Source organism: Phaeoacremonium minimum (assembly GCF_000392275.1).
Source record: "Phaeoacremonium minimum UCRPA7 unplaced genomic scaffold PA7_03_scaffold_232, whole genome shotgun sequence".
NCBI lineage: Eukaryota > Fungi > Ascomycota > Sordariomycetes > Togniniales > Togniniaceae > Phaeoacremonium > Phaeoacremonium minimum.
Genome location: NW_006921137.1, coordinates 1 through 68,933, shown reverse-complemented (window position 1 = coordinate 68,933; position 68,933 = coordinate 1). Strand labels below are relative to the sequence as shown.

The following is a 68,933-nucleotide window of genomic DNA, read 5'->3' as shown; positions in this document are numbered from 1 at the left end:
TCCAGTATGAACATGAGGCATTCATCTCAAGTGCCTCCTTAGCGTATGAGTATTCGGATGAAAGAGTCCCCTTCTCAAAATAACCAAGATAACCCTTCGCCATAGGGTTGGCACATCGAGCAGTTGGGCCATCTTTGTGTGGTAGCTTGAAGTATACGCCTTCCCGATCATCCTTCAGCATTGCGACGGGCTCATCAGTCATATCGCACTGGATCATCTGCTTGCTCGTATACTGTTCCCTCTCTGCACGAGGCACACGGAAGGTCCAACCATATTTGTCGGACCAGAACATCGGATGCCCATCCCACGCGAGACGTAGGAGTAGCGGCGCTATCCGCGTCCGTACCGTGATATTGATAGGTGAGTCGTTCTTGGGAAACAGGTCCTTGTACCACTGCGGCATGCCAGGTTTCTTTTGCCGAGCAGCAGGCCTCGGCGGGTCATTCTTTTTCTTGCCCTTGACCATCTTGATCTCCTGGCCTGACCAATCTAGCTGCTTCAACCATGGATCATTGCTCCACTTCTCCTGATTGTCTTTGATTTCTAAAGCCTTTTCTGCGAGAGACACTAATCGTTCTTGTACGGCATCGGAGAGACGGTGATATGTGGCCTCTGCATTCGCAATGTACGCATCCCATGACTCATTCACGGGAAGGATGACAGAAGAAAGGTGTCTCAGCGCAGCAAAGCTGACAGGGTGGGGACACACTTCGAGGAAGTTGGGAAAGACAATCTGGTAGATACGGTGCGTGATGGCGACATCCGCAGCGCAGTAGTCTAGTAGCTCGTCCAGTTTGCCCAGGATGCCGGCTCGGTCCATCTCTCCGAAATCGTCTCGGACTGATTTATCGATAGCCACATTAAGGTGGAACTTGGCCACGTCGCGGAGTGAGTTGACGGAACTCCTGCCGACCCATAGATCCTCCTCTTCCCGAGACAATTCGTTGCTGCTCAGAAGCTGAGAAAGTTCGACGTTGTCTGTCTCTTTCGCAATCTTATCCCTTAGATCTCGACTCTTCTTGTGCTTCATCCATGTTGGGCGTTGTTGCGAGCACATGCCGTTGACGGCAACATGAAGAGACATGGTATCCAGAAACGAGTTTCTCGTCTGTTTGAGATCATATTCCTCAAGGATCCTCGCTCGATCGTACCCAATGTTGTGACCAACAATGATGCGCTCCTTCGTAGGGTCTCCAAGAGGGATTAGGTGTTTCTCGTTTTTCGATTCTCCCAGGAGCCAGGGAGACAGCCATGCGTACCACGCCGTGGGACCGGCTGCGCAGGCCATGACGGCAAAGGGGCTCTCCTTCCACATGACTTCCGTGTCGAACGATAGCATATTCTCATCGGGCGCATCGACTGCTTCCGTCTTCCCGTCCGGGTAGTACTTTGTCCACCCACTCCTGCGCACCCATTTCCTCGGCCTCGGCGGGGTATTCGCTCGAGCGAATTGCTTCGCATGTGTCAAGAAGGGTTCAGACGCATCGACGCCTAGCTTGTAAAAGTGTTCATCGAGCGTCTGGCCCTGGAGCGGGGGCAGGTCGAAAGCGACCGGGTCGGAGTTGTCGGTGTTCTTGCCCAAGAGATCATGGCGGCGCAAGTGGTCCTTGGAAAGCTCTACCAGCTCTTTCGGTGGAGGTTCGCTTCCTCGAGGGAAGACCTGTTTGTAAATATAGGAGCTGAGTTGCTGGACCCCTATCTCATTGTATCGAGCTTCGGATGGCACTATTGCCCGTGTTAGTCTTGCGCAATTGCTTGTTGCATTTGGGGCTGCCGTACAAGCCAGATTACTCGGCCGCCCGTGTTCATGGGCGGCGGATGCAGATGCAGACGCCTCATTGCTTGCAACGGCGCTCTGCCATCTGACGGATCCGAGGCATCTTCGATAAGCTCGATGCTTCGCAAGGCGCACGAAGCCCGTTGCGGCAGAACCGCTGCGGACGGTGCCACCGACGGGTCGTAGCATTCTATCAGCGGCGCTTGCGCAGGCTGCAGCCCATGGCTGGCGGTTATAGCATTATTCGAGGCTCGCTGCTGGGCGCTTCGAGCGCATTCGTGTACAGGGTTTTGCGTGTTTGGTGGGAGTTGCGATGCAGAAGGAGAAGGAGGGGACGGGATGGGATGGATGCATTACTCTACGTTCAACGAGATTGGGCGAAAAATTCAGGGAGCCAATCTATGAGAGCCCGCGGCGCGTGGTCTGGGAAAGGCTGAATGCAGCCACGGTGGGTGGACTGTGCTGATCCCTAACGACCTAGGCACTGCTAGGTACCTTGGGGGCCGTCGAACCCCCTTGCTCATCCCTACCAGCTCCAGCTGCAGGGGTTATTCAGTCTATCCACGACCTGTGGTACGCTATACCACTTACAACTTTACAAGCCCCCTCGTTATCGAAACCCTTGCTTTTTATCGTTCGTCTCCCTGAAAAGAAACCCTGTTACGGGAGGAGTTGATGTGCACTTTGTGGAAGCAATGTCCCTCGTGGAATATTCCTTGCCTCTGAGCTAACTAGGTAGGTAGGTAGGTATCCAGTTAAGGTAGTGGTTCAATGTAAGTGCCTGACTGTATGAATTCCAAGGAGAGGGGTCAAAGCTGTCCTCCCTCTTCAAGGTTGTTAGACAATCTGAGAACGCTTATCGCGGGGTTGTGCATGTTCACCTACAACCAACCATCTGCTCATGAGCAACAGCCAGTTCGTGTTCCTCTTGGGGGTTGCAAAAAGTGCCGAAAGGCGCCATCAATCAGAGCCACCAACCACGACTCTGGAGAGCCTGCCTGAGCTACCGAGAGAATTCTGCACAGGGCGTAGACACCTGCAGCTCTAGGCCGGGGGTCGTGGACCGAGGTGCAGCAGCTTCCAGACTTCAATGAGCCGAGCCGGTTGGTTGCAGCTCGCGTCACAGCTCCCGGTAAGCAGGCTCGCAGAATCCAAGGAGGTGCTGGTATGTAAAGGGTAGAGGCGTCCCGTAAACCTGGGATTGCTTCTTCTGACATAATGACGGCATCGATATTTGGGTGCTTTCCACGGGGTGTCTCGAATCGTTGGGGGAGTTGAGAGACTAGGACCCGTCCTGGAACTTGGGTGTCGTACCTGCGATGTGGGAGTTTCCGTAGGTAAGCCCGTAGTAGCAGAGTGGCGAAAACCGACTTCACACGCAGCGCCTGACTCGGAACAACATTGACAGCTGAGATGCTATCGCGGACTTATGAAAACTAACCGCGTACGGCCGGGTCGCGGACAGCGCTGGTGTGTTCCGTTCCTCATGTACGTAGTCATTCTGTAATATTGCTTTATATTGTACAGGATTGCCTGTACTTACAGCAGAGTAGGTACTCCGAAGGCGCCCCCGGGTTTCCAGATGGGGATAGCTGCAGCTCGCAGAAGTAACTGTTGGCTGCGCTCGCTCCCGTTGCGATCAATGGCTGGAAGACTCGATTCCATTGATGGAGGGATGGATGGATGGATGGGTGACCTGGGCGGGATTGTGGAAGCTCAATGATTAGCTATAATGTAATTATCATCCATTGAGCCTCCTCTGTCCCCTCTTCTTGTTTCTTCCCGTCTGTCGCCTTTCGATTTATTCAGCTTCAAAAGCCTAGTTCCGACGGCCCCGACACTCATATAACAACAGGCCAAGCCGTCATCTTTGAGCAAAGTCGAATGCCAAACACGCGACGGTATTCCAGCTGTTTGACCACCGGGAAAAGCTAGTTGACATCGACCGCCTTCTCAAGCGCAACAGCAGTTGTGTCTCGCGAGGCTTTTGACAATTACTTATACCAGGGAGAATGCGTCAAATTGGAGCTTCATTTACCGCCTCGGAGTTTAATGCGGTATTCAGGCTGCGTTATCTGTGCCTGAGCCTATGAGGAAAGCGAGAGAGGACACAATGGCCTTCTCTGAGGGTAGAGAAGAAACTGGCTTTTTGGGTGGCTATTATGGTGAGATTACATTGTTCTCCTTCACTTTCTGTGTGATCTACCACATGCCATGCTTCTTTTTAGTACCTAAGCCTTTGATTCCTTTTTCTTCGTGTCTGTCTGTCTTATTGTCTAAAGACATCCATGAAGGGCTTCTTATTTTTATCTAACTACTGTTTCTGAACTCGACAGGTTCAGGTGATTTGGAGGGATACGATCCGGTCTTTGTTGAAGAGAACGAGTTTCGCAGTACCGGTACTGGAGCGCCGAGTTGGGCGGTGTTGCCCCCGCTGCCGCCCCTAGCGCTAACAGCAGCACCTGCTGCTGCTTCTGAGAGTGAGCGCCTCCGAGTCGCCGATTACGAAACCGTAAACACCCAACTTCCGCCACTGTACATGTACATGTCGCATCAACCTCTACCAGCAGCACACTTCGCATTCCCTTCACAATTCCCGAACGACGACTTTCCCATTCCTTCTCTTGGCCCACGCCCACGCTCCCTTGCCGCTCCTCTGCCCGGCTGCACCACCTCGCCATCTTCTCACGATCCCTTCAGCAGCGACCATTTGCGCGCCGGCGCTGACGACAACGACGACGACGACGGACTTACGTTATCGTCGATTCCGACCCTCGCTGGCCCCTCCATCTCCATCTCTAGTTCTTCCGCCGCCCCACGCGCCAACCACGACTCTCTTCCTTTTGCACAACCTCAGCACCTGCCATCTCTGCCTCAGTTGCGATTACCCGCCGATTTCCCCGAACCGCCCGCTCAGCTGCCTGACACTCTACCTATTGGCAGTCCTCCTGGTTCTGGGCAGGATTTCCTCGACTACATGACGCATTTCTGTTCTGCTAGATACTCGAGTGCACTGCAAGAACTCGACAATTTTGCTTACGCCGCCACCAACGACTTACTGTCGCCCACGCTCTTGATCCACCCGGAGCTCTATCGGAACGACGATTCGAGTCCTTTCACAGCGGATCCAGCATTCGGCGCACAATCACAGCTCCCTGTCACGGACGCAGAGGGCGACGATCTCGAAATCGCGGGTCTCACAAAGACAGAACCAGATCGTCCCCCAAACGCCAACATGCCTTCCACCTCGCGTCTTTCAGAAGCCTCCAGGCCTGCTGGAATTCGAAAACGGCCACTTGCAGAGGCCGCCGAGTCCTCCTTGAAGCGGCGCCGAACCCCAGCAGCCACATCGTCGAGAACTCGATCGTGGATAGAACCGAACAGGACCAGGTTCGGCCCCTCGTCGACAGCCAGAACGGGAAGCGTTGGAGATACCAAGTCGGGCTTTGGCGATGACGACGAGGACGATGTGCAGATCATCGATCTGTCGAATACAGAGACAGTACCTGAGGAGCTGCTGAGGCCGGCGGTGGACAACAGCACCAAGCTGAGTGGGTACGAGTGCATTATTTGCATGGACAGATGTACCGATATCACAGTCACGCATTGTGGTAAGTGAAGCTATCTTGAGCGCAATCGCCCGCTCACGCCGGGGGATGTTCCCTGCACGGCACTGGGCAGCGGCGTTCTGCGACTTTGGTCTCGCAATTGCCATCCCTACTAACACGCACGCCTAGGCCATCTCTTCTGTGGCAACTGCCTACACCAGTCTATCAACATGAACCCAGACAAGAAGATTTGTCCTATCTGCAGGCAGAAGCTCGAGCTGCGGCCCAGCAATGGCCGCCTGCCGTCAAAAACCGCCAAGACGTATTTCCACCTGGAGCTGAAGCTAATGCCTAAAAATCGACAAGGCAAGATGCCAGCGACCAGATGACAACAAATAAGCTAAAGACTATGAAAGAAACGACCATCAAAGACGATGCCCCGTTTTGACTTTGCTTTAAAGACGCACAGCCGTCAACTAATAGATCCCCCGCATGATACTTCTTGTACATGGCCCATTAGGGTAGAGACGTACATAGGGTCTGATAGGACAGAATTTGCTTGTCTCCCGGTCTTCGCAGAGGGCCAAAGGGGGATGGACCGGAATGGACGGCAGTGCTCATCGAAGCACAGGGATTGGCATAGGAGGCTTCCGGTTGGCATTCATTGAGAAGGATTTGTGTCAGATACCCCCTTTTCCCAACGCACACAAACACACTTTTTTTTTGGCGTTCAGCATGGACACGACACGATGCATCATATGGTAAATAGACAGGGAGGTCTAGCACACGGCATGAATGAGAGGCGATTCTTCTGATAGGGAGAAGAACGCCTCCATCGCCATATATACAATAAATCACCAATATTGCTACATGTCAAGGATCATGTGAGGCGGGCGTACTTGATTGCACCTGTACAATTTCACTTTTGTGTGGGAATGCCGCTCTAAGCTATTGAGGCCATGATCTAGTATCTCCTGCCACGACGACGCGTGCGGGAATTTTTTTCATTTCTACTTTTTTACAGCCGTGTCCTCATTTGAAAACGCCCCGGGTGTGATGCCTGATTTCCCCCTTTCGTAGTTGCCTGTCCCCCTATCGTCTCGATTAGTGGAAGAGAAGAGGCGTCCTCGGTTTCTCTACCGGGGCTTGCTGTTCCTCGAACTGCAGAGTGACCGTTAGTGGTTGGCTGGTCAGGGAAAAAAAATCCGCATGCAAGGAACTCACCTCCAAGAAGTCAGTAGCGGTGATGAGCACCATGAATGCGTCGGCCAGCTCCTCGACCCTGTCCTCGAGGGTCCTGCTCATGTGGCCGGCGCCGATGCCCGCGCTGCGCTTGAGCACGTGCATCACGAGCATGCGGTGGTCCGTCAGGAAGCGGCGGCCCTGGACGACGTTGTGGGAGCCGCGAGACAGGATGGCCGCGCCGATGATGCGCGCCACCCGCACGAGGATGGTGTAGTGCTTCTCGAGAGCGACGGTGTTGGCGGGGTCTGGGATGTGTGTTAGGCTGGTGAAGCAAGGCGCAAAGGGGGGCTTAAGACAGGTGGACTCACCGATTTCAAGCTCCGGGTCGGCAGAGAATAGACCAGAGACCTCGAGAGAGCGGAATAGATTTGCGTGCAACACGTATTTTGCGCCGTCTCGGGTCTGGCAGAGCTGGAGCAGAAGTGAGAGCTTGGCATCCCAATAGAGCTGGTGGTCAAGATTGTCTGTATCATGTTAGTCGATGAACCAAACACAATCTCGGCAGCTGGTAACCTACTTGTCTGGACGATTTCCAGCCATTCTTGTAGGACTGACTTTAGGGAGTCTACGAGTACGCCGATGACATTCAACTTGTTAAGGGTGTTCACGACATAGGGGTCCTCCTCAGCTCGGCCCAGGTTGACGAACGCCCCTAGAACAATGAGAGCCGCAGTCTGGCACTGCGGATCGCTCCCGTAGGCATCATCAGAGATGACATTGAGCAACCTCTCGCCATACAGCTGGACAGACTTGATAGTCTTCTGCCGGCCGGGGAGAAACCCTGAGCCTTTGTCTACGATGCCAGTCAGATATCGATAGCAGATGGCGTAGTATATGGACCGCAACTCGGAGTTCCCTGCCCACTTGCCGATGGCTTGGAGGCAAATTTGGAAGACCTGGAAGAGTTTATCGCTGATGAGGTTGCCAACTGTGTGACTGCTCTCGTCGGACGCCGTGAGAGAGAAATCCATTTTGAAAAGGAGCATCTTGGCGAGCTTGGCGAGCTCAAGTGCCTCATCTGGGCTGTCGGAGCCATAACTCTCCAGGCTTGGAAGGGCCGCCTGAAGAGCTTGGAGAAGAAACGAAACCCTGGCACTACCCTGGAATTCGTTCGACTCGAACATGACAAGGAGTAGGTTTGTCCAGGACTTGAGAACCTTAAGACGGTAGGAATTCATATGTCTCTGTCGGTTCGAGAAGGCAAGGTATTGAAGCAGAAGGGTCTCCTCCTTGTCAATAGCTTCCGCATCCTCTTTCGAGATGACTTGTCCCGAGCTACGACCCTCATTCCGCTTCAACAGTAGAATCTCTCTAACCTTGTCGATATCATAAGTTGCGACCGAATCCTCATCTTCATCTAGGCATGTTCGCAGGTCAAGATCTCGGTAGTAATTAAAAGTAGGAGGCTCTATATCCCACTGCGCCTCCGGGCCAAGGAAATCGAATAGGTCAAAGACGGTAGGGATAGGTATTGACTCGTTATCATCTCCTTTGAGCTGGCCGTTCAAAGCATCGAAAATTCGTCGTTTGAGATTTGGCAGCCGTTTCTGAGAGACGCTGCAAAGCTCGATGCTCATATATTCGAAGGTCATGGCTCTCAAGGATAGGAAGAACAGGAATGTTGTAGAACCTTCTGAAATCAGGAATTCTGGTCCGCTTGTGTCTTGCCCGTCCCATGGTAGATTGGGCCCTATTGATACTTCTCGAAGAAGTAGGTGGAAGAGGAAATCGTTCTCCCTTAGCTCGTCGAGTACGATGGGCGAAGACAAAGGCGAACTCCATAATATCTGGAGTACTCGTACAATCTTGTACTTCAGAGCGACCAACCATTGTCGCATACCCAAATCATCATCCCCAAATGGTGTCTCAAGTAGAACTCGTAGCATGTTATGGAATAATGATGTTCGAGAGTCGAAATCGCCATCAGGCTCAATGGAGAGTGCATTGAGACCGCACCGAAAGCCTAGAAGAAGATGCGCGATAGTTGGCTGATTTGGTGTTGCCTGGAGACAAGCATACAGGAAGTCCAATATGTAGATTTTGATCATATATGTCGGTGACTCTGCCTCTCGGCCTAGATCAAGCGGTATTGTCAAGTCTGCGACGAACGACCCTGCTATCGTCTCAGCCTCGCCATCCGCTTCGAGAGCAACGATCGCTTTGTTACGATGGGACTGTTTTCCTGGGCCTGGGTTCCACGCTGATATTATTTTTGATGATGCGGATATCTTCTCTAGAAGTTTCAAGCATGCTAACGTCAAAGCAGGATGTCCCATTCCACAATAGCGGCCGAGATCTACGATGAGATCTAGGTGACTCATGATACCATCTTCGAACGAGGCGTAGACAGCATTCGCAACGGGTTCCTTTCGACGAGGCGACTGAAGTTTTATCAGAGGCCGAACTAGGTCAAGGTAAGTGGACTGTAGTTCAAGCACTTTGGTGAAAACCTCAACACCACGTAGGATGCCCAAGATTAAGGGTGAATTTGGCGTTGCGCTACCAACTTCCGCGCCGTCTTGATGAATCGTAGAAAACAGTGCAGACATGACTCTGTCGTTAAACATCCACTCCATTACTCGAGCAAATGGATGAAGTTTGACATAGGTTGCCAAGTCAGTCGTAGATATTACTGAATCGACAGCGATATTAGACTCGTTTGCGATGATGATAAGATTCTCGTTAAATGTCTCCAGACACAACAAGACAAATTCAAGACAAGTCAGACGAAGTATCCTAAGTTGATGGACATCTTGCAGTTCCTTTGACCTTGAACCGAAAACCTTGCCAAGAACATAGTCAACGTATGGATCGATGCCAGGCAGCCTGAAATTCGACCCCAATGTCTCAGGGAAAGGTAGGGCGTCGTTGAGATTGGAGGCATCCTCAACGGGAGATACGAGAGATATGAGCAGCTCAATGAAGGCATTGGGTTCTTCAAATCCCACTGCAATCTCCTCTGCAAGTCGCTCCATGAAAGCGGCTGGGTTCTGGTGTGATTCAATCATAGGTTGCCGTGGCTGGTTTTGTGAGACATAGTATTGGCCAGTCATATACCCATCAAGCATGGTCCACATTATGGAACCCTCTTCTTGTGATTTGCGAGTGATGAGAGATTTTGCAGCGTGGAAGGCACAAGCTCGAAGCCGAGCGGGAATTGAGCTGCTTGCTAATTGATAAAGCAGCTCAACGAGATTGAAGTCCGAATGCTTCAGTAGAAATTGTCTTGCCACCTCACTCCGTGACGATAATTTGGTGATTAGTCGCAAGTAGCATTCCAGCATCATCGCAGACTCTGGCTCCGTTTCAGCTTGCTCGCTTGTAGGCTTACCTCCTCGATAGAGATGAGATTGTGCTGGTGTTGGCCGTTCCCGAATCTTGCCCGAGAAAAATAGCAGCTCTCGAAATATTTGACTCCAAGTCAGAGATAGCGTCTTTCGCATCTTTCCAGACGAATGCTGGCTATCATCCTGAAGAAACTCGTGTGCAGATGTTGCGCAGTCGTCGTTTTCCGCGATGGATTGGAGCATTTCGCAAAATGCACTGACTAAGGGTGTTGAGGCTCTTCTGGATGCCCAGTGCATGAAACCAGCCAGATTGCTATCGGGGTCAGACCAGAAAGCTTCTGCAGCGTCAGGGCGGCCTTCGTAAGCGTATGCGATGATGAGGAGAAACCTCTCTAGATCTAGATCTTGCTCATGGGCTTGGCTAAGCTGTCGCTGTTCATCCTCTTCTACCCGTAATTTCCGTAGAACGTCCGGAAGGTTAGAAATGAAGCCCTCAACAAACACCTCTAATTGCAGCATGAGGACATTTTGAAAGAAATCCGAGAACTGGACTGTATCCGCGGAGAGACTAGGGGATTTCCGCTGGAGCCACTGCCGAATGCCTGAGCGAGCAGGATCCTGCCAATCTGGCGTTTTAATATCCGCGGCTACTGAGAGTATGAAGTCGAAAGCACCATCTTTCAGTGCCTCTGTGAAGTGTTTGGTCCTCTCCTTATCCTCTTGCAAATGATTTAGCACCATATCGATAACGAAAGTTAGGTGTATACATACCTTCGTCTAAGTCGACTCCCTGGATGGCAGAGTCAGGGACGACATCATCAAGATACCAGCCACTATACTCAATAATCCACCATGCCCGAGCTGCTGCATGGAAATATGTAAGAAGCCAGGTATCGTCATCTGCCTGTTTGCAAATGACACTGTTCAGCCTCCGAGCCACTGTTAGGTCTCCGATACCCTCCGTAGAGCCGAACATGTTGATGTAAGCGCCGAGAAGGGGGAAGAGGTGAACTGTCCTTCAAGTTAATTGGCTTGTAGGGTAGCAGATCATGTTCTTGTCATACCTAGTAAATGGTCATATCTATCAAGCCTCTTGAGCAATGTGAGAAATTCCTCGAAGTCCTGCACATCGGCCATCCGTTTCTCGACGGCAGAGCAAAGGATAACAGCAAGAAGTTCATGCTGCTGAACGAGGCTGACCCGCGAGAACTCCACCATCTCTTGCACCTCCGGAGCGCTCGTGGTGTTGGCTTGACTGACAACAGCTGCAGTAGTCAACCGATCTGACAGTTTTTGAAGCCACATCTTGATATCGCGCATAGCTCCCATGCATCTCGAAATGATTTTTTTGTCTCGACTTGGCGCTGGTTCACCTGGGACGCCCTCGCCATATATGTGTTGCGAAACGAAAATTCCGAAGCCATCCTGTAAGCCATCTGGGAGGTCGTCGTCGGCGGCAAGCTGAACGCATAACCGGATACAATCGAGAAGATATTTGCGCTGTTGGTGAAATCTGATGAGTCCACATTCCAGCAGTGATCGCCCCAGAGCTGATTGATCATCCTGAGATTCTAAAAGGACTTTCGCCGATATGACTTCGTCTAAGTCCAGTTCGTCGGCAAGCTGGAGCGCAATTTCCTGAAATTCTTTATTGACAGAGTATTCATCATCGCCGACCTTGATCTTGCCTGTGATTTACCAGAGTTAGTTTTGATTGTGACCGAAACGTTGCCAACTCCACGCACCAGAATTGACCGCGTTGCGACTCTCTGTTCTCCTCGGCGGCTTGTTGAGAAGCTCTTTGAATGCCGCAGCATGAGCATCCAGTTGTTGCTCGAGAGCCTGGAGACTCTCGAAGCGATGATCGCAGACGGCGACAAGGTCTCGGTGTAGGGCCTGCAAAGCCTCTAGAGCTGTGGCCTCAGACATGATAGGCGCAGTGACTGTCAGAGCATCGTTCTGTGGTCGCTTGTGTGCGCCGTATGGGGCGACCTGTCGGGGGTGACGAGCAGTCTAGAGTGAGGATGTAAAGGCGGCCGGACAATTCGTGGGAGACCGGGCTCAGTGTTGTGTAGAGACCAGAAGTCTTAGAGGGATGGCGCGTAAAAACGGCCAGGCTTGGTGTTGGACGCGATCTTCAAAGCTTCCACAGCGCAGCAAAAGACTGTGGGGCTGCCATGCCGGCGTTGCTCAGCTGTGACGCTAGAACAAAGACAGCGGGCGGTCAGTGAGTTCTGCCGGCCATTTAGTCCTGAGCTAGGTGCTCCAGGGGTGGTGTAGGTGCGGCCCGGAGCTAGGTAGAGCTTCCTCCTGCCTTCTTAGCTTCCAACGCGAATGCCTGCCGTTTGAGACTCAACAACGATGATATAGCACCAAATTCCCGGCATCACTGTGACTACAGAGCCTTTCATCTCGAGAATTGAGACATCAAGCTGCCATAACCTTTGGTCGTAGAGAAAAAGCTCCCAATTTCACTCCTTTCACAATCTATCACGTTTCTGCCTAACCGTCTCGCGGTAGCTTAGTCACTGAATACTGGAGCAGGTCTGTCTGATGGTTGGATAGTGCAGTGGTGCACCCATGACTTCTTTGTGATATTCTCCCACGGCAAACGACCTTCGATGGAATTCTACTGATTATTTTTGACGTCAACTTGTCAAATGTCTACTAGAGGCATAGCAAGACTGCGAAATGGCGCCGAGGCAAGGGAAGACCAGGGGCGAGGGCAATGTCACCGACATCACAAGTATGTCGCTTGCTTATATTGTACCTTAGTGCAGAGAGACTAATTGATGCCCAGGCACAATTAAGACTGGGAGCGCCAATGCTCGTGCATCTGCATTGCAAGGTAAGCCTTTTCAAGGTCAAGATAGTCCCCAAGTTTGAGTCTAATGATCATAGACTTGATTGACTTCTTCAAAGGCCTAGACCGGTCTACCGGCCAGTAAGTACAACCCTCAAAGACAGAGAACGCCGTCTGATATAGTACTTCTAGGAAACCTTTGAAAGATAAAGGATATCATGAAGTTTTCGAGGCCTTATTTCAAGCTTCTTTGGCCGAGAAGAAGTCATACCTCAGCAACAGAGGCCCCAAAAACATAACTTCGTCGAGGCTGACCAAATGTGCCGAGGCTCTCCGCATCGCCGTCACCCACGGAGCATCTAAGATCAAACGCCAGACCGCAAGGGCTGTGATCGATCACATTACCCAAACATTACCAGATAAAGACCAGGCGTTATTCGAACCATTTGCATCGGATTACATCAAGGCTTTGGTCGCCGTTCTTGGCCACCCCGCTAACGTCGAAGGCCTAGCCATTCAGGACGGAGAAGGCTGGTCTATATGTGTCGATTTTTGTGTCGAGGCAATCATCAATATCGTGGATATTGGAGATCGAGATGCTGGCTACTTCGCAGCGTCTCGAGCATCACCGGCTCCTGGGACTGGTCAGACGCTATCTACACCATATTCAACCGGCCGCTCCATAGCATCATCTGCCCACCGCACTGCAGTCCACGCTCACCGTTCGGGTCTACAATCTCTTGTGCAATGTCTTCTTTCTCTTGTATTGGCATCAAACGCTCCTCTCCTGAGCCGCGCAAAAATGATCACAGATGCGATAGTGCAGGTTTTGCAGCTGCGCCAATTGAATCTCAGTGCGCTACATCAACTCGCGTTCGCGACTTTGAATTGCGTCCTATCCTCTTGTGTGGGGGATGATCTGTCCTTAGGACGTATGCTAACGAAGGAACTGGTGCCTTTGTTGTCACACTGGTGGCAACCTCGAGCGCTTGCTTACGATGAGATGCTCTTTTCTGTTCGAGATGAGATGCTTAAGACCTTGTACGGGTTGCATCTCTATATAGACAGTCTTATTTCAGATCCATCTGGGGGTACATTTATGAATGACGTTGAAGAGCTTCTGGAAGGCCTTTGGCTGGAATACTCAAAACGGGACGAGCGAACTCGTCTACAGCTTGATGACATTACATTCTCATCGATTAATCTCCCTATTGACTATTTCTCCACCAATCTCTTCGGCCTTCGACCATGCCATCAAGCTGCTGAGCGGAGGTGGGCCGCAATCGAAGTGATAGCTCTACTTGAGGACATAGTTGCTCGGAGCTCTCAGCACCTAGAGCGAGACGAGGGCGAGGATGAACAACCGAGGAAGAGGCGCAGAACGGCGGCAGACGCCAACAGAATTCACCGAAAAATGCTTGTCAACGATGGAGGAATGAAGCTCACTACGCTACAAGTCATCCCGTTTCTACTATCAGCAACTGAACAACCTCTGGATGGACTTTTTAATATGATTGAACACTTGACGCCACTCATCGGCGACAAGCATGGGTCTTTATCTTCGTGGGCAATGATTGCGTGTGCAAGGTAAGCAAAACGGGTCGACTCCTGTGGCCAACTGTTAACAAATAGCCAGTTGTGCCGTTCAGAAAAATGCTCCTGATAGCTCTTTGGCAACTAAGTGGAAACAGCTATGGCAACTAGCTGTTCGATCTGTCAGCATTCCGAGCACGAGTCGAGCTGCTTGTGTGTTGCTCCATTCGATTTTGGAGTTAAGATTGGTTGCCGATCATGAAATGGCCGATGATATTAACAACATTGTGACTGTCGCTGACATCAGTGGACCACCAATTCTTGTAGATGCGTCTCTGAGCTTGATGCACCACCTGCTGCATCTTCGGAACTCGATGTTGCCAAGTGCGAGCCAGAAGACGCGTAGCCATATAATTCGCTGGGTTTTCTCGATCTGGAAACCAGGTAAGATCTCTCCTCCATTTACTTTTCAGAAGTGATCCCTGACAAACCGCAGCTGACCCGGTCTACGCTTCACTGCATTCAATACATGCTCCCGCTCTTGATCTTGTGAATTTGCTGAGAGCGTGCTGTGGGATGCCAAAACTTATATTGGCGTCGCCTATTCGCGTTTTTGGAAGCTCTATCTCTCAGTCACGTAAGGTATTTAGGGAAACTAGTGGAATGACAAGGTACCTTCTTCTACTCGACGAGAGGGACACGTCTGAGACCTCACGCTTCGGATGTGGTGAAGGAACATCAAACGACCATGCCCTGAATCTCATCGATGACGCTGGTTCTCATTACACAACGAAACTCACACTAGAACTATTCTTTCCGAAGATTGAAGAGCTCAGTCAGCTATTCGATTTGCCCACTCGACGTGGAGAAGGACTAGCACAGATCTCTACTGAGCGTTTGCAGAGTTTGTTCTCGTGCTGTATCAGTGGAGCCATCTTTACACCCCATTTTGAGAACGTGGACTCAACAATCTCTAGAGAATTTGGACCAAACTTATTTCACGTCCTCGACAAGCTGTTAGAGATGGTACTCACATCCGGCCGCACACAAGAATTGGTGGATCTGATTTTGAGTTGGGTGGCTCCTTACACTCCGTCAGTTGATGTATCATCACTGGAGGCATTTTGCAAATCGAGTCCTCATCTCTTGCGAGTTTTCTCTAGCTTATCGGGCTTTCTCTCCGACTTGTCTCTACGTCAAAACTCGGGTCAAAGTTCCGAGATGATGGAGATCGACGAAGATGAATTTGAGTCTCAGAACAGTCAAAGACATACTGCTGCCAACCACTTCAGTATGCCGAGGCACGAAGTTGCTATGAACTTCAGCCGAGAAGCCTTCAACGAGGACACGAAACAGAGGCTACACTTGCTATCTGCTTTTCGTAAAGACCATAAGCAAATAGGGCTTCTTCCCGGGGATTTTGTGAACCAAATACTTGCCCTTTCGCATCAAGACTTTCTTCTCTGTCGAGCTTTCTTACGTGAAATCTTCTCCTCAGATATCACCATCAATTCCGACGACGCGTTGAGATTTGTCGAGATGATTGGAGAGATTATCGGCATGTCAGAGTTTTCGACTTGTGAAGTCGCTCTATGCACTTGTGTCGATATGCTTGAAGGTCTGGCTCCAGTCTGGTTAGATGACAAAGGCGAACTTTCAAGCATGGTTGGGGATTTATACACATACCTTGTGAATAAGTCACTCCCAATGAACTTTCTCTCCCCAACGGCTCAAGTGTCCTTCTCAGGGCTATTGTACAGGCTACTGGAACTCAATTCGGGATACGCTACAGCGACATCCCAAACGCTGCCGTCTTGTCGCTCGTCACTGCTCTCCATTCTCTCAAACGGCGCAATATTGGTCAAATTCGCAGTTGGAATTCATCTTCAAAGAATTTTTGAGCTCTTTGTGCTCAACACCCATGAAGCTATCTTCTTGGATGTTCTGAACAGCCTTCCTGCTGATCCTGATTCCATGGAAGGCATCGCTTTTCGGATGTTTGTTCTGGCAGACCTTGCTTGTAACTGCTCAACTCTACTTCGGCGTTGTGTCTATCATATTTTCGAGACCCCAGGCAAGATCAATAGTAGTGCTCCTTACGCCACTCATTGTCTCGAGAAGATTTCGCGGATGAGATCGTTGAAGTCACCACGCGACCTTTTCAAAATATTCGCGCCACAGCTGTTATATACCTGGTTAGATGGTGATGTTCTCGAGGACATTCCCCATGCAATTTTCGGGTTCTCTAGTCTTGACGAGTTACTGAAAGTGGCACAGACAGAAGCAACCGCGCTCATGATGATGCGTGGCCAAGAGAATGAAGCAACAGCGCTAGCAGAGAGACTCCATCTAACTCCTGTCAACATGATACAACAAGGGTTTTCTAAGATCTTAGCATATTGTATTGCTTACGACATCAGTACGAAACGCAAGGATCAGGCTACTGGAGAGGCTCGAGTTAGAAAACTTCTGGGCAAAGACCCTTACTTTGAGTCCATTTACCTGCACTTTGCCGATATCATTGCTATATTCTTCGACTCGATTGATCAAGAAGATCCCATTGAGGAGACATTCCGGAAGGACGCAAATCTCTCGTACGCAGCAGACATCATGGATGAGATCAAGAGATATGGTCACTCTCCTGTAGAGCTTCCGGCCAATCAACAACCGATGTTCAGAGCGAAATACCTGACCAGAGAAATCGCGCATCTGTGCAGTCGGACGGAGTACGAAATGCCAACACTGTGGACACCCCCTTTGGTCGTATCTGTGGCTCGCAAATTACTGAACACCGTACATCTAGCACTCGGTCCTCAACATGCTTGCTCTGTTATACGAAAGGTCAGGATTCTTATTTGTCTCGCTGGCCAGCAGGCCACGATGTCTTACCCGTTAGAGATGCTATTGCATTCTGTCCGACCGTTCATTCGAGACGTCGAATGCGCGGATGATGCTCTTGGCATTACTCGGTATTTGATAGAGAAGGGCTCGCCGCATTTGACACAGATGCCCTCCTTCCTTGCAGGATATGCCATCTCTGCCTTGGCTAGCCTCAGGATGTTTCTTGAGTCGAGTCAAGCAAGCACAACACAGGAAAGCCAGTTCCGGGCAACTATGAGCAAGGCACAGCAATTTCATACTTGGTTTGCCAAGTATCTTGCCCAATACGAGTCACCTGCGTTCATCGATGAGGTCCAACGATCGTCATTCAGATCAATAACTCTGTCAGCATCCCATATACGCTCTTCCGGAAATGCCGAGAAAGGTACACACGAGAGTAATCTCCTCCTCGAAATATTGAAAGACGGCGAAAGAGGGGACCAGTTACTCAATGATTCCGCTCGCAACCTTGTCCTTGGGATGCTTTGTGGTGACTTCAACGGTCCAGTATCCACGAGGAATGACATAATTGAGCTCGATGAGGACGCGTTGTTACATGGCACAGTTGTTTGGAAGAGCTGCCGGGCACAGAATTTAAGTAAAGAATATCTGACCTGGGCTGGAAGGGTTGTGGGCAGAGCATTCGCTTCTTCAGGAGATGTTCACACTGACCTCTTGAGGGAATCACTCCTCACGCGATATCGAAAAATCACGGCCGGGGATGGCGGCTCTGAACAGGGTCTTCTCAATCTTCTAGAAGCTCTTACGAAGGAAGATGATTCGTTTACCGCTGGTTTAGCGGAGTCAGCACTGAGAAATATTGTAACTGATGCCGCTGGACAAGAGAATAACGATCTCCATGTGGCCTGCCAGAGAAGCCTGTCCGAGACTCTCTGTGTGTCCTCCGACTGGGTCAAGTATAGGACGCCTCCGTCTGACTACTTCGAACTAAGCCCTGGAGAGCTACAAGCATATGCTGCTGGTCACATTGAGCAGACGTCTTGGGCGCGGGATCTTGGAGTTTACCTTGCGCAATCTCTTGAAGAGGATGTGATTTTGAGCGTTCTGTCACCTATTCTTACAGAAGTGAAAGGCTTTGCAGAGGAGGCACTTCCTTTCATTGTCCATTTGGTTCTGCTGCTGCAACTCGACAAACACCAGACGGTGAAGAGAGATCTTTCTGATGCCATCAAGCGATGGATCAAGTCAAAAGCACCATCTGCAAAGGACAATATCAAATTACTCATCAACACGATACTCTATTTGAGAAATCAGCCAATGCCAAATGAGACGTCAATCATAGACAGGTTGCACTGGCTAGACATTGACTTTTCTGCTGCATCAGCAGCTGCAACAAAGTGCGGGATGTTCAAAGTTGCGTTACTGTTCACTGAGCTGGCATTTTCTGAATCATCTCGAGCGCCTCGCCGATCATCAGCGATCAGAGACATGGAAGATTCCGCAGAAATCCTCCTGGGCATTTTTGAAAACATCGACGACCCAGATGCCTATTATGGTCTCAATCATGTCTCGTCTCTTGAAAACGTCATAGCACGACTTGAATACGAGAATGATGGTGCGAAGTTACTTGCGTTTCGAGGAGCGCAGTACGACAGCCATATCAGGCGAAGAGATTATGCCTCTGAAGGAGATGGCAAGTCTCTAGTTCATGCTCTTAGTAGTCTAGGGCTATTCGGAATCTCTCATGCACTGCTCCAGTCGCAACAAGCGCTCGAACAAAACTCGTCTTCGTTGGACACAACGTTCACGACTGCCCGAAGGCTTGAGATGTGGAACCTCCCAGTCCCACCGGCTTCAGAAAATCACTCCGTGACTGAATATAAAACATACCAATCATTTCATAAGGCTGTTGATATCATGTCAGCACGGAAAGCAGTGCACGACGGCTTGGCCAGCACAATCTCACATCTAACTAAAGAAAGCCTTAATGCACCAAATCTGCGGAATCAACTCGCTACCTTGGCTGTTCTTACGGAGCTAGATGACGTACTTAGCGTCAGTGGCCCTCTGGAGTTGAACTCTTTGCTTTCAAAGTTTGAGCAACGATCTAAGTGGATGATGAGTGGAAGGCAAGTGTGTTCATCTTGTGCGTCTCGTCATGGCTAACAAAAGCAGATACGCCGATATCAGCCAGGTTCTCTCATGTCGAGAGACGACCCTCAGCATGTTTACCCAGAAAGACCTACTACGCAACAGCTGTAAAGTAACATGGGCGCAAAGCCGCTTGGTTGAGATCCGTTCCATGTTACTGTCATCGAGCATTTATCGCGTCCACAATGCCACCCAGGAGTCACTGAATTTATCCACATCTCTGACGGATTTGATAGAATCGAGCGAAGAAGCAGGGCTCTATGTGGATGCAGCCATCAATATCGAGGTGGCAAACTCGCTTTGGGACCATGGAGAAATGATACCATCCATACGAATGCTGCAAAATATTGACAAGGAGTCGATCCTGAAGAAGCAGAGTGTTCCAGTCAGTCGCTCAGATTTGCTCTCCAAGGCCGGTTACCAAGTTTCTGTGGCAAAACTCGAAAGTCCGGACAATATACAGAAGAAGTATTTGGAGCCAGCCCTCAAGGATCTCAAAGGGAAGATTGAAGGAAAAGACGCTGGTCGAGTATTCCACCAGTTCGCACTATTTTGTGACCAGGAACTCCAGAATCCAGACGGTCTCGCACATCTCGCTCGCCTCCAGACCATAAAGCAAAAGAAGAGCGATGAGGTGGCTCAGTTGAGGAATATGATTGCCAAGGAGCACAATACGCAGCAGAAGCATAAATATAATAACCACCTTGGTAAGGCCAGGCAGGTCTTAGATCTCGACCAAGCGGAGTTATCTCGGACAGAGCGCCTTCGAAGCGAATTCGTGAAGCTCAGCTTGGAGAATTATCTTTTGTCACTGGCTGCCTCAGACGAACACAACAATGATGCATTGCGATTTACGGCTCTGTGGCTGGAACATTCAGATGAAGATGCGACAAATGAGGTCGTGAGAAAACATCTAGAGAGAGTTCCCACTAGAAAGTTGGCTCCTCTAATGAACCAGCTCACCTCTCGTCTCCAGGATCAGTCGAATATGTTCCAGAAGCTACTTATAAACTTGGTCTTACGCATCTGTATAGACCACCCGTATCACGGCATGTATCAGATATGGTCAGGTGTAAAATCCCGAGCCAATAAAGATGATGATGTGGCCGTCCTCCGACAGAAAGCAACAGAGAAGGTGTCTCAACAGATCATAAAGAATCCATCAAGGGCACTCATATGGACTGCGATCGACCGAACTAGCAGATATTATCACCAGCTCGCGATGGAAAGAGATCCGAACAAGTATAAAGCTGGCCATAAATCGGCCATAAAAGATTCGACTGCTGGGCAGAACCTGGCTGCGTCCCTGACAAAATATCAAATACCACCGCCAACAATGCAAATCGAGCTTTCGAGCGATCGGGACTATTCCAATGTTCCGACTATGATGAAGCTTGAGCCTATAATGTCCATTGCCTCGGGCGTCAGCGCCCCAAAGATCATAACCGCGGTAGGGAGCAATGGACAGCGTTTCAGGCAGCTTGTTAAGGGGGGTAATGACGATCTCCGACAGGACGCAATCATGGAACAGGTGTTTGCAGCCGTTTCCGAGGTGTTCAAGTTGCACAGAACGACAAGACAGCGCAATCTAGGAATCAGGACGTACAAGGTATTGCCACTTACTTCTGCCTCAGGGCTAATCGAGTTCGTCTCCGACACCATTCCCTTGCATGAGTACCTAATGCCCGCCCATGAACGATACTACCCGAAGGACTTAAAGGGATCGCAGTGTCGTAAGGAGATTTCCGCGGTGCAATCTAAGCCTCTGGAAACGCGAATCAGCACATACCGTAAGGTTACGGACAAATTCCATCCTGTGATGAAGTATTTCTTCATGGAGAATTTCCCCGATCCGGATGAATGGTACGTCAAGAGGCTTGCTTACACAAGAAGTACAGCGGCCATTTCCATGCTCGGCCACGTGTTGGGCCTTGGGGACAGGCACGGTCACAACATTCTTCTCGACACCAAGAATGGGGAAGTTGTGCATATTGACCTCGGAGTAGCATTCGAGATGGGTCGAGTGCTTCCGGTCCCTGAGCTTGTACCTTTCCGGATGACCAGGGACATTGTGGATGGTATGGGCATAACGAAGACGGAGGGAGTGTTCAGAAGGTGCTGCGAGTTTGCGCTTGACGCCATGAGGGAAGAGACTTACTCCATCATGACTATCCTGGATGTCTTACGCTACGACCCCTTGTACACGTGGTCTATATCTCCGGTGCGTATGGCGAAGTTGCAGGATGCGAGGAGAACAGACGAAGGGGGCGTTGGAGACGAGCATACCGAGATTGAGAGCAAGAAGGCGGTCAACGAGCCATCAGAGGCGGACAGAGCTCTGGAGGTTGTTCAAAAGAAGCTGTCAAAGACACTGAGCGTGACGGCTACAGTGAACGACCTCATCAACCAAGCCACGGACGAAAAGCATTTGGCAGTGCTCTATTCTGGTACGTATCCTCTACATTCTCCAAGACATACGCTCGCAGGCTAATGTCATCTTCAGGCTGGGCAGCATATGCTTAAGACCTGTCTAATTCCTCAGTGGAGTTCCCGGGGATTGTATCCGGTTGACAGTTGCTAAGATGAGAAGAGAGAGAGAGAGAGAGAAAGAAAGGGTGAGAGCACCTAGCTAGTTGACCTCACAAGGTCCACGAAGCCTGAGACAGATCCAAGACAACTGTATGATATTCTAAAGAAGGTAATTATGATGGATCAATAGTGTATAATAGGCTAGTCTGATACAATGTGAGCATGTAACATCAGCATGGCATTTGATAGCATCGTCTTCCATGATGTATCTGCTTCTCCTAATACGAATAGGGATGTGCACGGTCCCAAATTGCCGGTGTCATGGTGGGGTTGGTAGCAGGGTGTGGCGTGCGAAGCTGGGTGAGATAAGCCTGAAAAAGCAGCGCGCTTGACGATTCAGTGATGCTTATCGACCGCGTCGGGAATGGGCAGTTTAACTCCGTTAATGCTTCCCCAGCTCCCCACCTGCAATGCACCACTGCCGGTCTCAACCTCATTACCTCACCTCACATCTTCGACAGTCTGGCTTGATAGATGACTCTGCAACTCTTGATTCCTGATTCAACAACATACCCGACCTTCCTTCTACCGAGAACCAGCCCACTACATCCCCTCCAGAGCACTGATCGCCTGGAGGTTGTGACACAAGCCGTTTCCAGATATCCGCCGCAACCCCGACCATTTCAGCATTGCAACTCACCGAATAGCCGACGACCATCCCCCCCAAGCTTCGTTTCGAGGTCTGTGTAACAGCTTTGTTGCAGGACCTCACAAGGTCCATGCAGTCGACCTCCAACCACCCCTTCGGTGAAGGCACGCCCTCCTCTCCCTATTCTCCGCCCTCGGCCAGCAGGCGCCGGCCCCGCGTCGACTCTAACCCCCTCGCCCCGTGGCCGTCTGCCGCCCCCGATCCAAAGCGTGCCCGATCCGGCGACCTTGGCTCGTGTTTTGGCCGAGGGAGCTCTGCCACCACTGCCGCTATGAGCGCAAAGGTGCAGGGCAAGCGCCCAGAGATCATCGATCTCACCAAGCGGGCGTCTGCCTTCCAGCCGCACACTGGGGCGAAGAAGTTTGTCATCAAGAACCTTCGCACGACCTCACGAGCACAAGATGTCGAGGACTACTACAGGCGGACATGGGCCGAGTTGGATACAGCTCTGACCGCCATCTTCTCCTCCTCACAACCACGCCAGCCGTTGGAGAGGTTATACCGAGGTGTCGAGGATTTATGTAGGAGTGGCCAGGCGGAGAAGGTCTATGACATGCTACGACAACGATGCGAGGACCACTTGCATGGGGAAGTGCTGCAGAAGATCAAGGCAGATGGGGGCAACTCGAACGTAGACATGTTGAGGAGTGTGTACAAGCACTGGAAGACCTGGAACGCACAATCTGTAAATCTCCCTGTCAGTGCCCTTGAGAACCAAAACTAACCTCGTCTCAGGTCATCATACGCTCTACCTTCAGCTGGCTTGATCGGTCTTTTCTGCTTAACAGCAAGACCCTACCTCAAATCAATGATATGGCGATCACTCAGTTTCGTCGTATGGTATTCGTGACGAAGATCAAGGAGACGGATGAAGGTGCTCCAGGTACCAAGGTCTTAGCGGGCATGTGCGAGCTTGTGGAGTATGACCGGCGTGGAGACAGCAGGTTCGACTCACCATTATTGCGCGACTCTGTCACCATGCTTCACATATTCAATGTATACCTCAAGTCGTTCGAGCCGCGCTTCCTACGAGAGTCAAACGAGTATTTCGAGAACTTTGCTGAGGAACGCAGCTCTGGCCACAGCCTGAAAGATTACATCAGAGCGTGCGAGAAACTTCTTAGGGAGGAAGACTTCCGTTGCAACGCCTTTAATTTTGACAGCACGACAAAGAGGCAACTCCTCGATGATGCCCGCGCGATATTGACAGGGAAATATTCGTCCAAGCTGTTGGATAGCAGTAGCGTTGCGAAGCTGTTGGATGCAAACGACGTCGAGTCAATGAAGGCGTTGTACGAGCTTCTACGACTTTCAGGTATTCAGAAGAAGCTAAGGAGTCCGTGGGAGAGTTATATCAGGCAAGCGGGCTCAGAGATTGTTAACGACACTGCTCGTGGGGATGAGATGGTAGTTCGCTTGCTGGAACTCCGAAGAACTCTGGACATCATGATCCGAGATGCCTTCAACAAAGACGAGGACTTCACCTATGGCTTGCGAGAAGCATTCGGCAACTTCATCAACGACAGGAAGATTGCTGCCTCGTGGGGTACAGGAACTTCCAAGGTTGGCGAGATGATTGCGAAGTACATCGACATGCTGCTGAGGGGAGGCCTAAAGACTTTGCCGAAGAGCCTTCTCTCAGATGCTCAAGATCGAGCAGCTGCGGAGCAAAGTGGACAAGCGAGCACCGCCGATGAGGACGCCGAACTCGACCGCCAGCTCGATCAAGGTCTTGAGCTTTTCCGATTCATTGAAGGAAAGGATGTATTTGAAGCTTTCTACAAGAAAGACCTTGCCCGACGACTGCTGATGGGCAGAAGTGCAAGCCAAGATGCCGAGCGCAATATGCTCACGAAATTGAAGAGCGAGTGTGGTGCTAGCTTCACCCACAACCTCGAACAAATGTTCAAAGATCAGGAGCTAGCCAAGGATGAGATGGCTTCCTACAAGCAGTGGCGGGAAGGTACTGGTCAGGCTAAGAGCAACGTTGATCTCACAGTCAGTATTCTGTCCGCGGCAGCTTGGCCGACGTATGCAGACACCAAGATGGTCCTGCCTCCAGATGTGGCGGAGCAGATCGAGAAGTTCGACAGCTACTACAGAAATAAGCACACAGGTCGCCGGCTCACGTGGAAGCACAACCTTGCGCATTGTGTGGTCAAGGCGGTCTTCAACAAGGGCCCGAAAGAGTTACTCGTCAGCGCCTTCCAAGCCGTTATACTCGTGCTTTTTAATCAGGCAGGGCCAGAAGAAGTCCTGAGCTATGAGCAAATTGCGCAAGCGACTGGCCTAAGCGGATCTGAACTCGAGCGTACTCTGCAGTCCCTGGCTTGCGGCAAGGTTCGCGTGCTACAGAAGCATCCGAAAGGCAGAGACGTCAAGAAGACAGACACATTTACCGTCAACAAGACCTTCACTGACCCCAAGTACCGGGTCAAGATCAACCAGATCCAACTCAAGGAGACCAAGGAGGAGAACCAGGAGACCCACCAGCGGGTCGCTGCGGACAGGCAATTTGAGACTCAAGCTGCGATTGTGCGGATCATGAAGAGCAGAAAGTCAATGACGCATTCTCAGCTAGTGGCTGAGGTGATCAACCAGACCAAGAGCAGAGGAGCCATGGATCCCGCCGACATCAAGCAGAACATTGAGAAGTATGTGCCCATTCCCATCCTTTGATGTACAGGACCACATTGACTGACTTCCCGCCACAGGCTCATTGAGAAGGATTACATTGAGAGAGAAGGTGGAACTTACGTATACTTGGCCTAATGGCTTGAGGTCTTGCATTTTTGTGGGTGTGGACGGCGTCTCATTGCATAGACTGGACCTTAACTCCCACAGTCCAACAAGGTGTTGATCAGGAGGGCCTTTGGAGTCAAGTGCTGTTTTAATGTATCTAAATGCATTGGCATAGCCGGTTGAAGTACAGAATAGCAGCCATCAGGTAGCATAAAAATCGCCATGCAAAATCGATTACATCTCCGCGAGACGCAGCTAGCTTGTTGCTCTCATTCCTCATCTAACAGCCCCCCACCGTAACAAAATTTATGGCGATTTCCATGACCGTCGGAGCTTCATTTCAGACCTTGCGGACGGCTTATCCTTGCTCCTCGTCATCAAGATTGTAGAATCGAAAAAGCGGCTCGAACTCAGCAAGCCACATCTCAAATACGACTGAGTGATCAAGCTACGACACAAGCAAGACAAGCAAGACAAGCACGGTAATAGAATCTGCTCCTTCTTTTCAGCCGGCCATAGATTTGTAGATACGTGATTGGTCTGGTCTCTTGTAAGTTGGCATGCCAATGATTGATAAGTCTTAAGTGTCCGAGCCGCTTTCTGGCCACCCGAGCCGCCTTACCCGGTCTTTGGGATCTAGGAGCCTAAATCTCAGGCATGCAGCTCGATCCAGGTCGAGACCCCTGCACCGCACCTACACCTGGCGGTGACATTACCATCACGGGCCAGTAGACGACAAGCCTCTCGGTTGAAAGTCTATTTGTGATTAAGTATACTCAGAAAAAGTGGGCCAGCGGCGCTAAAAATCCTGGTGCCTTTACCCCAGCGCTTAGCTTTTGACAGTATGGCTGACTAGAATAATACTTTTCTAGAACTTGAGCCAGATGAGAGAATATCAGAAAGAGGGGCTCAAGACATTGACGACTGAACTTCTTTAAGGCTTTAGAAGTTCTATCCTTCGAAGAGAAGTATGTTATCACTCTATTTGGAAACAATACAACCACCGGCATTCGGTGTAGCCGATGTCTTCGATACAAGCTTTGTGTAACGGGAGTACAAAATCAAGCTAGGAAACTTATAATGTAACTACACTTTGCTGAAGGAGTTTAGAAGGGACGTTGGTTGCGCACGATCCTGTAGGAGTTGCCAAGAGTCAACTTGAAAGGGATTTGGTTCTATAAAGGCAGGGATTGATACAATTCCTAGCCGTATGTAGACTTTAACCCACGAAATTAAACTGCAAGTGGGTAGGCCCTCCACCCCCAAGTCAATATTATCATATGATCCACCTGTCACACGGTTAACGTTTTTTTATCACCATCGGCGTATTAGCAATCGCATAGTTATAATACAACATAATCGAGTCACCAGCGCCTGCTTTGAGAGAAACATCATACCTAGATGAGCAGGTGCTCACTTCTGGAGAACGATTCAACAGTGTGGGGGCTCATTTGCGATTCCAATAGTGCCGGACGGTCACAGTTAGGGGCTCCAATAGGGTAGCATTGAATTCTAGGGGAACACCAACAACACCTTCAAACGGGCACTCGTAACAAAGTTAATGGTACTGAATTAAGTGCTAATTTGATACACTGCCTATGATTTGGGTACACGGCAAAATATCTGTTATGAAAGGGCCTAGAGAATTTACAATGGGCAGGTTATGATGCTGCTATTGTAACTAGACACAAGCACGTAGGATGCTTATCGACCGATAGTGCGAAAGATGCGTATAGAATTCCCGGGATCACACGATCCTCAACGCTTAGGATGCGTATTGCTCTCAGTGTGTGCCTAGGTAGAAGTGCTTCGAATCCTATGCCGCTAACCGCGAGGGCTTTCATGAACGCTTCAAGGACTGAACTTGTGAATATAAAAGCCACGGTCTGCATTTGAAAAGTATGAGCATATGAAGCGGCGATCAACAGGATAAGGCAGCATGAAGCAGTTTGCAAAGACTTGTCTGCTGGCCGCTGCGGTCTTCGCTTGCATGCCGGATGGCGTGTCGGCATGGCCCGCAACCGGCGCAAGAAATTACTTACCCAGCAACAGCAGTGAGCTCTTAGATAGCTTTGTTACCAGTGGCTACAAGCGGGCAGACAAAGTGCCCCTGAGAATACTGCCTCTCGGAGCCTCGATTATGAGTGGTGTGGGATCTAGCACGCACAACGGGTAACGGATTTCCAGTCATCTTCTAAGACCCTAGGCTAACGATGCCATGTATACTAGTTTGCGGAAGCCTTTAAGAGATGCTTTGCGCCTCGATGGCTGGGATGTTGACATGGTGGGTAGTTTACATAGTGGCACCATGAAGGACTGGGTAAATACTTTCTCTCAGGTCGAGGAGTAACTCTCTGCTAAAACCCTTCACAGGAGCGTAAGCAACTTTCGAAATTCATCCTTACCTATGTTGGCCATATTTCAGAATATTCCAGGCAAAGACCCGGTCCATAAGAGAACTTCTGCATATCTATCGAGGTTCTCCCTGCTCTTCTGATGTCTTTCAACGGCAGATGCTGATTCCAATTATCATAGACGAGGCAGTACCTGGAGATGTCTTGACTCAAGTGCGAGCCCGAGTTCCTCACTCGACAGGTTATAAGGCGAGCTCCCTCTGCTCTGTAACATTGTATCCAATAACGACGACTCTGACTGTTCCTGTCTGATTTAGCCCAATGTCGTGATAATTAACGCCGGGACAAATGATGCCAACGGAAATGTTGACCCCAATGGAGCGGGGAGCCGCCTAAATGACATTCTGAACGATCTCTGGGAAGCTGCTGGGATGGCAGACACGTGTATCATGGTTTCCACCCTCATTCCAACGACTGACTCGATTGGCTCTGTCAACCGCCTTACGATCAACCAGAAATATCGTGACGTTGTCACTCAACGATCAGGGGAGGGCAAATGTGTCTACCTGGCAGAAATGGAGCTCGATTGGTGGGACTTCAACGCCGATTTCGACCCAAGTGAAGCTGTCCACATACATCCGAACGTGCGTTATTTCTCTATCCGAGGACAACGGTCTGAACTTAGATTTGTTAACTAGGTATAGGATTCTGGACACAAGAAGATGGCCGCTGTCTTCTACAAAGCTATTAATCAGGCAGCTTCCGACGGGAGGTTAGTGGTACCAGGCGATTTCGATCAATCGACTACTACTGTCTGTGATAAGTTCGCAGGTACAGGCACAGATGCCGGTGGACTGACGCAGCGCGGTGTGGGCGAGGATGACGGTATCTACTATCACAAGTCCCAAGGAATGGATGTAAGTTGGAACAGTCTTCATGAGGCGTCCAGAGTACTTTGGCTGATCAGGCGTCTTGAAATCTAGGTCATATTCACTTGGGACAGTAATTGGGATCGTGACCAATGGCGCTTTGCCCGTCTTTTCTCTCGGGATTACGATGATCTCGTCGCTTGGCTCGACACAACGGGTCCTTACCCTGAATTCGTTGTTTGGTGAGACTTTCAGCTGGGCGTTCATGTATAATCTCGTTGAAAGCTCCGACTAATGCGTAATAGGAGCAACTCGGCCGATGGGCAAGGACACTTCACTAACATTGCAAACATGAATCCCGACCTCTACTGTATTCCCCGTGGCCTGCACTTCATTGACATGAATGCCGACGGGCTTGATGATATCGTTTGCATTGATGGTAATGGAAACGCTTACCTATCCATCAATCAAGGGGATGGGAATCGCGCAGCGGGTAAACCGCCTTCTTTCAAACGTGTTAGTGACACAGCTTTGATCAAGAATAACGAGGGTTATGCACAAGATCGCGTTGTACTCGGCGATATTGATGGCGATGGCCGCGGCGACTACGGCATCATTGACGACACTGGCAATGTTCATTTCTGGAGAAATGGTGGAACGCTCGATACCCCGGAGTACTGGCAGTCTCTAGGGCTTCGATTTCAGGCCAAGGGTAAAGGTGATATTCGGGGCGTTCGGTTCGAGGACATCAATGGCGATGTAAGTGAAGGACTATCCAGTTCCATGAACCTCCTCCGCTAACAACGCATCAGGGCCGTGATGACTGGCTTTGGGTAAGCACCGTTGGCGAGACCGAAACTTGGACCAACGCTCGAAGCTGTCAACAAGGCTCCCTAGGAGATGGCCTTAATGTGGCTTGGCGACAGGGATTTCTCAATGGCCAGTCCTCGGGGTACACTCACCTGGGCGTAGCAGTATATGCAACCGATGAAGAATCCTACCTTCGGGACCGTATTTTCTTTGCCCGCATCTACGGAGAACCCTCGGCCTTTGGAAACCTGGGAAAGCAGGACTACGTTTTTATGCAACATGAAGCCCTCGACGATGGAAAGCACCGCTTCCAGATGCGTGTGTGGAAGAATCTTGGGAGTGGCGGAACGAAGCTGAAGGCTGATGGCGACAAATACTGCAATATGATGGGCCACGCCGATGGCCGGGACGACTACATATGGACTTGGTCCACAGGAGAAATGGTACTTTACGCCAACCGCGGCAAGAAGTACATCTCTGATTCAGACCCCGAAGGTTATTGGGAGCCAATGGGCACGATATTCACTCCACCACGGAACATGAATCGACGGGATCTTCACCTGGCCGACTGGGATGGCGATAATGACTGCGATATCATATATGTGGATCCTGACAGCGGTGCTATCGAGGTGTTCATCAACGATTATCCCCAGACTGGTCAATGGGGTTGGTCTCAGCACAGCGTCTCCGGGCCCACTTGTTCTCAGAAGAGAGGGCTCGGCATCTTCGACTGTGAGTAAGAAACTGCTTTCACCGATCACTTCAATCTTTAGCTGACATACCCTGGCAGTGGCTGTGCGCTTTGCCGACCTCACGGGCAACAAACGTGCCGACTATCTGTGTATTGAGCCCGCCGGTCGCGTAACGGGGTTCCTCCACAACAATGATGGGAGTTTTACAGATGTTGGCCAGATAAAGTTCGCTCCCAAAGATAAGGACCGTGCCAATTTGCGCTGGACGGACGTCAATGGCGACGGTCTCGACGATATGATCTGGATTGACAAGTTCAATGGCGATACCTATGTGTGGTAAGTAATGCCATCAATCTCATGATACGCCCTTATTCCTAACGATGTCTCAAGGTACAACGGAGGTCCTGAAGATCGTAGTCAGCTGGCAGGATCTTATTTTTATTGGCGCGAGCAAACCCAAAAAGCCTACGATGGCCTGTCTGCGGGTACCTGTCTGTACTACCCCGATCTTGATGGAGACGGACACGCAGACGAGCACTTCATCAGCGGTACTTTCAACAATCTAGCACACACGTCCCTGGCGCCGGGATGCGGGCTGAAAGACATCACTGGAGACGATGAGAGTTTTGACGGTTCTCTGCCCGATGTCCCGGGAGATTCTGGTGGCGATGGCGGATCTCACGATCACCCTGGCACCGGCGTTGTGTGCGGCCTGAATTTCAACTCAACCGATCCCTCTGTTATCAAGGATACTTGGACAAACAGCGACGCCGGATATTGGCTTGGAACCTTCCTCAGTCAAGCTGGGGCATCTCATTGGTCCGACAAATTCTTCAGCTCCGTCCTCAATGGTGGTTCTCAAGGCGGGTCGACGTACGACTGTGACCACATCCACACCGGAAACTGCCCTGGTCCCCTGAGCACCCCCTGTACTTCCTACAGTCCCAACCAGGCATTTTATGTCCATGTTTCCATCGGGTGGCTCTACAGTGCCTTTGAACAGATCTGGGCTGGCTTGGTCACTAACGGAATAGATAATCTTGCGGAAGGCATCAAGGACATCGTTGCCGCTTACGGAACACCGCCCAAGGACGATAATGCGCTTATTCTAAATTTCTTAGTCGGATTTCTTACCTCGCTGGCGGGCATCTCTGGTACTATAGGCGCCAAATTTCCCAACGCCCCCGTCGGCCAGTGGTTCGGGACTGCTGCCAATCCCTTAACGTTTGCTGCCGGCATCGTGACGCAGGTCGCTGCCAACTCGGATGGGCTCAGCAATTTGGTCAGCCCGGATGATCTTGAAAAAGAATTTGAACAAGCCTACGGGGCCATGTTCAGGGGCATCGTCGGCGGCTTGAATTCCTCTGTCAACAGTATCTTTGACGGCGTGGCTCCTAAAGGCTACGACGGAAGCAACGAAGACTATGTCTCCGATGTCTTCAGGGACGGTAGATGGCTGAGCAAGGAGATTGTTGATCCGCTAGTGGAGTCCTATATCGACAACACCCAAATTAAGTTTGTAAGTGCCGGTGGAAGAACAGAATTTGCTTCCATGCTTTTGCTCACCATTTTGGCAGGTCGAATTCGCGACAGTCAGGGCTATGAGATCAGGCAACAAGGCCAAGTACCGATTGCTTTACGGGAATGTGGGTTTAGTGTTCTTCATCTGCCTTTATTAACCGAGATCTCTTGGCTGACTTTGATCCTTGACAGTCCGAATCACCCTATCTAAGTTGTCGTAATACGGTAGGTGCCCATTTCGCTCCTCTCCGAGCATTCAGCGACCGTTGGCATGCCTCTCGAGACTAACTCTGATCTCATAGAGTGACCCTGATATCCCGCTCGCTCCGCCAAGGTCCTATAAGATGAACCAAGATATCTGCGGCCGACTCGGCGGATGCATTTGGTACCAGAACGTGAGTATATATCGAGCCATTTCCCCTAGACTCCTTTTCTCGTGTCTCAAGTAGTCATCGCTCCTCAAGCCATTTATTTATCCCATACAAGTTTCGGTCCACGAGAGCACCGCCACGTATATCCTGTCCAGAGCTGCGAACTGACCATGTGATTTGTTAGAACTGCCTTTGCCTTGGAAAGGAGTCTGGTGGGATTGCAACAGTTTTCTTTCCGCTGTCATCGAGCGAGATCAACGACCTCAAGAAATACATCGTCGACTACGATACCTCTTTGCGCAACAATTTCGACTGTATATCGCCGATCCTAAGTAATTCCAAATGCGACGGGGTATTGGTCGACATTCCCAAGGAATGCCAAATTTCCGATCCCGAAGTTCCTACCCTGTCCGACTTTGACCCTTTTAACCCGGGCAAGTTGGAATACTCGAATTGCTTCTTCAACTTTCCATACACAGATGACTGGAATTGTATCTTCGCGACTTGATCTAACCTCGCAGGAGAAAAGAGAGCGCAGAAGAGATCGCCGGGGAGATGGGGCGCAGACCTCCCTGCGTGCTATCGAACTATGCTTTACTCATTCTGGTCGTCACTACTTGAGGGCTTGCACCTTTCGAAGTATACCTCCTTCACATTGGAGAACTTAGGAGATAATAGTTCATTGATTCAATTGAATATACTCTCTATAGTGTGATCTGGTCATTTGCTGTATCACAAGTAGCATAAATGTAGCCTAATACAGTCAGTGCTCTTCACAAACCATTTTTATAAGTGAATACATACCAGTCAGTCAGAGTTCTTTCTTTTGGCATATTGAGCGCTTCCCTGGCTTGGGGAATACCAAAATCTCGGTGGAGCAACTCCAGTTGATGTCGGGCTTCACCCGCCGCGTAAACCGAAATACGACGGCAGCTTGCAACCATATACAGAGGCCAGAGGAGACATTGTGCCGCAACAGTCACCGAGTGGTGAGCAGTGTTGAGCAAATATGGAACGCTAGCGAGAATATTTCGTGCTAGATCTTCGGATAGGCTCACAAGGCTCTCTATTCCATAGATGACAGAACCGCATTTAATGAAGGATGAGTTGTCCGCCGCTAGTTGAATCAACATGCCGTTGACAAGTATCCTGGTCATGCGCAACATATTCCAATGCCTGGCAGAGTGATATGAGCTGTATCTATGCGTTTTGTGTTCTTTGGACTTATCGACCACTTCATATGGCCATGTTTCTTGCATGACATCAATTAGAAGAGCGACCTTTTTATTCAATGCCGCCACCGATTCTTGGAACGTCTGAGAGCTCTTGAAGCTAGGATCACAGAACTCTTTCAACAAATCGGCTACCTCGTCAAGGATCGGCATGACTGCAAAGGCAGGGTCTCGCACTTGCTCGGACTGAGGCGGCATCAGGCAGTGGAAGGCCACCAGTACGGACGGTACGGACCTTTTACGCTGTAGACAACTCGCGCGAATACTAGATGCTGCATGCATAAACAGCGCTCGTCCCAGCGGAGTATAGAACTGTTCAGATCCTCGAAGCGAGAGAAGCGCAGCTGCACCCAGAGTGTGAGTAGTCCAGCCTGTCGGCAGTTCGCGGCCTCGAAAGACGGTGGCTTCATAAAGTGCGAGGAGCAAAACCGAGAGGAGCGTGGAATCAGTCTTCGCACTACTTCTGTTGGAGAGTGCGAGGTTGGTTGAGACCACGGCTTCCACATATTTCTGGCGTGCTTGGTCTAAGATTCCGGGCTGTCGTGTTTGTCGTGAGAGTAGTGCGAGAGCAGGAGCAAGTAATACAGCTCGGTTCAAGAGAATAGTTGCTGTATATCTGCCATCATCCGTCGCTAAATAGACGAAAGAACTTGAGTTGCTATAAGAAAAGAGAATGTAATTTGTTGCTACGTCTTCAATAGAGATCTGTAAACTTGCAGGGAGGGGAATCTCTTCGGATCGCAAACGTATCAAAGAAGACTTTTCTTGAAATGCAGGATGCTTCACAGGCGAGCCCGTGCGCTCATCATTGTCTCCAATTTCCATCCCTGCTCTCTTTGCATCTATTCTCTTGACCTTCTTGGCAACAGCAGCTGTCATGTCCCTGAAGCACGCCGACGTCATGTCTCGGTACCCCGGACATTCGGTGGAGGTGCGCAGGCACTGAGTGCATCCTGGACGAACTCTGTCGCACTACACAGTTATCTGATGTCAGTCATAGAAAGGATTGATGTGCACGCCGATATGATCAAACATTGGCTAAACAGGGGGGGCGCGAGGTACCTTTCTACGCTTCCGACGACAGGGTAAACAGGCGTCAGAGGGCCTACCACAGTACACCATGCCACGCGACGGCCTGGTAAGGTGTTATATGGTAGCTCGTAGCTCTCTCGTGAAAGCCAGAAACTTTGGCCAATGACGATAATGGATATCCGGGACAGAAAGGGCCTACAGATCAGCAACGGAATAAACTATGTAGTTTGAGAAACTAAGCCGTTGTCGTTTGATATAAAAATGGATCGCTGCCAAATCAAATCAAGGTGCTTACCTACTCGAGCTCCTATTCAGATAGTAGCGTCGAGCTGCAGACCAGATTGGGAATGGTTTCAGAGCGGCATAAGCACCGCAAGGATCGTCTGTCCATGTCCTTCTGTGGCACTGAACAATCCTCAAGTTTATGAGGTCACCCACGCTGCAAAGATGAGAAACAATAACTGCACTGACAACTATAAATTATAATCGACCTTTCCTCTGTGACACTTTCAACTCTTTGACATCTAGTCTGCCCTTCGGCAACAGAAACTTATACTCAGAAGAGTCATCCATTTGTTACAGCCATGGCTTTCCAACCAAAGCAAATCACAAAATATGAAGCCAAACACTTGACTGAACTCCAAGGCGACGTAAGCGAAGACGCCATCAGATACAGTCTGGCTCTACTTCCGACCTTCTCCAGTGGTGACGTTATCCACGATAACGCAGCGGGTTCGGGGGCGGTCACTGCGACCATCATGGAACTACTTCCACCAGAGACCAATATTTATATTGAAGCAACCGATATCAATGAGCAATTTGTGGCAGGGTGTAAGGCGCTGGCTGAGTCTAAGAAGTGGCCTGTGAATACAAGTGTTATGTCGGCGCAGGAGCTTACCTTTCCTGACGACAAGTTTACCCACTCTTTCACAAGCTTTGCATTTCACTGCCTAGGGGATCATAATGCAGCCGCTAAGCAGGTCTATCGTACGCTGAAGCCTGGCGGCACTGCTATTGCCTCTATTTGGACATTTATGCCACATGTAGATGCATTACAACACGCTCATTGGCGCACACGGGGCAAAGAAGGGCCTATGCCTATTTTGCTTCCGTTGGAAGGGTTTCAAGAATCAGATCTCAGAACCTCCCTCGAAATTGGTGGATTCAAAGACATTACTTGCTATGAAAAGGTCTGTTTCCTTCCGATTCAAGACTTAAAGCGCTGGGCACAACTAGCTTGGAGTTACTTGGGTAGCTTGCCGAGAGGATGGAGTGTTAGTGATGAGGACAAGTGGGATGAAGCCATCGAAGATATTGTGGAGCAGTTGCAGTCTGGAAACGGGATCTCCAAGAATGAAAAGGGCGAGACGGTCCTTAAAATGGTGGCGTGTATCGCTATTGCGAAGAAGTGACGATATCTTTGCATTTGCCAGATGGGTCAGCATTCCGATAACAATTCGCTGAACGCGGGTTAGCGATAGCCTGTCTTTCAGTTTGAAGGATCTAGCCCGCCGGAAGTTAAAGCAAACCGTAAGATTGACAAAGTTGACTCTTAGTCTACGTATAATGTTCCTATGGCTTATTAATTATGAATTTCCAATTATTTATTTCTCAACCGATTTTCACTAAAAAAATAAATCCTGCTATGTACCTTTTCCTTTGAATTTTAGATAATCAAGGAACAATTTTAGGTAAGAGAGAGGAGTTCTGATAAGACACAGTAGGGATAGTCAGATATACAGCACGAATCGTGATATCCCTTTCAGAGCTGGATGGAAAGTCATGCTTAAGTATTTGCGCCCCTGAACATGGTGCATATACGTTGGTATGATTAATTATAAAAGATCAGCAATCGAACTCTCTAAGGCCCACACCTTATAAGGCTTATGCCTTCCGATTAACTCTCTTCGAATATACCTGCTGTGTCACGTAATAGGTCTTGATGGTCCGTTGAATTCTTTGTATTGTATGTCTTCTAACGGCTTCCTGGGGGCATAAAGACTGCTTCAAGTCCCCCCGTCCATAATAGTATCAACTTCGGTTAGTGCATTGTTATTTCTCCTGTTTATTCCGAGCCATAGAAACACAAATCAAGCTCAAGTTCACAGCTCAGTAGCCTAGTCAGTCGTTCCGGCCAGTCAACTATTCCCACGGCCGAAGTCTAGGCCCAACGTCCCACAGGTCACCATTGAACTATCCCTGTCTCTTCATCAACTCAACCCATTACCACACCCATGTGCTGGAAAAAGTGTTCGGAAGGGACTTTTTGGCCATTACCTCGGCAACGCCAGCTGGGGTCCTGAGAACCCCGAAGATTGTCAAGAGGCTCGATTAGCCCAATCGCCGCCATGTCATCACTAATGAGATAGACCTAGTAGTGCCACTACTTTAAGAGCCATAGATTCGAGAATACTCCAGATTAAGAGTTTATGAGCTTAGAATCTAATAATAAAGTGAGTAGAACCAGGAGGGCTATCAGTATAATTCTTTAGAAGATTTATAGAGATTATACATCGTCCCTTTATAGATGGTCGACAACTCCATCTATTATCTCAGATGCTGCTTACCTTCTTAGGTAGACCTTGAGGCTTATTACCCTGGTGGGGTATAGTGTATCAATAGACTGTAAGCAAGCTTGAAGCTCTTTCAGCGTATGGTAGCAATTTCAGTCCTGGCAAAGACCCTGTGCCTTGCTGCTCATGCTGTTAGAGTAGGTTTCTTAGAGTAAGTCTGCTTCATAGATATCAGAGATCGTATGGTTTACTATTATGTTTTACCACTACAATTCTTTTCTATGCAGAAGAGCCTGTATGTATGTATTAGATTAAGCGGTAGCTGTTAAGAATACCTTACTTATTATCTTCACTGCACGGCCCCCAGGAGAATAGTAGGGTGAAACGATGGGGTCCTATCCAAGCCTGTCCTTGGAGGCTGGAGTGTCAATGAGTACGAGAAATGTATCCTTGGGTACTGGTACGCCATTTCACCCTTTGTCCAGCCCTGACATACCATATGGTGCTAGAATAATTTATTTACAAGCGCGACGAGAATTCATACATTTCAGACTGACTCGTGCTGCTTGACAATGATCCCGTTCCCCTTTCCCCTGGCCCACGATAGCGGTATGCGCCCAAGCATGTGCCTAACCATAGAGCAGGTATGGTGTTTGAACTGTTGCCCCCAAAAGAAAAAATGTAGATCAACAAGGCGGCTACATGACGGGGTTCATTCTCTTCGACACGTGGCATGTCTATTTATGGCTTGACGAAACTCACAAGATGGCGCAGCCCGTTCTTTTGACAGCGACAGCCGAAGAAGCCAATACCTGCTCGGGAATCACTCTGGGCGGGAAGTTGGCTTCGAATGCGGCCATGAACCTGAATAGGTCCCCCTCGCGATTTTTCCTCGCAAGAATTGCCACTCCGAACGGGCGGCTGGGCTCTCCTTTTAGGTGGTACCTGCCTAGGGGGACTGTAGCAATCGGATAACCTGTTTTTGAAAAGAATTAGCGTGGAATAATCACGATGATATAAGACCTACCAGATGCAGTCGATAGAGAGGAGATAGGACTGTCCATAGGGGCGAGGACGCTATCAAGCTCATGTTCGGTCATGGCCACGTCCATTTTGTCTCTGATTTCCGCCATATGGGCAAGTGCACTCTTATACCTTTCTTCAGATGGCTTTTTATCCACAGCCTCGATGAGCCATGATTGATCAGGAGCATCTGCACTGCTTTTAGCTCGAGTTTGAATTGCATCTTCCCTCCTACTCACTTTTGGGCAGACTCTGGTCTGCATGATCCTTGTTGTATTGTATGACGTCAGCAAGACTGCGTATTTTTGATTTGGCATCAACATAGCCGTCGAAGAAGTCTTGAGCGGCCTGCACGTTTTCAAAAGCTACAGTTGACGTATAGTTAGCACAAGGTCATAAAGATGGTGGAAGGTCGTACCGTTTACGGTTCCAGGTATCCATTCACCATTGACCTCCAGCTCCTTGTACGATGGCAAGCTCACGGGGTAAACGACCTTTGCACCCAGTTCTTCCACACGCTTCATTGCTGACCGATAGGCTTTGTCCTGTTAAGCCGTGTTAGGGCTGGGCAGTTTGCGGCAGCGAGTGCAGACTTACGTGCTGTTCCTTGGCGTCATCGCTTGGAACCCACAAGTCAGGCGGGAAGCGCCAGAGAGCCGGATCGACGAACCCAATCCGCATACCGTCGAAAGAAGCATTCAGGAAAGAGCCATACCCGCCCTCTGGTAGTTTGGCCCGAGTGCTCTCATCTAGCATGGCTTCTGTTGCTAGCGCAACGTCTCGAACAGACCTAGCCATAGCCCCGGGCGTGTCGCACGACGCCGCCACCCGCCAACAGCCCTCCGCAGTAATGAGACCTAGGGTCGGCTTCAAGGCAAACAAGGCTTGCCTCGAGGCAGGCTGCACGATAGACCCGTCGTTCTCAGTGCCAATTCCGACGAGCGAAAAACCAGCAGAGACGCTGACGGCACTTCCGGTCGACGAGCCACCGGGGCTCTAAGGTATCATCAAAACATCGTTATCAGAAGTGGCCACGACAGTAGGATCAACAATGCACACTTACCGAGGGCGACAGGTCGCCTTCATCCAGATTGATGTCTCCACGTATATAAGGCGACTTTGTCTGCCCGCCCACCGGGGAATAGCCGTCGATGAGGCCCTCGCCCTTGTAGGCACAGAACTCGCTCAGGTTGCTCTTGCCAATGATGATGGCGCCGGCCGCCAGGAGCCTTTCGACGATCGGGGCATTGGCGGCGATTTTGGCTTCCTGCAAGGCATAGCTGCCAGCGCTGGTTTTCATGCCCAAGGCTGGTGCGGTGGCGATGCAGTCCTTGAGCACCACGGGTATGCCATGCAACAGACCAAGGGCGGCACGGCCTTCGCGGTGTTGTGCATCCTGCTGTTTTGCTTGTTCTACGAGCACATCCTCGGGGGCCGGGTAGAGGACCGCTCTGAGGCGCAAACCGTCCTTGTTCTGCTGCTTGACGTGCTGGATGATGGCCGAGATGAGGCCGGCAATGCTGAGTTCGCCATTCTCGATGCGTATTCTGAACTCACCCGCATCCAGGGCGAGAAGCTCCTGCGTAGATGGAGTGGCCATTACGCTTTGCGTACACGACGGGGGCACAATGCAAGGAAATGATACCGATCTCAGGCAGCACCGAGTGGCCGAGCAGATGGAGGACAAGATTAGGAAGGTCCGCAGCGCGCGCCGGCTCATGCCTTGTAGACAGTCCTACGCCTTTCAGGCAAACAACACATAAGTTCTGATTGGTGAGGTCAATGACGCACCAGCAAGCTAGGACTTGATAGAAAGCGGAAGGGAAAGTGAAAGGTGTGGGCAAAATTGGTGGGGTTTGTGGTCTATTGAAGGAAGTAGCAGGAATTCCTGTCATAAAATAAATAAATAAGAGGACACTGGTCATGCGTGAATAGGGGCCATGCCTCAGCAAGGCAATCTGTTTCGGACGCGCTGGCGAACGTGCAGCATGACGGGATATGGGATAGGTACGTATAGCTAGGTTTTTCAACTCCACGACTGCACAACTGTTATGTTGCGGTGAGGTCGCGGTACTTCTATGTGCTTTTCCACCGTGCCTTTGTTTGTGTGTCATGTGTGTCCTCGACAGGAGCGCCGTACCTGAGATTACTGATGCCTGGTCGAGTAACCGGTAAATGCACTACAAGCTCTGAAGTGCTTATGTGTTCTGAGCTGCAGCTCTCTACCCGACCTGTTCTCTCGCCTGCATTCTGACGCCCAATGGATTATTTTATCATGTTCAACGGTGCGTCACGTACCTAGGTAGGCTGTTTTCGGTGGTTCGCCAAAGCAGAGGGCAACAGCCTTGCCCTTTGTCTAGGATGAACCACGTCTGCTGTGGCCAGCACACGAACGAAACCGCGAAAGCAATCTTTCCTGTGTTCTGATTCTTTGGCCATTCTTTCCTGTGCTTGCGATCGCCTCAACTCTGGGTGCTCGCCTCGATAGCTACAGAAGACCATGAGTCGCCGGTTGACACTACGGTCTTTCCGCCAGACTGCCGACGTTGAGTCGGCCGATGCAGCACAGAGCAATGTGCATCTGACACGAATCTGTCAAGAGATACTGGGCCAGCCCACCGTCCCTGAACAGCTGCGGCATGAGCTTGCGTTTCTAAGCCACGTATTGAGAGATAAAGCGCACAACCTTGCTCCGATGTATCTCGTGGAACCTGTTGCCAATCTTGCCGAGGAACCTGGCGACAACGCTTACACCGATCCTACCGGGCTTCAGCCTGCAGGTGCGCCGACACGGCCCATTTGTCGGCTCGGAAACCCTGTCCTGTGACTGGCTGGAGAGGTGAAAGCCCCGGCGGACCCACAATCGGCACCGACTTAGGCCCCGGAGCACAGCGCCGGCTAGTAGGACTCATCAATGGGCTCTTCGTACGCGTCATGTCACTCACGATAAACGCAGCGATGGTGTGCGCAACCTTTCGGCTTCTATGCCAAGTCCGGTAATGCGTATAGTCGGTTTTTTATGATTGAATTATAAGAATGCGGAGTCGAAAGGGGGGTTAGCCTTGGGCATGTTTGACTGCTTGTATAACATGCCTGACCAGTGCTCTCTGGTCGGAGACCTAAGATTTCTCCTCTTACCCGTGATACAGCTGGAGCTATTCGATGTGAATTTTCTCTTAGCATCACCATCGCCCTGAATCTAAAATGTCGTCGTTCTCAAGGGCCTGGACCCAATTCCACCCTCCCAAGCCAACCTACACCGAGAAGAACATCCCAGATCTGCACGGCAAAGTATACATCGTCACGGGCGCCAACACCGGTATTGGCAAAGAAGTCGCGCGCATCCTATACACAAAGCACGCCAAGGTGTACGCCGCCGGACGCTCCCCGGACAAGACGGCCCGCGCCATCGAGGACATCAAGAAGTCCGCGCCAGAGTCCAAGGGCGCCCTCGTCTTCCTGCAGCTCGACCTCGCCGACCTGAGCGGGATCAAGGCGTCGGTGGGGCGCTTCCTCGCGCAGGAGACGAAGCTGCACGTCCTCTTCAACAATGCCGGGCTGATGGGCTCGGACCCGCTGCGGAAGACCGCGCAGGGCTACGAGCTCACCCTCGGCGTCAACTGCGTCGGCACCTTCCTGTTCACCAAGCTGCTGACGCCCGTGCTCGCCGCGACGGCCAAGACGGAGCCGCCGGCTGCGGTGCGCGTCGTCTGGCTGTCGTCGTATGGGCTCGAGTCGTACGGCGTGCCGGACGTCGGCGTGCCGCTCGACAACCTCGACTACCACGAGCCGAAGGCGTATATAGACCGATACGGGATCAGCAAGGCGGGCGTGTGGGCTCTCGGCGCCGAGTTCGCGCGCAGGCACAAGGCCGACGGTATTGTGAGCGTGCCCATTAACCCTGGGAATTTGCGTACCGAGCTGGCGAGAGACGCAACGAAGGCACTACGTTTCATCGCTGGTCTGGTTGTCTACCCTGTTGTGAACGGTGCTTATACCGAGTTATTTGCTGGCTTGTCCCCTGAGATTACCATGGAGAAGACGGGAAGTTGGAGTGAGTCCATCGCCTCCAGGGGCCAGAGGCATCATTGTCTTCGTCCTTGATCCCGATGACATGCAGTGCTAACAATCACAGTAATTCCGTTCGGCAGATTCTATCCTCTTCGTCCAGATCTAGAGAAGGCAACAAAGCTGGAGGCTGAGGGAGGCACTGGAGGCAACTATAAGTTCTGGGAGTGGAACGAGGACCAAGTCAAGTCGTATTTGTAACTCACGGGCTTTGGGAAGAACTTTACTTGCGTGGAGGCATGTGCTCACCTTCTCAAATTACGTTTTTTGCGCTTGAAATAGGAGCGGAAACGAATCTTAGTGTCTGGGCTTTCACTTTCTAAGGTGTCTACTGAGGAAAGCAAGGGGGTATGTTAGAAGTAAGAACGTGTGTTAGCTATGTTCAGCCAGTGACTTTCAGCAGTAGCCGGATCAGGATGAATACCCTCGCAATTATTGACATTGTGCACACAAGCCAGACGAATCACTTGGACGAGGTCTTATAGTTGGGATGGCAAATCGACAGTTTCATTCCTTGAGCCTCAGCCTAAGCAAACTCATAAGACTAAACGGCTAATCCACCCACCACCAAATATCTTGTCTTTTTTTGCGCCATGCTTCCTGTGCCATACTTACGAGGCATATAATAGTAGCAGGAGCAATAGTATCGGCGACGGCATCCTCCCTCCAAAGATCTGCCTTGCCTAGCCATGTCAAAACACATTGCGGCAAGCCTTAAAGAGCGCGCAATAAGGCCATCTGAGCTTAACAATTCCAACTCCACTAAGCCACACCCACCCGCAACCCCCTTAAATGATTAAACATACAAGTGTCGAGAAGTCTGATAAATAAAAAAGGTAGGGACAGAACACGTTGTTTTTTTGCGTCCGTCATCCGCCGCAGGCAGCTGTTGAAGTGCGTTGTGCCGCGACGTATAAATGATGTAATGCAAGGGGGTATATTTCAAGAAAAAACAAAGAAGGGCCCAATCCTCCTCCGGGGTGATTCCGAGCACGCGAAGAAGATATTAGATGACTCTGGCTGCTGTCCCTAGGTTGACCCTGCAATCCAAGCGGATCGCCATCGCAGACATTGGAAGAAGACAAAATATTCAACATCTCAAGGGCTCCAGGTCGATCATCCGGAAATCGCACTTCTCGATCAGTGTAGAATCGAGGATCGTGAGCCGCATTTGGGTAGAGAAGAGAGGTTGAAAACGTTGCGTAGTTATAGAAGCAACCCACAACCTCATTCGAGGGTGCAAGATGCGATGCATCAGTCGTAAAAATAGGGTGTTGTGTCAATACCGATATTCCTCCAGATCGAAAAAGCGGCGTTTTCGGGGGGAGAATACCAAAACGCCAGCTGTCGGTCCTGTCCATGCATGCCGAGAATGGTCGTAAGATCAAGAGGGCGCCGCCTCGATCAAAGGTGGTGACATGCCGCAAAACCCCTGGCCGAACCAGCCAGACCGAGTCCAAAACCATAAGCCAAACCTGTAGCCGAAAATATGCCCCGTTCAACGCCGTGCCATGCAAGCATATTATACAGAACCAAGACGGAGAAGAGCCTCAACAGCCTCACGCTCCTGTGCGTCAGAAGTGCCTCCCAACGCCGTCAGGTTGAGACTGCCGAACTGCGGCGCACGCGTCATTCCAGTGTTGCCCGAGAATGATCGCATGCCGCCGTTATATACACGAGAAGAGGGGTTCGGCTGAACTGCGTTCGAATAGGATGCAGCACGCAAAGCAGCTGCCCCCATAGCGGCCCAGTCTTCATCGTCGGTAACATCCTCAGGATCGTCATTCATCACTACATCATCATCGGGTGCCTCAGAGCAGGATGCAGAAGCAGATCCGTCCATAGACATCTTGTCTGCCTCATTCTCCAGCATCGTGATGTCTCGATCATCGTGGGAGAACGCGGCTGAGTCGCCTGCGCTAGACCCCGACACACCGAGGCGCGACCGATCTGCATTTCGCCCTGTACCCTGTGCGATAGGGATTCCCGTCATGTAGGGTGAGGTACTTGCTGCGGATTGCTGAGCGCTCGCATCACGCGGAGGTTGACCTCGTCGCCGGGCGTCCCATCGACCCCAGCCCACCTTCTCAAACACCACGTCACCGTCCAATCCGCCGCCTTCACCACCATTGCCTCGTCCTTCCAAAGCTCCTACTACTAGCCGCCTCGCCTTCGCCGGAGGGATGCCGGCGAATCCAGGGACGGATGTCGTGAGATAGCCCATGACATGGCGGATCGCCAAGGGACCGTGGTTCAGCAAGATCTCCGGCAAATGATACTTGGCAAGCATAGCCGGGGAGATGGCGCCTGCCGAATCATACGGAGGAGAGCCGAGGGCGGACGGATGGCCGGCAGTATCAAACTGCGCGGCGTCATCGTGGCCGTCCTGGAGATCCAGGTCGGAGTCGATGGGCTCGAGCCTTGCCTTCTGCAACTGGGCCTTCAGCCCGTGAGGAGGAAGAGCAGGAGATATGGAGTTCGGGGGAGTCGGGAGGGGAAGAGGGTGAGATCGTGTCACAGGGACACTCCGAGCCGCTACAGCAGTTAAGTTGTCTCGGTCGGAGGCCATTGGGATATCGCGAACAGCAGTTGCCATGGTTGCCATATTGATGGTAATCTGGTATGGAGATGCTTCTTGACTGCTCTGGAGACGCGCGCGATGCAAGGTTAGCTAGCTTTTATCAACGGAAGGGATTTGCGACGCGTGTCTATTGATGTTGATGTTTGATTTTGATGGTGTTGGTGATGGGAGGTCGCGGGCGATGATCGTCGCTGAGTCACTTACAGGGAGTCAGAAGCAAGGCAGGAATCGGCACTGATAGACCTTTGTTCCTGGTTCAAAGAGATATTTGAAGTAGGCGGCGGATCAAACGGCCGATGGACAAGCTGGCAAAGCTGACGCGATTATCGTACTGTGACAGGAGATGACTCTCGATTGCAAAAGTTGCTGATTTGGATTCTTGTTCTGTTGTTGGTTTGGGGGAAGCAAGAAGGGGAGCGCAGCGAGGAGCGAAGATCAACCCGTTCTAATAAGGCAGGCCAGCCTATCTCCCGCGACCCGAGCGAGCGAGCGAGCCAGCCAGCAAGACTCATCAGCATCAGAGAGCGAGAACAGGGCAGGGCAGGGCAGCCCCCCAGCCCATCCAAAGCCGGGAAGGTACGTATCGCAAAAGGGTACGATGCAATGTACCTGAGGTACCGTTAGCTGACCTCAGTCAGGCAAAGTACTTCCGTCGACACGCCCCCGTGGATGCAGATGGGTGTACGCAGTAGTGGCCACCCAAGCCAGGCAAAGGCAAGCTTGGCTTGTTGTCTGCAGCCACACCAAAACTGACACTAGTCCCCATCCGTCGACCCTCCAGGGCACGCTTATCAGAACCTAAGAAAACACGCCAACTAAGCCTCCGTGCGAGTCAAGACGATTTTCACTGTAGGTGTCACAGATGCACATGCCCATACCCATGCCGTTTCCACGGCTGCTTCTATGACAGTTTCTGCATTGGAGGCCCGTTACCATGTAGAATTGGTGATATGAGTCTATAGCAATTGTTGATACCAGTTAAAGTAACGAAATGCAAGTAGAGCATCAATCACGCCTGGCCATGAGTAGAGATGCGCGGTGGTGAATGTCAACAGACTGGCTGATGCGACGACGGCCCTTGACAGCACAGAGAGCTTTAATGTCGCGAGGGCGCCCCATCCTAATTCAAAACCCGGGGATCAGGGTGATTATCCTCGCTATTCTCCTGAGCTAATTGAAATGAGCGATGAGTCTCTTTGCTCTCCTTTGTCCACCCGTTTTGCCTGCAGCGTTCTCATAAAATCGCATCAAGATGTTGCCACGTTTGTTGTTAATCAAGGAATGTCAGCATTCTTTGTGCCTTCCTTCTGAAGCGTTGGAACTGCGCTCCAAGACAAATCCTGCCGTATTGCGAAAGCTGAATGTCAGCCACAGGCGGCCGGTGTACCTCCATCTTCAGCGCAAGGAGTGAGTGCTGCATGGAATACAGTGTGTCGATGACGCGCGCTGGCATCTGTCTGGCCTGGGGCATCCCCCAAATGCCTTGGATTTTAGTCAGTATGGGCTCTAGGAGGACCGTGACGCATTTCCACTTAATGGGACTACACGAGGGGCGTCTCAGTGCGAAAAGCACACGTCGCAAACAGCGTTGGAGAGAAGGGTGTCTCCTTATCATTCACCTGTCGCATCAGTGTGTATGCATGCCCTGGCGAGCCTGTAGCCTAACCATTTGTCCTTTGCTCAAAGTACATCGTAAGTAGGGAACAGCAAGTCGGTCCAACGGGCAACCGGGGCAAACGCCATCACTGGCACAATCAGTCTCTCGGATCTGTCGTGCGTGTCCAGTATCATTTGATACTTTCAGCCATATACCCAGAAGAAAGTTTGTTGTGGTATTTCGCGCTTGCCTCGCTTACCAACAGCATCTGTGATTTACCGATTCAGAAAGAGGTGTGTGAGTGAGTGTGTGTGTGTATCTGTGTTCGATGTCCTTCTATTGTCAACCTAGGCCGGTCGTCGGACACCACATAGCACGGTATCATCCACCCAGCCATGGATCCCTCCACCAATTGGTCTTATCTCACCCCCTCTTGTTCCCTCTTCTTCGGGACGATACCGCAGCGTACCTACATTTAATGTAATCGGGCTGGCTGGCAGCAGCAGTGCCTGCAGCGAGAATAGAGCCGACGGTGCAGAACAATGTAAATTACGTCCAAAATCGCGCAGAAAGGTTGAGGCCACGCCTTCGGGGAGCACACCCTCTTATCACGTTGGACAAAAGAACTCGTGTGATTGGTCCACTTCCACAATACGGGAGGCCTTCCAAGTTGCGCACCTGACTACATCATGGATAGACGAAAGCTTCTCAGGTACCTGGAATGTACCAAACCGTATACCGTTGCCGTGGATCTCGTCCCCAGAAAATATACACAGCCGGGCTTCATGGCTAGCCCTCTCGACCACTGTGAACCTCCCACGTTGGCGAATAGTGCGGCGAGACCTCTCCCGACCACCTCGGGACATGAGATGCCCTAGGCACATCGTCGGAAGACTCGAAACACCCCGCATCTTGACATGAGGAGGCTTGCTTCGTAGGGAATCCACTATGTCGACCCCGCTGAGCCGAAGCATCAGTTTCACGGCGCAGGAGACGCGAATTGCATGTCATCGTGCGAGGAGTGCGGGGCCGGACATCCGTTATAGCCCGCATTTGGAGTTCCGAGGAGTCCCGTAGGCCAAATCCCATAGTACAGTGCTCCACCTCAGACGTCGTGCCTTCTAAAGAGGAATAGCTTGCCTGCGCCGATGGAGGAACGTGAAGTAAGGGTTGGATGTTGTGAGAGTCGCTGGATTCTGAGAGCATGACGATGGTTTCATCTTCTCGAAGATCGTCATTGAAAGCTGTCTCTACCTATAACCTACCCACGAGGACAGCTTGCCGGCGATGCTTTGGTATCATTTGAAGAATAATTTAGTGCTGTCATGACCGCAACCAACATTCTTTGCTAAGAGCTGAAACCACTGTAGTAAGGATGGCTGTTAGTAATCTCACTAGGAAACGGCGAGGACAAGGAGTTCCAACAGTCTGATTGTTTGAGTAATGTTGGGAATCTACCTCTAGATCAAAGCAACCTATGGTGCCGATGCGAGGTTGGGCATCTACTGCGGGCTACATTGCTGTCCAATGCCTCATATGAATGCATTCACGCCCCTCCGTTCTGGTAAATATATCGTCTGCATGACTATCATTGGATCTCGTCAGTCTTTTTGCATGGCGACAGCATTGAGCTGTTTTGGGTAACTCACAGCTTTAAGAACATCGAGTTGTTCCACGGATTGGTTGAAGACCTGCCGATACTGATGCAGGTTCTCTCGGAGAACGACCTCTCGGGTTGTTTGGCCTTCGCAGATCGCCTTCATCTTGAGTTCCATCTCCTTCCGCAGGAAAGGCTTACCAAGGCTCGTCTCGAAGTTCATTCGGTCGAACCCCTCAATAAGAGCCACCCCGAGCTGTGTTGGAATGAACTCCTTCACGCCCCGCCGGCCTCCTCCTGCAGCTGCCCCGCCTCCACGGCCCCTTCCTCTTCCACGGCCGCCGCGACTGCCGCGACCTCCACGTCCTCCCCTGGCCGGTGGAGCCTCGTCCGAGTCGTCATCACCGTCATTGACTTGGGTTCCAGCTCGGTCGACAGTTCGTACATACTCCCTATCCTGAATCTTCTGAATATGCTCTGCCATTGTCGCATCAGTCCCGATACCGTTCGCATCCATCAGAGCAATGAGGTCCGCTTCTGTTAAGTAACTTGGAGCTGTTGTTTTCCCTTCCGTAATCATTGCTTCTGTAGGCTCAAATCGTTCACCAACTGTAAATTTCGGCAGTTCAGCCGTATTAGTCCAGTTTTCGTAAGGGTAGACATCTAGATAGTTTCGCTCCAAAACAATCACTCCATGTGCATGAAATGCTTCATCGCCATATCGGATATCGACGTCAGTAGCAACTCCTTTAGCATCTTCAGAGCAACAAGCTAAAAATCGGCGGACAACGAGCTCGTACAGCCGCTTTTCATCTGCTGTCAGAGCATTCGGTGCTGCATATGTGACAGGATGGATTGGGGGGTGAGCCTTGTCATCATGGCGACCATTACGCGGCTGTTGAAATCCACCATCCACGAGATTCTGAGCAAAAGCTCCCCACCTGTTGTCAGTAGTTTGCTTTCGAACAAGAGCCCGAAGGTCCATTCCTTTGTCGAAACGGTCGGTTTCCGTTCTTGGGTAGCTGATAAACCCTCGATTATACAAGGCTTCGGCAATAGTCATCGCTTGCTGACCGCTCATATGGAGAAACCGTGTTGCCATCTTCTGCAATTCAACAGTTGTCAGAGGCAGTGGCTTCCATTTTGAAGTTGGTTTCTCTTGCACTTTGACAACCTCGGCGGTCTTCGCTGTCAAACATCTTTCGAATAGTATGACAACGGCTGCTCTGTCGAAAAGTCGATGTCGTGCCCAATTGAAGGTAACGCTCAGGCCGTCTTTCTTGTGTATAACCTTGATACCCCAGAATTCCTCTGGTACGAAGTTCTTCACCTTGAAGTACCGGTCAACCACAAATCCGAGTGTTGGGAATTGACATGAGCCTGCCAAATCAGCTAGTCGTCCAATGTCGTTAGAAATTCATATATACTTACCATAGCTGATGACGAGATCCTCCAATGGTGCACCGAGAGTGCGCAAGCTGTTCGTCAAGAAACGAGTGAAAGCAAACCCGATTCTCAGGTCCAGCTCTATTCGAGTAGAGACAGCATCGACCTGCTTATCATCCAGCGTATCGAGGCGCCGAGCGGCACTCAGGATGTGGCTAAAGATTTCAGCAAATACGTGCAGAGAAAGGGTGAAAAGCCGACATACGCTCGTTCGATGTTGCTGAATCTAGCTCTCTTGATTTCAATCCGCGCATTGCCTTTTCTGGCTGCCTCGCGGATCTCACTGCCGATATGCTCGCCTTCGCGATCACAATCCGTCCATATGAAGAGAGCTTTGGCATATTTCGCCTGATCCTCGATGTTCTTGGCTATGACCTTCTTGTCCTACCAAAAAGTGATTAGTACTTGGATCTTACCAGCAAATCAAAACTTGCCGTACATCAGGAACAACAGTGAGTGCGGGTGCATCAAACAGGCGCTCCGGGGGTGGAAATTGCCAATTCTTGAAATCCGGTGGGAATTCCATTGTCGTGAGATGACCTGTCACACAGGTCATTGTGACATTGCAGTTTCCCCACGGTGGTCCAAAGTCATAGTCAAAAGAATAATTCTTAATGAATTGTAGGCGAGTGTTATGCTGATACCAGTTAGACAGCTATACCCGTGCAAATCGAGGGACAACATCTTACAGTTTGAAATCTTCCGCCAGATAAATGGCCTGCTACGGCTTTGGAGATGGAGGGCTTCTCCGCCACGCAGAGAATCCTCGTCATGTTGGATTTGGTGGAATGTCTCAAAGATCTTGTCCCAGAAGCAATGGAGCTCGCCGAGTGTTGCCTCTTGCCTCTGGGCTCGCACAAGTGTCATGAAGGTATTCCCAGCAGGCACGACGCGTTGTTGAACAGACGCGTTGACGCGATACAGGTTCTCGTACTGCCTAATCTTGTCGCAGCAAGCATCGTTCAGGTACGAAATCTCGACTTTACCTCTTATAGATGGCAGGAAGGGATTCGAGGGTCACGGGATCCTAGTCTTGGCCGTTCCTGCCTTCGGCTGCTTGAGAGGTCATGGTTGAAGCACTCAGGTTCGAGATATGCAATATCTCGGGGCTCTGGTAACGATTCTATCGTTTTGCGGGGCGACACCCCCAGGATCAATTGGCTTGCAGCTCTACCCCCTGTAACCGGACGTTGTGGTCCCCCAAAGGTCCCCTAACCAGACTATGGTATGGATGGGGCGGGAAGCTGGAAGCATATTCACCAATAATGACGCGCACATACCACACCTCTCGAACCATGCAAGGTACAAAAAGGCTACCCACGATACCTCAAGAATCACCAACTGCTCTCATGAGCACTTCGAATTAATTGATCTCGCAAACCGCCAGCCCCAGATTTTCCGACGATGATTCCGGCTCTGCAGGCCCTCGAGGACTGCGCCGACTGGGCCAAAACAGTCGAGCCCTACCTTCCACAGCTCTACCAGCTTCCAAACAAGTTGCTTGACACGATCGAAACGCGCGGAAGCCTCTTCGACGTCTATACGCAGACCAATCCTCTTGTGTCTGGCTTCGCTTTTTCTCTGTTTCTTGGAGCCGTATTCCTGGTCGCCTCAGAGGTCAATCAAAATTACTCCCAAGTTGACCGCTTCTGGAGCATACTGCCGACGGTATACATCGCCCATTTCGACATCTGGGCCAGATTGACCGGCGTCCCGTCCCAGAGAATTGACGCCGCTCTGCTCTTTAGCACCGTATGGAGTCTGCGATTGACAATCAACTATGCTAGAAAGGGAGGCTACAATATCGGTTCTGAGGATTATCGCTGGTACGTTTGCATATAATAAGCCGTCGATATTCATGGCTAAAGAGAAGATATCAGGGCGATCATTCGCAGAAACACCCCGGTCTGGCTATGGCATATCTTCAATTTCACATTCATCTCGTTCATCCAGAGCATACTCCTGTTCTCCCTGGCCGCTCCCGTCTACATACTTCTCCTTTCTACGCAGTTTGAGCCGGAGATCAAGGCTTCCGATTTGGCCTACGTTTCGTCACAGCTTGGCCTGATCCTGGTAGAATGGTTTGCCGACCAGCAGCAATGGGGTCAGTTGTTTTACACACTAACATTTTGCTGCTTATCACAGTGGCTAACTAGTAACAGATTATCAAGCAGCGAAGCAGCAATACCAAAAGTCGGCCAAGATTCCCAGAGGATTCACACAGCTGGAGATGGATCGTGGTTTCGTCGCCTCCGGTCTATGGGGCTATAGCAGGCACCCGAACTTCGCCGCAGAGCAGATGATCTGGTTCCTTCTTTACCAATGGAGTTGCTACGAGACCAAAGTCCTCTACAACTGGACGGCTGCCGGCCCATTCGCGCTCGTCTTGGTCTTCCAAGGCTCAACATGGATCACGGAGCTGATCACCTCGGGCAAGTATCCGGAATACGCCGACTACCAGAGGGCCGTGGGCATGTTCGTGCCAACCAGCTTCTCTTCGTATCGGACACCCGCCGCGAAGCAACCCAAGATTATCAGAACGAGCGAGCTGGCGAAGAAGCAGCAGAAGCAGAAACAGAAGTAGTGTGACCCGTCAAGAAAGCGTTTCATCCATGCAAAATGCGATGCATGAACAACGGGGCAGCAGAAACGTATTACGTACATGAATCAGCCTGAAGCAGCCCTCGCGAATGGGCCACTGGGCCTAAGGATATGGAAAGGTGCCCTGGAGACTGACGAGTCTGGGGATTGTGGAGTTGCATTAGCATTATTACGAGGCGCTAGACACGGGATCCAAGGCATCATACACAATTAGCATACTTAATATTTATTGTTCAGCCACTATTCAGCTCAGCCAAACAGTCCCCATCACAGTCATGGGTGGTGCGGAAGCCTTCCGGAAGACCCCAGAAACCAGACCTAAGCCTGTCAGGGTTGAGTTCCGACTAGGATAAGTGCCAGTACCAAGCCCCGGCATATCCCCAACGGTTCAACCTCACAAGAAAGGAAGTCAGCAGAGGTAACGTGAAGGCAAAAGCAGCTGCCGCGGGAAATATTGTTTCTCGTGATCGTCGCGACACCTCATCCTCGCTAGACGTTTCTGCTGGGCACATGGACTGCAACGAGGTTCAAAAAAGCAATCATCGTCGTCTAGAAAGGCCCGGGCTCGAGGTCTGGTCCAGTGTGGGGGACCAGAACTAGTGGGGCCTGCCAATTTGCCGCAAATCAGGCATGTGACGAAGTTGAAGATTGGGGGTACCATGTTGTTTCAATCGTGGAGACTCAACAACATGCTGGGAGCGGTGCAGGTTGCTGGAGCGCTCCTCAGGGATTGAGCTCAAAGTACGACCTTCTGTCTTCGTCTCGTCGATGCACTCGACTTTGACAGCCCTCTGCATGTTTACTTGGCTTCTTCATTTGGCTTACAGCACGTTGATAAGGCTACAGATGATAGCAAGTCGCTAGACTGAGTGTTAGTCTCCGGGAAGGCACCGGCCGGTAGCGCTCTCGATAGCGAGGGCACACCGCTTCTGTGAATGTGCCAATTTCTCTGAATAGATGGGTAAGACAGGGGACAAACACTATGGGCATTGTTGAGAATCTGCTTTCAGCCGAAGCGATGCCGGCGCTTGAGATGCTGTGGGCAGAGCAGGTCGAGCCAGTCTAGCGTGGGGGCTCGCAGGACAGCCCACGATCCAGGAACGCGGACCTAGATCCCCCTAGAATCCCTCTATAAAAGCGGCCCACCATCTGAGCAACCCAGAACACCATGAGGTCTGCCCATGAGTCAGGCTTACAAAGGTGAAAACTCGTTCTTGACTCTCGATGTTATTCTCGGACTTAAAAATCTTGTGACGCCGGGAATACCTTTCGTTTATTAAGCAGCACCTGCGTGTGAGTCGTCGGCTTAATACGTCATCTTGCTTGACTGCGCAAACTCCGTTTCCTTGTAGCCGCTTTTTTTCGCCTCCCTCCGAGGTAGCGTCGTGAGAGCGCTGCCCTTGGCTGCTTGCGCTGTTCTAAATCCATCTCGGCCCTGATCCACGGCGTCTTATCCACAATTCAGGGTCCACAACAACCTCTTAGTTCACCGCCGGATTTTTCTCACCATAGGGGAAATTACTAAACGAGGAAGGACCCTGAAAGCCCGTTCCAGGCGTAAATAAGATAAAAGACCCAGCCGCCCACCATGATCTTCGACGTTGACACTTTTCCCGGCTTGACATCCTCGACACTGGTAAACGAAAGTCTATCCCTTCAGGAGGCTCGGGTTGTCCTCAGCTCTCCGAGCGAATTCACCACAACAAAAAATCTGGAAGAAGTGCACGATCTAGCATTCTCGTCAAAATTAGCCACCATGACAGACAGCTACTTCCCATCTTCACACAGGAGCTCTGTCTCCTCTGGCTCCGACTTCATCCTGCCAGACGCTGCCGAGAGACCAGTGCAGCCAAGGACCACCACAGAGTCTTCTACCTCGACAACAACATCTACCACTTCTCCCATGAAGAGAAATCCCATCGACCCTCTATCTCGCGACTACCCCATCCCCGCAAAGGAGATCGATCTGGACGAGATGTTGGCACGGCCGCCTAAGAAGTGGACGCTGGGCCACTACCTCAAGGAGACTCCATTGCGAGAAACAGCGCCTGTCGTCCAAGACAAGGAGAAGCGGGCATTGGAACTCGCAGCCGCGAAGAAAGACTTGCTGCAAGGATGGGAGAACCTTCACGCCCACAACAACGATCGACGATGAATGATCAAGCCATGATTTGCGTGTGCATTAGTGGTTTATGACATTGGCGCATGTGCTGCCCGGATAGCACGAACGCCCATGCCCTGGATCGTGACTGATATGGTCAGTCACATACAGCATGGCGGCGACTTGGTTTACTCATGATACCCCATGTATTTTTGTCTTTTTTTTTTTTTTCGGCGTCTGTAATCCCATAGGGACGGACGGGGATCTGAAACGAATTAGTTATCTAGAGTCAGAGCTGGGAAATCATGCATGTGCTCCAGTCACAAGGCAATATGCATAATGACATCGCGCAACCGCCCGCGAATTGATGCTGATTATCCCATGATAGATGATCAGCGGCGGTCACACTCGGAATACCAAAAGCTCTTCCAGTAGAGGACAATTAATTAATGTAGTATTAATGACAGTTTTTTTTAGGTTTTTTTTAACAGAGCTTGCTTACTCATTGTTGCTTATGAATTATCATACAAGAGATTCAGTTGACGTTTCATATCTTGTTGCCGTAGCCGTTATTTGTGGATTTCTCGCATGTGCCAGGCATATGCAGGTTGACTGCCACTTCCAACGTCTAAAATGCTCGTTGGCAATTGACCCACTCAAGTCAACGAGTCACGAGCCTCACTGAATTCGGCTCGATAACGTTACACCGTAGATAACGGACGCGGTGAATGTGATAATGTTCAACAGAGAAGAGATGCCGTGAAGCATGCCGAACTTCTTATTCAATGCGGTCATCTCTGCTGAATGAGGCGCCGGGTCCCAACTCCTCTTGCCGTCCTTCTTCTCTGGATTTCAAGTTCAGTACACAATCATATAGAAGAGCAGGCAAAACCATTTACCTTGAATGCGCCTCTCTTCGATGCATTGCTTCGAAAGAGGTAGCAGGACGGCGAGATTTGCCAATCCTGTAAGGAAGATGGTCGCGATTGGGAAGAACGTCCCCCAGCGATTTGATGAGTCCAGAAGAGCACTGATGCCTGATGAAGCACCGAAAGGCGTCTTACTTCCAGGTAGAGTGATGGCCAGGACAAGCGGCAAGGCGGTTTGCAGGCCAAAATAGATGGGGAAGGTCTTGGTCTGCAAGGCCGAAAACTGCAGTCTGGGCAGTGTTTTGAATTGGACAATGCCACCGATAAATGTCTTTGGCAAAGTCAGTTGAATGTTGCTTTCAAGGCAGCTTGTTTGTCACCTACATGGAAGAATGTGGTTCCTAACAGAGTTCCATATCTGTAAGGTTTCTGTCAACGGCCTGCGTCCTGAAGCTTCAGTTTGGCGGGAGATTGCCTACGCTATGACGTGATATGGTGCTCCAGACAGCAATATCGATCGTTCGGGCATCTTGCTATCTTCTCTGGCCTCTGGCAATAAATCTTCCCTCTTCCAATGTAAACAAAGGCCTGTCGCGATGAGATCTCAACGTTGAAATGTGGCAGATCGGAAATGCCTGATGGTGACGACAGTAGGCTAGGATATCATGCACAAGGGAAGCCGGGGCGGTAGGTAAGTAGAGGGGCATCCGCCTTGATGCATACGCCCCGACCCGTTATGCATCTATGCACCTAAACATCACCTGACTTCGCGCGGTTCCTGCCAAGTGACGCGGTTCCAAAAGTGGCGTGCATAGGCAGAATCGCGGAGCTGCCTAGGTGAAGCTCCATACCTGCCTCAGCTGGTGCCTACCCAACTGTGAAACTAAGCGTGGGATTCTCCCTCTCCAAGATGGACAGGAACGAAGAATTGATTCTTGTCTGAGTTCACACAACTTTTTTGCAATCATGGCGGACAAGGAGGCTACAGTCTACATCATCGACCTCGGCTCGTCGATGAGCAACTGCAACAACGGCCGAGTGGAGTCGGACCTCGACTGGAGCATGCGCTATGTGTGGGACAAGATCTCAACCACCGTTTCAGCATCGCGCAAGACATGGACTGTGGGCGTGATTGGATTGAGAACAGATGAAACCCGTAATGCTTTACAGGATGATGACGGCTATGAGAACATCTCCGTGTTGAAGGACATCGGTCCTATAACGATGTCGGATCTCAAAGAACTACAGAATGTGATCAAGCCCAATGAGACCTCAAATGGCGACGCCATATCAGCCATTGTGATTGCCTCAGAGTTGATTGAGAAATTCACCAAGAAACTCAAGTACAATCGAAAGATTATCCTTGTCACAGATGGTCAGGGTCCCATCGACAGTGACGACTTGGACGATATTGCAAAGCGGATTAATGATATCGGTATTCAGCTTATCGTCATGTATGTATGCGTTCGAATTCAACACTGTTCTTGATTGGCTTACATGGCTAGTGGTGTTGACTTTGATGATCCGGACTTTGGCTTCAAGGAGGAAGACAAGCCACGACTGAAGGTATGCCTCTGTTTCGGTCTTCTCAAAGGCACATTTCTAATGTTTTAGTCCAACAATGAGAACCTTCTCAAATCTTTAGTATCGAAATGCAACGATGGCGTGCTTGGCACAATCGCCCAAGCGGTCGATGAACTTCAGAACCCACGCGTCAAGCCTGTGAGACTCGTCAAGAATTACGATGGCCGTTTGACTCTTGGAAACCCGGACGAGTTCGAGAGCGCAATGAGCATCAACGTAGAACGATGGCCCAAAACCAAGATTTCCAGGCCCCCTGCTGCCACCACTGTTGTCTTGAAGTCAGACCCTGGTGGGACATCACAGTCAACACAGACACTCGACGAAATGGACGGTGTCGAGTACGGTGATGGAGTGAATTTCTCAAATGTCAAGCAGGTCCGTACTTACAAGGTCAATGACCCCAGTGCCCCGGGCGGGAAGAAGGAAGTCGAATTTGAATCATTGGCCAAGGGCTACAATTACGGCAGCACAGCAGTGCCTATCAGCGAGTCCGAGTTTAACGTCACCAAACTTGAGACGAAAAAGGATTTTTCAATCGTCGGCTTCATTCCCTTTGACAGAGTAGGACTATTCTCTTTCGCCATTATGAAATATTTTCACTGATTTCTGCTAGTATGAGCCTTTCCTTAACATGGGCGAAGCTCATGTAATCGTCGCGCGCAAATTCGATGAACCATCCGAACTTGCTCTATCTGCCCTGATTCATGCTCTTTACGAGCTGGAGTCATATGCAGTAGCGCGATTTGTCGTCAAAGACGGCAAGGATCCTGTCCTTTTACTACTCATGCCCAATATTGAGCCGGACTTTGAGTGCCTTTATGACGTGCCTCTACCTTTTGCGGAAGATATACGCTCGTACCAATTCCCTCCATTGGACAAAGTCATCACCATTAGTGGCAATACTCTGACGAAGCACCGGCTCCTTCCAGAGGACAAACTCAACCAAGCGATGAGTGACTACGTCGACTCAATGGATCTCTCTACGTTTGGGACTGACGATGATGGTAATCCGGCCGAGTATGCAACAATTGATGACTCTTTCTCTCCGGCCGTTCACAGGATCAACCAGGCCATTCGTGTGCGCGCGGTACATCCTGACTCTCCAGTCCAACCCGTTCCTGAGAATCTTCTCAAATTCTCTCACCCTCCACAAGACCTCGTGGATAAGGCAAAACGCAAGATAGAAGCCCTCATTGCAGTTGCTGATGTTAAGAAGGGTATGTTCTTCTTCGAGCTCAATCAAGCAGCTACTAACACATACTAGTACCGGAGAAGGCGAAGGCCCGTGGCGGCAAGAAAGAGTCGGCTCAGCCACTATCTGGCCTAAATGTCGACGAGATCATGGGTCCACCGAGCAAGCGGAAGAAGGTCTCCCTTGAAAACTCGATACCTGAGTTCAAACAGATGATGGCGGTCACAACGTCAGATACCGAGATCGAAGATGCTGCCAAGCAAATGGGACATGTCATTCGGTCTTTGATCAATGACAGCACTGGTGACAGCGGCTACGACAGAGCAGTAGAGAACTTGGGTGTCATGAGAGAGGAGCTGGCCTCGCTCGAGGTCCCGGCTATATACAATACGTTCTTGCGAGACCTCAAGAAGCGACTGCTAGCGAAGGAATTAGGTGGCGATCGTCGAGAGATGTGGATGAAAATTAGATGGGGGAGAAATCTGGGTCTGATCGACTCCAGTCGATCCGCAGCATCTGATGTGACACCAGCAGAAGCCGCTGAGGTAGGAAAAGATCCTCAAAACTGTCATTTTATACAAAGCACTAATTTGGGAACAGTTCTTGAAGTCCATATAGCTAGGGAACTGATGGCGTTTATGGACTGTACTAGATGGTGCATTGAGCAAAAAGGATGTCTACAAAAGGCAGGTCAGAAGGATTGCTATCACATTGAGGGCCCTCAGGGGCTACGCTTGTCACGTACTAGCTGACCTCTTGTTGTATTATAATGGCTAATGGGGCTATAAAAAAAATGTGAACAAGATCAATCATCTGACTGGCACTGGGAGCTAAATGCTCGAATAATAGTGTCGCAAGGTCGACATTATGAAACAATCAATTACTGTGATTCAATACTGGTCTTGCCTCTTAGTACTTCTCCAGTAGGACAATAAGTATTAGTCCAGTAATGGTATCATTAACTCCTCAACAAGGAGTTACTACTTGGTAGAAGCTCCGTAGGTAATGGGCCTAAAGTAACAAATAGAAGTTTTTCCAGTCCCCGGCGAGTATCATGACTCTCGTCATATCGTACTGGGCCTGTTGAGGAATTGACGTGGATTACCCTGGCGGAGGATCACTGGATTTATTCACTTCTTGCTTGCCATGAGCAGGGATACTGTCATGGTTGCCGTGTAAATCAGGACAGACCTGGAAGAAAGACTTGTCATGTTTGTGCTTGCTTTTCCAAACTACATGTAGTGTCGCTTCTTTCCCCATGTGATCTGATTGCGTTTGTTTACTGACATCGAATTTTGCAACGGCTACAAACTTCCTCTAGCCTTGTTGCCTAGCTACACACTCCCCGTCTTGGGTACCATCTTCTCTTTCTTATTCTCTTTCCCCTCAGCTCGAAGACATTATCTGACCACGCTCACAACAAGATTTTACGCCAGTCTGAGGGAAAGTCAGCTGCTGTACGATCGAGAACAACGGAAAGGTCGCACAGGTGCCTTTCTAATTTGATACAAATCGGTCAATCCTAAAGAGTCAACGCTACTGGCACAGAAAATTCAGCCTCTTGTCACAGACCATCTTGCGAGGAGCTCAACAGAAGTCATTTCTGCAGAGTACCCAAAATCGCCCTCTCACGCGTCTTCTTCTAAAGCAATATCGTCAAACGTGTGATCGCAGTGATCGCAGCTGCAGAGCTCCCATGTCTGGCTCTGATCTTCAGTATTTGGAGGAGTTGGTGGCAGAAATGGACCTCATGGAGCAGCCAGCAGACTTGTCCGATAATGCTTCTGATGACACATCTTCCATGGCGATCCAGACTGATCAGCCTTCGGCGCTGCCTCAAATTCGCATTCACCAACAAGGCCAGGACCCCGAGATTGAGTATAACACAAGCCATAGGGGCCAGCAAAATCATTCCCATTCGAGTGGTTCGGGTAGAACGCAAGCCAACTCATCTCATCCTTATCTCACGTTCCATAATCTTTCGGAGGTGCCTCCAAATGCTCTCCAGATTTTAAAGGACATCGAGGCGGATTTCCCAGATCTAGGCTATAGGAAGGGAGACCGTGTAGAGAGGGATCCCACTTCTTTCTTCTGCCCGTTGAGATTTGTGTCGCGCTATGTCGACTTGTACGTCGGCAAAGCGAATACGCCTATTGTCAGACCGTACTTCAAGCAAGAGGCATTCCTGAGTGCCCAGAAATGGGATTTCTTCTACCTTTACAACGCAGCTGACCAAAGCGGCAAGCCATTCTTGCTCCTTCTGACTTCGCAGTTCCGTCATTTCCTCCAGACCATCAACGATGAGCAAGGCATCAACCTCGCTATCCCTGCAGGGGATCAGTCTGCCAAATTCAATATATCCTTCGCGCAGTTACAGGGTGAATACAGCCCTCGCCCACGCTACCTGGGCCAGGCCACGGATCCTTACGCCTTTGGCGCCCTCATCCAGAATATGCCGTCTCCACATCCTGAGGACAACGCGAATAAACTGGCAGGACTGGATCATAAGCTCTTCCAAGACATCTGGAAGGCCATGAAGGCGTCTATCGAAGAGCAGCCAAGGAAGAGCAGCAAACCATCACACAAACAAGTGATGCGGGCCGCAATGCACAAGGGCTGGGGCCACACAACAAAACGAGTCCAGCGATACTTAGGTCTGCGGAAGAAGCGTTCTGATACGGAAGACTTCACTGGTATGGATATGCGCACCTTGATTGTTCCTCTAAAATGCTAAACTTGCGCAGTGTCTACGGGGCAGAAGACTCAGATGACCGAGCTCAATCTTGACGCCCTCGCTCCCTTTTGGCCGGAGGATTTTGTCGTGTTTATCTGTGTGGACTGCGAGACGTATGAGAAGAACCAGAACATCGTGACTGAAGTCGGCTTCGGCATTCTCGACACCAAGGACCTCGCCGGCCTCCCCCCCGGAGAAGACGGGAAGAATTGGTTCCAGAAGATCCAGGGCCGGCATCTACGCATCAAGGAGCGCACGTACATGGTCAATACCGAGTATGTCAAGGGCTGCCCCGACTACTTCAACTTCGGGTTCGTCGTGCTGCTCACTGCGTTTCAATATATAACTAACCATAACCAAGTGAATCCGAGTTTGTTTCGCTGAGTCAAGTGCGCAGAGTGATTGAGGAGATCCTGTCACAGACTACCTTCCCATATAGGGATAGGCGTCCTGTCATATTGGTTGGTCATGATGTGCAGCATGACATTGTCCATCTATCGAAGGTCGGCATTGACGTCGACAAGATGTGGAACATCCTGGAGATTGTCGACAATCAAGGGCTCCAGCAGTTCATGCGCAAAATGATGAACGGACAGAAGCTAGAGCGCATTCTTGCAGAGTTCGAGCTACCCTACAGCCACCTCCACAATGCCGGCAATGACGCGGTTTACACCCTGCAGAGCCTGGTGGTGCTCGCGATCAGACAGCGCCAAGCAAGCTTGCAACGCATTCTGGTGAAGGAGCCAGACTCGTGAGTTGTTCCTTTTCTTCAACATCAAGCTACAACCTACTAAGAAGTTGTTACAGGGCCGATCCTTCTCTCCTAGATGAGGGATGGAGCAGTGGTGGAGAGGGATGTGATGGAGGTGCGCCGCCTTCACGCAACCAACTTTCTCAGGAGGAGATTATTCGGCTGCTGCAGAATCGGCAGCGTCCTCAAGGACTTACAGGTAGGTTTTTTACTTGTCTCTAATAGTTACAGATACGACTAACCAAACCGTAGATCAAGATGAGGATGAACACGACAATGTTTTGATTTGACCTCTTATCATTGAAGGAATGTCTTGAGGCGATCCGCCATGTTCACTGTGGGCATCTTTTGTAGGAAAATGTACATTATAGGACACGGAACGAACCGCCTCGATCTAGGACGCAGACACAGGCCATGGAGCTCACAAGTAGAGACGGTCATAGAGATGTGTTGAGCAGAGAAGGCACGGCGTAAGTGCCGCAATAGCTCTCATTGAAGAGTCGAAAGACTTTTCTCCTCAAATACGGGCTTAATACAGAGTTTGCCCGCACTGAAGACCCTCAAACCAGAAACGCCGATGCTATGAAGTGTTGTACAAGATATACACGGCAGCCGAAAGCTGTCGCAAACAGCGGCTCGGCTGCCCCGTCCCTTTATCATGATGCGTTCTTTTCAAGAAACTCTTTTGCTTCGTTGACTTTCGTGGCAAGATAAGGACTGCCGCCTCGATCGGGGTGATTCAGCAGCATGAGAGTTCGGTGCGCTTTCCGGACCTTCTCCTTCGAAAGGGTTCGCTCGCTGGTAAAATACGTTAGCAGTGTTTGAAACGCCGAGGAACTCGTGCCGAGACGTACTTGAGAGACAGGATCAGTGACGCCTCACGGCGGCTCATGCGTTGCTCGAAGCCACCCTTGTAGAAAGCCTTGCCCATCGCGCCCACGCCTCCCCGGGATCTTCGCCATGCGACGACACCTGCTCGGCCCTGTAGAAGTATGTGTCAGTGATGATGCTTTGCAGGAAGATGGGTATATGAGCGCCATACCAAAAAGGCAGCGACGGCAAGGCCGGTTCCCCAAGCTAGTGCAGATGCCATGATGTTGCCGATGGATTTTGTCTTAGTCGGAAGTGATGGCTGTGGTGTGGTTGCGCGAGGATCCAAAGCCGACGTCGAGCCGCGAACTTTTCTTATCGAGGCCGAAAGCACGGACCACATGGAACTACATGCCTTATCGGTTCCGATTGTTCATGGAGATGGTCCTGGGTTCGCAGACACCACATACATGACCATTACTGTGCTATACTGTCAATTAGCGTTTCGCATTCTCTCAAATGTTTAAGATATAATTTCGGTGGCTGGTTCTGTATTAAAATCTGCGCAACATGATATACTGCTTTAGGTACATCTATACGCTTGGGCGATGACTGAAACGCACGGTAATGACGAATTACTATTTGACAGCGAAATGGCCAAAACTCTGCATGACATACAGTAAGGTCAACTTTCAGAGGGTATCATTCAATTCATTACATCTCTTCATATCGTACAGCAGAACCAAGTCGAGAGGGCATGCATGAGAAGGCTCCCAGCACTCGAGCCTCGTAGATATTCCAGATGGACCTTCACTCCATTTCCCGGTCGTGTTGATGATAGGTCTTGCCCGGCAAAGCCAAGCGCGCCTCAACATCGTGGGCGATCTTGGCTTCGATCTCCTGCTGCCGCCGCCTCTCCTGTTCGTCCTTTTCCTTCTGAGCCGTGTCGTCGCTCCAATTACCCATGCCGCCTCGTCCAGATAGTCCGCCCGCCCTGGGCTTTGCCAGGCTTGCGCTGACGGCGGCGTTTGTGCGCCGCAATACGTCCTCCTGGGCAATCGAGTCATCTATCGTGGGCGCGTCCTGGAAGTTGCCAGCACCGCCACGGCCTCCTCGCGTGTACGCGGGGTTGGATCGCTGCGCGGCTGCTGTCGCCTCGGCGGTGGGAGACTGGGGCTTCTGCGCTTCGGGGTCCTGAGTCGCAGATACATGGTGAGCTTGAGCGCACTGCAGATAGAGGATGAGAGAAGACTAAGCGACGAACCTGGGCTTGTGCGTTCTGTGCTTCTTCGACATCTTTCTTAGAGAAGAAGTTGCCAGCCCCGCCACGGCCAACCCTGCGAAACACGTCTGAAGACATTGCTGTGATCTGCAGGTTAGGTATCTGTTCCGAAAGGCGATACGATCTGGTCTCTTGCGGAATCCTCAAGAACGCGCAAACACTTTGAGAGCAGAAACTGTGAAGTGTAGATTGGGAAGGGGTGATAATTGCTTTTTCGATTCAGCTATTGGCAAGTCGTAGTAACGTAGGCAGGTACATTGCCACTTGACGTATCAGATCTAAGCTACACTATCTGGAGCTATGCGTTGTACCGCACATGACTTGGAGCAGACACGGAACTCGGTGGTTCATGAAATCGCTCAATCCTGCAGGCAGAAGCAAAAGAGATTTTCACAGACCAAGTTCTATATTCGATCAGTTGTGATGGTGCCTGATAGAATACTCTCTCGGGTTCAGGTACAGACAGGTGCAAGGTGATTCATTAATCTTGCCAAGCTACGGCAGATGCAATAAAAGTTCCGAGATCGGCGGGGCACCACCCTGGCGCTCGAAGGACAGTACGGCTCACTGTCTTGTGTACCGTTCCAATCTGTCTGTTCAGGGGATTTTGACAGTCTGAACACAATGCTCCTGGAATGTGCTGCTCTGCGTCAATTTGGGGCGCGCACATTGTTTCTAGGTTTTTTTTTAATAAAAAATGACGAGTCCGCTGGGATCTGCCCGGTAATCAAAACACTTAACACGAGTCGAGGGCATAGGAGTCACTCTTCGTTATTTTGAGAGCAATGCAGATAATTCCGGCTGATTCAACACAGCATGATGCACCAAATCAAACACATTTTGCACGGCTTCTCTGGTCAAAGACGTTCTTTTGCTAGTTGAAGTGCCTTTATCAGACCTTCCCTCTACATAATACATCAGCTTGTCATAGACGGCAGTACACCTCAATAAGTCGGGTAGTTGTGTGATTGATGAATCAACGTTTAAGTATTCAGAGTTATTGCTAGGCTTTAAGTCTCGTTCGACCTCACATATGTCCCTGTAAACGATCTGAGTCTATTCGACGACTCTTATCTGTAATAACAAGATGTATCGGCTGTATCATGGCCCCCGGCATGAGAACCCTGAGTGTATTAGGGCAAGATAGATGGTCCATGGTCCACATGACAGCTGCCGCCACTATGGATTCATATTCACTGGTATGAAGATTGATATCCTTCTTGCAGGTACTGAAAATTCTTAGCTCGTCATCACATGTGATATGGTCAATTGATCTGACAGAGGTGTGCTTTGTGGACTTGGTCCATGCTATGAGCCGCCTCTGGGTGTTTCCATCCAAGACGAATGGTTGTGGTGAACCATCGCTCTCGAGTCTGCTCTACATTCAATAGCCTGGGGAGTAGTCGGGATCGATTAACTTAGACCCCCGATCTCTATCCACATCAGTCTAGAAGCTGAAAGTTGTTCAAATTCAACCCATTTTCAGATCCCGAAGACCTCAAGGCTTGGACACTAATTCTTTTGAAGTGACAGGACCCTTTTGTTGAACATATCAATAATGGCTTCCATTGCACTGTCAAGATGGCCTACAAGCTCAATAGTGATTGGGCTTGTCACCAGCTACAATAAGGAGCGGCGTTCTTACACCCTCTTTTTCTCCCCATGTGTGTACCATCGTAGTTTTATCCTATTATATTCATCGTTTCCGAGAGTGACTGACTGCGTTGTCACGCCATGGCATCATCGCCCTTTCTTCTTTGTCTCTTGGCTGGGATAGCGGTCGTCCTGCCAAATGGGATACCCGTTAGAAATGTGAAGGGCAATCCGTATGATCCCAAATGCAATCTCGACTCCTGCCTTGCAGAGGTCATTGCAGAGGGACACTCCCAACTGAAACATTGAAGCATTGTGCCTCATTCCCGTCAACAATGGTGTTCCCAACCTCGACTCACACCAGTATACTCACTGCGATTGTAGTCCAAACTCCTGTCACAATAACTGTGTTCGGAGCTCTACTTATCTAGCCTACCACGATCACCGAGAATGATGTAGATACAAGCATCACAACTGTCCATGTCCCCGAGACAGATATATTAGCCACTGTCACCAACACAGACGTGGACGTGCCACACAAACTACATACGAGGACTTGTCTACTACTATCGTCGAGGTTATTCGCGAAACAGACACGGTGATTGCAACTCATAAGAGCACCCTTATATCAGTTGAGACACAATTTGTGACAGCCACCCGTCGTCCTTCCCACCACAATCCTTGCCACAGAAACCGACACGTTCACTTCTACATCTGCGAGCCTTGCCTGCCCAACCGTACCCACCAGCTGCCCTAAGCCGACCTTCTATGCGCGAGTCGGTAACGGCAGCGCAAACGGGCAGTATTCGGTTGTTGTGAGGTCCTCCACGTCGGAGTTTGAAAATCTGCGAAGCAGAGGCTCCGTCTACGCGACCACAAAGTTCACAGTGGACTCTGGCGGCGTGCTATACTCGATCCAGTACCCGAACCGCGTGTATTTCTCAATAGAGTCCAGAAACGAGGGCGGCATGGCCCTGTTCACCCAACCCGGCTACGTTCCTCCAGCGAGCTCGTGGCTGCCGGTATACGCACAACTTACTTGCGGACCTACCTGCCCGGGGATGAGCCTGGGAACGACGGGCAATGTTGTCCTGAGGCCTGAAAATGGGCCGTATAATACTCTGCATTACTGTAGTGGCGTTCAGTCTGTGTTTGCATATGGAGGTTGCTCCGGCCCTGTCGATAGTGGCTATGTAGATACCATAAACTTTATTGTCTGAGGTAATGTAAATATCCTACAATAGTAAACTTCCTGTCTCAGATATTATGTTTGATGCGCGAAAAGAGACAAAAGGCGGGAGCTTCAGAAGTATGCTATCTCACAACCGGAGGGTTTGTGCAAAAAAGGGGCTTGGCCTCAGAGAAGGGTATGTAGCGAAGATCCATCAACCGTATTTTCTGTCCCACGCAGAGTGGATTGGTACAAGATTCCGTTGTCATTTGACAACGTATAAAATACAAATACATCACACTAACTCACAATCACCCTTCGAGGCCCTTTGCGGGCGATGTTAATGTGCTCTCATGTCCTGAATGCTTATGCTGTTTGGTACGTAGATTTGTTATTATAACAGCTACCTGTATTTCAACCTTATTTGGACTTCAGATATCAACTCCATCTCAGCTTAGGGGCGTAGAGCGACCTAGTGCATGTTTCCTCACGTCCTTATACTCCATTTCAATGTCTCCTAGAATTAGGGGGAGCCTTATAGTGTGATAGCTAGGCAATAGGCAATATAGTTAGCAGAAGCAAGTCATCTGCGATCACGTTATTCACATTTACACAGTACAGTTATATTTCCTACGTTTCAGCGAATGCTAGCAAATTACGAGCCATCTCTGGAAAAAAGGCGTTTAATGCCAAAGAGTTGAAAGCTGAACCTAATTACCATTATATCTGCTGTGGCTTCCTCACGAAGTGTTTGTCCGGCAATCACTGAGCACTCAAGCTCTCCCACAAAGCCATGTTAAGTAGCATCAACCGCTGATCTGGCGGTACGGTGCGGGTACTTCTGCTCTACTCACACAGTCCGAGCGCTGAAGGACGGCGCTACCTGTCCAGGTACTCCAGTGGTCGCAGAGGACCGGGGTCGGGCGATAGACAAAAGCGCTGTCGTGCAGGTGGGCGTCCGCCAGGAGCGGGTAGGGCGGTGCTGATCTCCCACTCTCAGGCCTGTTCGCTGTGTGCTATTTTTCGAAACCCTCCCTGTCAGCGAGAAGTGGAGAATGTTCAATTTAAACATGTCAATCCGGCGCTCTCGGACACGGTATTTGGGGCTGATCACTTGCAACGGACTCTGGTTGAGGTACTGTAGTGCACCGCGTATTTTGAGTTCGCCCAAGAAACCGATCATCAGGAACTCCCGTAGCACCGTGGCTTACATTACTGTTCGATCAGGCGGCCTGTGGCTCAATTGTCCATCGAGAATCGGGACGCGTGGATGAGCCCAAGTCAGGTGGACTCGAGGCGCAGTATGACAACATTACCTTACGTTTTCCGCCTTAGTAGCTTGCTGAAAGTACCTTGCTCGATCCAAGGCATCTCCCTCAGGTTCCGAGAATTCCACACTCTCTATCTTTCGGGGGTCAGGTGCAAGTTTCCCAACGCCCTCTAACGTCATCGGCGACCTAGAAAGCTGTAGGATTTCTCAGCACCGGGTATTTGATGCCTAGGGTGGTATATGCCCGTATCGTTTTGACGGCCTCGCTCCTGGCGCAACGGATAGCCGTCCTGGAGCCACTTTACGAACCATTGCGTCATAGCACGGACGGATATCTTCTTTGGTTGTCTTCGCGCTTCGCTTTTGCTAGAGGACGGAACAGCCTAAGCTGCTGTCAAGCAAGGGCCAGCTGGGGTGAAGGGGAAAGGCGGGTTTAACGCGAGCCGGCGCTATTGTTGTTAGAGGATGAGCCCCTGCGATGTTCCGCACTTTCACAGTGGTGCTGCTCAATTCCAACAACACAATGCTGGACCATGTGAATTCAATGCCAAACATGCGCTGCAGGTTGAAGTCGATCTATACAAGGCTTCTTCGTGAGGGCAGAATTGCACCAAAGGGCACAGGCTCGCCATCGGAAATTAACCATCGCCCGAGATCTGCGATTATATTGCGCCAGTATTCGAAATGTTATCTTGGATGTGTCTGGCACAACACCTGAGTTGTAATGGAATTTGTGCAGGTGATGGAAAACCCACCACCAATTTGTGGCTCATGCACAAAACCTCTCTAATGCCACACCTCCACCCGCTTCCAAACCGCACACTGCTGATCCCAGTGGCCCAGGCCTCTGTGGCAGGTCGAAACAGAGGATCGGACCAGCCAACTTCGGCATCACTGAATGCCTCATTTTCCAGGAGAATCTGCATCTGCCAATCAAGAGGCAGAACTCCAGCACTTTCAGGTGTGCTTGCGAGCTATGTCCATTGGTTGATATACACAAATCAAAACGGCAGGGTTCTGCAGGAGGGTGTCTTCGACAAGACTGTGGCGCTCCCGAGCTAAGCTACCTGGCTGTCCTGACCGAGATACTATTGGTAAGAGACCTCAAATTGACAATGCCAGAGGGTTCCTTAGTTGGCCCTTGTTATGCGTCGTGGTCGGCCATGTGGCCGTGAGGGCCGCCTGCCACGATTAGCTGCTTGTCAGGTACCACCAGCACGGGGAACAGAAAAAAAAAATATCGAGCCTCATGTGGACACTAGAGAAAGCGTCATGACCAGAGAAAAGGAGAATAATCGAGCAATTGGTATGCTTATGGTTGTAATTGTGTGACACCATGACTCTATCCATCTTAATGCACCGTGAGGCATTGTCCCTGTTGGAATTGTGAGAAGAGGGGCTGTTGGCCAGGTTTATTCTCGACTGAAACCCCTCCGTCTCTCCACCATTGATTACAGAAGTCATATAGGTGTTGTTGTGTATACATATGGCATCGGCCAAAGAATCATGGACCGTATGCTTATGCATAAGGTAAGACTTTTGATGCTGGTCATATTTCAGATTAATCCATGGACTGTGGGCGCGGAGGGTGTGAGGATCGTTCCAACGACCCAAGGATTGAATCCATCCAGCCACAGGTAAGCTGTTTGACAGCGCGTATTGTAAATCTGCATTATAATGTCATGCCTCCTGCCTGTCTGATGCACCTGACTTGGTAAAATTCCCGTCCAAAGTGCAGCAGCGCAGGTGATCCAGATTACCTAGATGATTAACCCTTACTGAGGACTTAGGTAGATTCACACATCCCAATATACGTTGCAAAGTGTCGTGTTAACCGCTTGCCGCATTCGTTCGCAAACAGCCTCTTGAGTGAGCTCATTGAGTAGAAAGCGGTCCCATCTGGAAAGCGCTGATCAACATTGATGTAACACTGATGGCGAGCCCAAATAAACTGTAAGTTGTAAAGCATAATAGAACTCCAACATTCGGCACTTGGAGCCACTTGGTGTCCATTTGAATTCCTTACCCATTATGCCATACACCTCTGCCGGGGTAATAATTGTTAATTCTGAGTGGGAATCATGACTTTTCAGACAAGGGAGTT

At 50.4% G+C, this 68,933-nt stretch overlaps 14 protein-coding genes across 14 annotated transcripts in view; 7 read left to right on the top strand and 7 right to left on the bottom strand.

The window, feature by feature from the left end:
- The window catches only part of UCRPA7_3144 (putative dna polymerase gamma protein), a gene marked incomplete at both ends in the record, with an annotated part of 3,371 nt that extends 1,532 nt beyond the window's left edge, over positions 1 to 1,839 (bottom strand). Inside the window, 2 exons of the mRNA XM_007915717.1 lie at positions 1 to 1,725; positions 1,833 to 1,839. The exon at positions 1 to 1,725 is cut by the window's left edge and continues 1,532 nt beyond it. Of these exons, the coding sequence (XP_007913908.1) occupies positions 1 to 1,725; positions 1,833 to 1,839 (1,732 nt within the window). The remainder of the gene's footprint in view (positions 1,726 to 1,832) is intronic.
- A 4,590-nt stretch (positions 1,840 to 6,429) lies between these two features.
- Positions 6,430 to 8,162, bottom strand: UCRPA7_3143 (putative nuclear pore complex subunit protein; the record flags this gene model as incomplete). Its single annotated transcript, XM_007915708.1, has 4 exons — positions 6,430 to 6,486; positions 6,550 to 6,815; positions 6,879 to 7,034; positions 7,088 to 8,162. The coding sequence occupies 4 exons, from the start codon at positions 8,160 to 8,162 to the stop codon at positions 6,430 to 6,432; spliced, it is 1,554 nt and encodes a 517-aa protein (XP_007913899.1).
- Positions 8,163 to 20,521: 12,359 nt separating this feature from the next.
- On the top strand, positions 20,522 to 21,708 carry UCRPA7_3142 (putative ataxia telangiectasia mutated protein; the record flags this gene model as incomplete). Its single annotated transcript, XM_007915703.1, has 3 exons — positions 20,522 to 20,635; positions 20,699 to 21,632; positions 21,689 to 21,708. 3 exons carry the CDS (start codon positions 20,522 to 20,524, stop codon positions 21,706 to 21,708), a joined length of 1,068 nt encoding a protein of 355 aa, XP_007913894.1.
- Positions 21,709 to 22,694: 986 nt separating this feature from the next.
- UCRPA7_3141 (putative ubiquitin ligase subunit protein) lies at positions 22,695 to 25,195 on the top strand (the record flags this gene model as incomplete). The annotated part of the gene is made up of 3 exons (XM_007915704.1): positions 22,695 to 23,108; positions 23,159 to 25,077; positions 25,138 to 25,195. 3 exons carry the CDS (start codon positions 22,695 to 22,697, stop codon positions 25,193 to 25,195), a joined length of 2,391 nt encoding a protein of 796 aa, XP_007913895.1.
- A 2,773-nt stretch (positions 25,196 to 27,968) lies between these two features.
- On the top strand, positions 27,969 to 32,290 carry UCRPA7_3140 (putative fg-gap repeat domain-containing protein; the record flags this gene model as incomplete). The annotated part of the gene is made up of 11 exons (XM_007915709.1): positions 27,969 to 28,163; positions 28,224 to 28,436; positions 28,503 to 28,630; positions 28,694 to 29,147; positions 29,201 to 29,930; positions 29,989 to 30,226; positions 30,281 to 31,409; positions 31,468 to 31,536; positions 31,604 to 31,636; positions 31,714 to 31,806; positions 31,967 to 32,290. The coding sequence occupies 11 exons, from the start codon at positions 27,969 to 27,971 to the stop codon at positions 32,288 to 32,290; spliced, it is 3,606 nt and encodes a 1,201-aa protein (XP_007913900.1).
- A 5,523-nt stretch (positions 32,291 to 37,813) lies between these two features.
- Positions 37,814 to 39,182, bottom strand: UCRPA7_3139 (putative amidase family protein; the record flags this gene model as incomplete). Its single annotated transcript, XM_007915707.1, has 4 exons — positions 37,814 to 37,947; positions 38,028 to 38,127; positions 38,180 to 38,578; positions 38,646 to 39,182. The coding sequence occupies 4 exons, from the start codon at positions 39,180 to 39,182 to the stop codon at positions 37,814 to 37,816; spliced, it is 1,170 nt and encodes a 389-aa protein (XP_007913898.1).
- A 1,604-nt stretch (positions 39,183 to 40,786) lies between these two features.
- On the top strand, positions 40,787 to 41,851 carry UCRPA7_3138 (putative short-chain dehydrogenase protein; the record flags this gene model as incomplete). The annotated part of the gene is made up of 2 exons (XM_007915705.1): positions 40,787 to 41,636; positions 41,718 to 41,851. 2 exons carry the CDS (start codon positions 40,787 to 40,789, stop codon positions 41,849 to 41,851), a joined length of 984 nt encoding a protein of 327 aa, XP_007913896.1.
- A 1,321-nt stretch (positions 41,852 to 43,172) lies between these two features.
- On the bottom strand, positions 43,173 to 44,255 carry UCRPA7_3137 (hypothetical protein; the record flags this gene model as incomplete). Its single annotated transcript, XM_007915710.1, has 1 exon — positions 43,173 to 44,255. One exon carries the CDS (start codon positions 44,253 to 44,255, stop codon positions 43,173 to 43,175), a length of 1,083 nt encoding a protein of 360 aa, XP_007913901.1.
- Positions 44,256 to 47,429: 3,174 nt separating this feature from the next.
- On the bottom strand, positions 47,430 to 49,397 carry UCRPA7_3136 (putative dna topoisomerase iii protein; the record flags this gene model as incomplete). Its single annotated transcript, XM_007915702.1, has 4 exons — positions 47,430 to 48,805; positions 48,857 to 49,026; positions 49,077 to 49,255; positions 49,311 to 49,397. The coding sequence occupies 4 exons, from the start codon at positions 49,395 to 49,397 to the stop codon at positions 47,430 to 47,432; spliced, it is 1,812 nt and encodes a 603-aa protein (XP_007913893.1).
- Positions 49,398 to 53,228: 3,831 nt separating this feature from the next.
- On the top strand, positions 53,229 to 53,627 carry UCRPA7_3134 (hypothetical protein; the record flags this gene model as incomplete). The annotated part of the gene is made up of 1 exon (XM_007915713.1): positions 53,229 to 53,627. The coding sequence occupies one exon, from the start codon at positions 53,229 to 53,231 to the stop codon at positions 53,625 to 53,627; it is 399 nt and encodes a 132-aa protein (XP_007913904.1).
- Positions 53,628 to 55,408: 1,781 nt separating this feature from the next.
- Positions 55,409 to 57,836, top strand: UCRPA7_3133 (putative ku family dna protein; the record flags this gene model as incomplete). Its single annotated transcript, XM_007915714.1, has 6 exons — positions 55,409 to 55,896; positions 55,948 to 56,008; positions 56,057 to 56,587; positions 56,640 to 57,243; positions 57,291 to 57,763; positions 57,819 to 57,836. 6 exons carry the CDS (start codon positions 55,409 to 55,411, stop codon positions 57,834 to 57,836), a joined length of 2,175 nt encoding a protein of 724 aa, XP_007913905.1.
- A 1,078-nt stretch (positions 57,837 to 58,914) lies between these two features.
- UCRPA7_3132 (putative qde-2-interacting protein) lies at positions 58,915 to 60,993 on the top strand (the record flags this gene model as incomplete). Its single annotated transcript, XM_007915699.1, has 5 exons — positions 58,915 to 59,911; positions 59,963 to 60,263; positions 60,314 to 60,703; positions 60,760 to 60,902; positions 60,956 to 60,993. 5 exons carry the CDS (start codon positions 58,915 to 58,917, stop codon positions 60,991 to 60,993), a joined length of 1,869 nt encoding a protein of 622 aa, XP_007913890.1.
- Positions 60,994 to 61,359: 366 nt separating this feature from the next.
- Positions 61,360 to 61,796, bottom strand: UCRPA7_3131 (putative mitochondrial chaperone protein; the record flags this gene model as incomplete). Its single annotated transcript, XM_007915718.1, has 3 exons — positions 61,360 to 61,501; positions 61,558 to 61,685; positions 61,746 to 61,796. 3 exons carry the CDS (start codon positions 61,794 to 61,796, stop codon positions 61,360 to 61,362), a joined length of 321 nt encoding a protein of 106 aa, XP_007913909.1.
- A 527-nt stretch (positions 61,797 to 62,323) lies between these two features.
- UCRPA7_3130 (hypothetical protein) lies at positions 62,324 to 62,873 on the bottom strand (the record flags this gene model as incomplete). The annotated part of the gene is made up of 2 exons (XM_007915711.1): positions 62,324 to 62,707; positions 62,778 to 62,873. The coding sequence occupies 2 exons, from the start codon at positions 62,871 to 62,873 to the stop codon at positions 62,324 to 62,326; spliced, it is 480 nt and encodes a 159-aa protein (XP_007913902.1).
- Positions 62,874 to 68,933: the final 6,060 nt, after the last annotated feature.